Source organism: Oratosquilla oratoria, chromosome 12 (assembly GCF_046742065.1).
Source record: "Oratosquilla oratoria isolate Oo_2021 chromosome 12, ASM4674206v1, whole genome shotgun sequence".
Classification (NCBI taxonomy): domain Eukaryota; kingdom Metazoa; phylum Arthropoda; class Malacostraca; order Stomatopoda; family Squillidae; genus Oratosquilla; species Oratosquilla oratoria.
In genome coordinates, this window is record NC_134788.1 from 31,057,969 (window position 1) to 31,130,057 (window position 72,089).

General features: G+C 37.2%; 4 protein-coding genes across 11 annotated transcripts in view; all 4 read left to right on the forward strand.

Annotated features, from left to right (window-relative positions):
- The first annotated feature begins 9,129 nt into the window (after positions 1 to 9,129).
- LOC143031249 (uncharacterized) lies at positions 9,130 to 20,012 on the forward strand. Of its 4 annotated transcripts, none has more exons than XM_076194840.1 (2): positions 9,130 to 9,209; positions 14,947 to 20,012. In XM_076194840.1, exon 2 carries the CDS (start codon positions 15,149 to 15,151, stop codon positions 16,052 to 16,054), a length of 906 nt encoding a protein of 301 aa, XP_076050955.1. In that variant the 5' UTR covers positions 9,130 to 9,209; positions 14,947 to 15,148; the 3' UTR covers positions 16,055 to 20,012. The 4 variants fall into 4 exon arrangements, with proteins under 4 accessions (XP_076050955.1, XP_076050956.1, XP_076050952.1 ...); XM_076194841.1 differs by lacking the exon at positions 9,130 to 9,209 and adding an exon at positions 9,766 to 9,875; XM_076194837.1 differs by lacking the exon at positions 9,130 to 9,209 and adding an exon at positions 10,158 to 10,306.
- Positions 20,013 to 21,951: 1,939 nt separating this feature from the next.
- On the forward strand, positions 21,952 to 30,102 carry LOC143031233 (uncharacterized). 2 transcript variants are annotated; one of them, XM_076194812.1, is made up of 2 exons: positions 21,952 to 22,361; positions 26,130 to 30,102. In XM_076194812.1, exon 2 carries the CDS (start codon positions 26,333 to 26,335, stop codon positions 27,656 to 27,658), a length of 1,326 nt encoding a protein of 441 aa, XP_076050927.1. In that variant the 5' UTR covers positions 21,952 to 22,361; positions 26,130 to 26,332; the 3' UTR covers positions 27,659 to 30,102. The 2 variants fall into 2 exon arrangements, with proteins under 2 accessions (XP_076050927.1, XP_076050928.1); XM_076194813.1 differs by lacking the exon at positions 21,952 to 22,361 and adding an exon at positions 22,384 to 22,539.
- A 17,995-nt stretch (positions 30,103 to 48,097) lies between these two features.
- On the forward strand, positions 48,098 to 54,206 carry LOC143031253 (uncharacterized). Of its 4 annotated transcripts, none has more exons than XM_076194848.1 (3): positions 48,098 to 48,280; positions 49,288 to 49,379; positions 52,699 to 54,206. In XM_076194848.1, the coding sequence occupies exon 3, from the start codon at positions 52,901 to 52,903 to the stop codon at positions 53,552 to 53,554; it is 654 nt and encodes a 217-aa protein (XP_076050963.1). In that variant the 5' UTR covers positions 48,098 to 48,280; positions 49,288 to 49,379; positions 52,699 to 52,900; the 3' UTR covers positions 53,555 to 54,206. The 4 variants fall into 4 exon arrangements, with proteins under 4 accessions (XP_076050963.1, XP_076050962.1, XP_076050965.1 ...); XM_076194850.1 differs by lacking the exon at positions 49,288 to 49,379 and having other exon boundaries at positions 48,103 to 48,280; positions 52,699 to 53,062; positions 53,147 to 54,206; XM_076194847.1 differs by lacking the exon at positions 49,288 to 49,379 and having other exon boundaries at positions 48,102 to 48,280.
- A 14,966-nt stretch (positions 54,207 to 69,172) lies between these two features.
- The window catches only part of LOC143031243 (uncharacterized), a 6,218-nt gene continuing 3,301 nt past the window's right edge, over positions 69,173 to 72,089 (forward strand). Inside the window, exon 1 of the mRNA XM_076194828.1 lies at positions 69,173 to 69,571. The gene's annotated coding sequence lies outside the window, so the exon portion shown is untranslated. The remainder of the gene's footprint in view (positions 69,572 to 72,089) is intronic.

Below are 72,089 nucleotides of genomic sequence, written 5' to 3' on the forward strand. Positions count from 1 at the left end.
TACATATAAATGTTCATCTACACTTGGAGCCACAATTCTAATATTTGTGCCATCTATGGTACCCACAACACCGGGAAACCTACAGTCTTCCATGAACTCTGCTTGTTTTACTTGCGCTTCTTGGTTCTGATAGTGCATCAATTGTTTGAGTAATGACACGGCTGATTGTTGCTTGTGAGGTCTCAAAGTCGTCGCTGCTGCATTTTACCTGTGGCTAAATATCATAGGGTAATTTCCACCTTCGTCTCAGGACTCAGTGGTCGATTCCGTTCTGTTCGGGATTGAAGTTTGTCCCTCACTAAATCAGCCATTGTTATTATACCAGCACGGTTCATTCTGAAGCGTTTGATGAGTTCGTCGTCATTGTACTCGTTGAATATGTCCCGTCGCTGTCGACATACTCGCCGTCGTCTTTGTATTTGTTGTTGTTGCTCCGCCATCTTAACTAACAGGAATTTGTTAAGAGCTTAATAGTCCTCCACACCACTTTTACCTTAACAGTATTTTTAAGGCCCTAACAAGTTTTATGTATCCACTGTTAGTGCTTAACAGCTAAATGTTAGTCTTAACAGGAATTTGTTACCCTTAACAGCTATTTGTTAGTGCTAACAAGTTTTGTGTATACGGCCCCTGATTTGGAATAACAGAACATCATATATCACTATATGAAAGATTTTTCTTTAATTTAAAGTCAGGCCTAATATCATATTGCTTTGTGTACTTTTTCATTATATAATTAAGATAGTAACACAGATTACAAATATAGTAGGTATTTTTTATATATAATTATGAAAAATATATATGATAAACGTATAATTGAAATAATACTTGTATTATAAATGATTGTATATTTTTCTAGAAGCAATAATAATCAGACTTAGATATTTATTCAGACTACTGTACAACTTTTCGTTTTCCACACCGAACAAGTAGGACAGTCCCAAAACTTTCGTAAATTATACTTCCTTCCTGTCCATTCTCTCCTTCCAGTATACTCTCTCATTCTACCTCTCTCCCTCTTCCCCATCTTATTTATCTAGCCCTCTAAGTAACTTTGTAATCTAATTCTCATAACTCTGACTTCCTTCCATTTCATTCTCTCCTTCCACTAAAGCCCCCTATCCCCCATTAAATCTGTCCTCTAACTTTATTATTAAGAGCCAATTTTTTTGAAAACTACAAACTAACCGAGCAGGTGGATCTGTCCCACATCTATCATAACTCATATTTCCTTCCATTTCACTCTTTCCTTCCACTTGACCCCCAAATCCCCCCTCTCCCCCACCTTATCTATCCTGCCGTCATCATCTTTTTCATAAATTAAACGAGCAAGTGGGTCTGCCATGATTCGTACTTCCATTTCACTCTTTCCTTCCACTTGACCCCCAAATCCCCCCTCTCCCCCACCTTATCTATCCTCCTCTCTAACTAACCTTTTCATGATTAAAGTTGTCATAATATATTATGCAAGCCTGCATAGAAGTAGTGACTATTGATAAAGCAATTCATAGATATTTCAAGCGTTCACAATTTCGCACTATCACGCTGTTGAGTTGAATTAAAACGATGGTGCTATAAGTACCCTAGATTTTCTTCGACATAATTTTGAATTGATTATATATAAAGTACCCTAACATATACGAGGCTCACTGTTTAACGAATGTTGTGTATTGAATGACATGACATACAGCAAATAGAATCTATTAAATATAAAAAAATGAAAATAGTTTTTGTGAGATTTAAATCAGTACGGAAGGGGACAACACCCGTTTTCTATTATGATTGTAGTGAGATAAGCCAGCAAGCCTGTATGTTAATTTCTAATTGTGTTGGCCTTATAGTCTCTTGCACTCTCCTTTATTCTTATGTTTTGTTATATGTTCTAATCAGTGAGACGGGTAGCTGTATATTTTTGTCGCAGGGGTTGACTTTGGACTATGAGTAGGCTCGTTGTCTTTAGTCCTCAAGCAATTTATCCCAGATTTGACTCGCCAGTAGGTAGAATGTGATATTGAGTGGTTCGTTTTTTTTTTATTTTGTGGATTTCTTTCTACAGTTTCTTGATATGGCGGGGATCTGCCCGCTGGCGAATCTGTGGAGTTTGTTTTGAAAGCTTTGTAATTTCTGAAGCTGGGTTTTGGATAGGGTGTTGTTGACAGATGCGTGTGGACATTTTATCATGGAGCTTACTGAGGCTTTGTATAGGTGGTTCACCTTAGTTTTCTCCTCCAATTCTTTAATTCTTCTTAGTTTTGCACGATGGTCGTGTTTAAAATTGGAAAGGAAGGATAGTGAGTGACGGGAAGAAGATGATGACGACCAGATAGCCAGCCCGTTTTCTTTTCCTTTATGTTTTGCTCCATTTTCTTTTTCTTCGTGTTTTGTTCCAGAGTAGTTTGCGTAGCTGCTAGGTCGGTCTGATGTAATGCATGCTGGTTGTAGTGATAGTATAAAGGTCGATTCACACACATGTACCGTATCAGTACCGTGTCAGTTCAGTATCAGTGATTTACGTAGCTGTTAGGTTGGTCTGATGCAATGCATACTGGCTGTAGTGATAGTAGAACAGTGCCGTATCAGTACCATGTCAGTTCAGTGTCAGTGATATCCGTGTCGCTTCCGTGGTGACGCCGTACCCCGTGGTCAGTGATTTCCAAGATGGCAAAGCTTACAAACGTGGACTAATTCTTGATGAAGAGGAAGCGTGGAAGAAAAGAGAAACCGAAGGAGAGTTTGTTACTCTGTATAAGGAACTAATTGATGATGAAACACGATTTTTTTTTCTAGTACTTCAGAATGTCCAAAAACTGCTTCAGGATATTGCTCAGTAAAATAAAGGCTCACCTGAAGAAGCAAGACATCCATTGAAGAAAGGAACCATTAGCAGTCTGCTTGAGGTGAAATAACACACTGTCTTTGGGGTTTGTTAATAACTGTAATTATCTGTTTAACCTATCCTGGAGATTTTCTTCACAGACAAACAACAAGTTTATTTTTATACTAAGTGGCAGTACATTAATATCTATCAAAAAGGTTAGATAAATTCAGCCTAATTCATTTTCTCCAAGCAGCTCACAACACTTCCGACGTCCGTGAAAATCTAAAAAATGTCAGTGGCGACGATACTAAACTTTACGGGACGGAGACTGAACTGACACTGAGAGACAAAACACGGTACTGCGTCGGACATGTGTGAGTGCGTCCGTCGAATTCAAAGTAACGATATTTTCTTTCAGTGATACTGAAGCACTGAGAGGATGCGTCACTGATACGGCACTGACATGTGTGAATAAGCCTTAAGGGTTCTTGGCAGCCTCTTTGGCTGCCGTGCATGGGGTTGTGCTCTTTCTTGTCGTTTGTTTCCTTTTAGATGCTCTAGGATTGGTGGGGTCTTAATTCATTCCAAGTTCGATTTACCATTCGGTGGATTCTGGTGTTAAGAAGTTCTACCCTCGCAAGTAGATACGTGAGGCTGCTTCTCGCCTCCTCCCCAACTGGCGCCCAACATTTCATTGCTAAATAAAACCCAACTCTCTCTCCATCAGAATTTGCCTTCGACCAGACTTACATTTGACGGCCCGACGTGTGACATAGACCATCGGCCCAACAGTGTGGTTTAAGGAACTTGTTTTGAAAGCTCTGTGATTCCTGTAGTTGTTTTTTTGATAGAGTGTTGAGAGGGACGCATGGGACATGCAATGAAATTCAAAAAGGTCAGCTACAAAAGAGACATGAAAAAGAAAAGCTTACCACACAGAGGGATAGATATCTGGAACAAACTGGACGAAAAAATAGTGTGTACAAACTTGATCTTGCGAGATACAAAAACGGGTCACCCGAGCATAGCTCCCCATCCCGTAAGATACAATTAGGTAAATACAACTAGGTAAATATATATATATATATATATATATATATATATATATATATATATATATATATATATAGACACACACACACACATATGAACATGTATTCATATGTCAGTAAATATTTTGTTTGAATGTTTTCAGAATGTGTTTAAAATGTTTAATCAAATCTAAATGTGTTTAAAGAGTGTGGGAGAGAAATTTTAAAGTTCAGACTATAAAACCTAATATTTTGGGGGCATTCTCTCTATATTGCAGATTTTCACTCATAGCAACCAGTCTTAGATGGGAAATAATGGGGGATGATTACAGATAACAGAATATGCTTGGTTTAATGGAATAATGCTCACTAATGTGAGCTTTCCAGGATATTCCCCTGATTGTTTTACATACATACATATACCAAGGCTTTTTCCCCCTTACAAGGGAGGTAGCCAAAAAGGGAAAGGCATAAAATCATTCCTACCCATTCCATCCCTGAATACACTCCACACCCCTCCACCCTCCCTCTAATCTTAGCACCTCCTGGATGACGGGTCATCCCTGCACCTTGTCCACTGCCCTGGGTCACAAGCAGTGTTGCAAGACACAGAACATCCACAGCAAGACCGCTTCATTAAATCGGCGACCCCCCTCTCCGTCCCCCCATTGCATAAAAGGAGAAGACGGGGAGAAATCCCTTCGGGCTGCGTCAAATTTTTCTCACACATACTACCTCACCTCCCATCCCCTCACCCATTCCACCTTATGCATCATAACATCTTCCATATCCAACCATTCTCCATTCACCCCTGTCTTCTGTCCTCTCCCGTCCTTCCTCAACAGACATTCCCCTCTTCCTCAAAGCCCCCTTCACCCCATCCATCCACCTCATCCTAGGACGTCCCCTCATGTTCACTCCCTCCACATCTGCCTTCCATACCTCTTTTACTAGTCTTTCTTCACTCATTCTTTCCATGTGTCCAAACCATCCTAATATTCTTTCATCAACCCTATCTCCCAACTCCCTTTCCACCCCCGTTCTTCTCCTCACCTCCTCATTTCTTATTCTATCTATCCTAGTAACCCCCATTATACTTCTCAGACACCTCATCTCAAACACATTCAAACTCCTTCTCTCTTCCTCTCTTATGTTCCATGTTTCTGCCTCATACAGTGCTGTTGGCACAATCACTCCTTCATACAGTCTCCTCTTAGCATCCATTCCCAAATGTCTATTCCTCATTACACTCTTCAATCCACCAAGGCATTTTCTCGCTTCTCTCAATATACATTCTACCTCCACCTTCACTCCACCTTTTCCTGCCACATTTGCACCCAAGTATCTAAAACTATCCACTTCCTCCAGTCACTCCCCCTTAATGCTCACTTCCAGTCTACTGCCACTTTCACCCCTTGTACATCTCATCACCTTACTTTTACCCACATTTATCTTCAGCTTTCTTCTATCACACACTCTCCCAAACTCTGTCACCATCTTCCTCAATCCCTCCTCCGATCCTGCCACAAGCGCAGTGTCGTCCGCAAACAACAGCTGGCTCACCTCCCACTTTTCTCCATTTTCTATAACCATTTCCTATCCCTGACCCACTACCCTTGCATTTACCTCTCGCACTACCCCATCCATGTATAAGTTGAACAGCCAGGGTGACATAACGCATCCTTGACGAAGTCCCACCTTTACCTCGAACCACTCACTCTCTCCATTTCCAATCCTGACACAAGCTCTACTACTCTCATAAGAACTCTTGACAGCTCCTAGAAGCTTTCCTCCTATCCCGTATATCCGCAAAACCTCCCACAGTGCCTTTCTGTCTCACCTGTCGTAAGCCTTTTCCAGATCCATAAAGGCCCAAAAAACATCCTTCCCCCTTCCTGTAGCTTTCTCACATATCTGTCTGACCACAAAGATCTGATCTACACAACCTCTACCCGCCCTAAATCCACACTGTTCCTCACCAATTACTCCCTCTGTTCCTCTCCTAATCCTCTCAATCAAGATCCTCCCATAAGCTTTCCCAACTACACTTAACAAGCTAATCCCTCTGAAACTACTACATTCACACTTGTCCCCCTTTCCCTTGTAAAAAGGAACTATACAAGCACTCCTCCAGTCCTCCGGCACTCTACCCTCTCTCCAGCAAACATTAAATAACCTCACCAGCCAGTCCACCATCACTGTACCTCCTTTTTTTTTCTTCTTTTTTTCTTTTTTTTTCTTTTTTTTTTTTTTAGACATTCTGCATGGCATCCATCCAGACCAGGTGCCTTACCTGCTTTCATCATCTTAACAACTGCCTTCACTTCATCCTTCCTTATTTCTCCTCCATTTTCCTCACTCATCACGGTCATTTTCTTAGCATTTCCCACTGCAGCTATCTTTTCCTCCCTATCCTCCTTCACATTTAGCAGCTCCCTAAAATATTCTGCCCATCTTCCCCTTACTGCCTTCTCTTCCATTATCATCTCTCCATCTGCACCTTTTACCTTTTCTTCTCTACTTGATTCGCCTCCTCTTCCTCTCTTAATTTCTTTCCAAAACATCTTTTTATTACTTTCAAAATTTTCTGTCATACTCTTACCCCATTTTACATCTGCTCTCCTCTTTGCCTCCTTTACCTTTTTCTTTGCTTCTCTTTCCTTTTCCCTACACTGACTATTATATTCTAGGGCCACATGAAGAATTGTCACCTTAGAACGCCAACATGAAGAATCGTCACCCCCCATGAGAAATGAAGCCGATAAAATATCAGTTGCTCAGTGTATAAGTGAGGCATACAAAAAAAAAAGTCCGTGAAGATCGTCATTACACCAAGACATGAGGTGAAATAATCCTGTTGACAGTAACACAAGACATTTCCCAGAGAGGACATAGAGAAGGTGAGGAACTGAATCCAGGAAATGTTGGGAGGTTCCTCAGGTTCACTGCTAAACCTGATTCTATTATAGCTGGTAGAGTCAGATATGGTCCAAATAATGTAAAATACACTAGTTCTGCAATACAAAATGAGATGATTGACACACTTGCATATATGGTGAGGGAAGAAATTGCAGAAAAAGTTAGGTCATGTCATTAATTTTCTGCTGAAGTTGATGAAGCCAAGGATGTTAGTAAGGCAGAACAGTTGGCATTGGTTGTTAGATTTTATGATGAAATAGCAAATTGTATTCAGGAATGCTTCATTTCTTTCTCTCAGATGGACTTGTTGGATGCTGCGTCTATCACAGATATAATCTTGAAAAGTTTGGACCAATTGGGGTTAGATTACAAAATAATCTTCTCTTGTAGGCTCGGGATTTGATGGGGCATCACTGGTGAGTGGAGGGATCAGTGGTGCTCAGAAACGAATTCGTGATAAAGCTCCTTTTGCATATTATATACACTGCTATGGACACAGGCTCAACTTAGTGTTGATAAATGTTGCAAAGTATGTGCCCCAAGCTGCTGAATTCTTTTGTTTCCTTGAAGAACTTTATATCTTTGCTAGTAACTCTGTAGTTCATGTGAAATTCCTTTTGATACAGCGTGAAATGGTTCCTGAAGGCCAAGTAAGAGAACTAACTGCAGCATCTCAGTGACACAAGGTGGTGGTGTTGGGCCACCTCGTGTGAAAATGCTCCACTTCGTCTTCAAGTGGATCAAAGGCTATAACAAGGGTGATACAAACAAGGTCTTCATTCTAAAACAACAGGGCAGGACTCGCAGTAATGGCTATAAACTGGACAAAATTAGATTTAAAAAGGAAATAGGCAAGAATTGGTTTACTAATAGGGTGGTCGACGAATGGAATAAACTTGGTAACCATGTAGTAAGCGCTGAAACTATCAGTTGTTTTAAGAAACGATTAGACAACTTTATGGATGGGGATGACAGGTGGTGATGGATACGGAGCTGCCTAGTGTAGGGCTTATGGTCTCTTGCAGTCTCCTTCGTTCTTATGTTCTTATGAATCCATAATGAAGCTTTTGAAGGAAACTTCTGCGGGCGACATTGGAGGCGCTCGAGTAGTATTCGTTCGCGGATTACTTGCTCAGATTGATGCAGAGTTTGTTTACTTACTGCATTTCTTTTCAGATATTCTTGGAAAAATCAACAAAGTATCTAAATTGCTACAGGACAAACAAACAGACTTGGGAAAAGCAACAAAGCTAATATCATCTATCCGTGAAGATTCAGTTGATGCACGTAACTCTGACTTGAATGACCATTACTCTGAGAAGGTCAACGAACTCTGCAGGAAATGCTGCATTGCACCAACAACAACAACTACAAGAGAAAACGGATAAAGAAACCTCGAAAGTTTGATGAATTTATCATGCTCGAAACATCTGGTCAAAGACCTTCTGATCCAAGTCATGTGCAACACATCAGGATTTTCTACGAAATCCTAGACCGTTTGATTCCTGAATTAGACCGTCGTTTCTCCAAAGAATCAAATGCAATTTTTTTGTGGTATTTCAGCACTGTGCCCTGGGTGGGGGAGGGGGGCATTCCTGCTTGAAAAAGCTTTAAAGGCATATGCAAAGGCATATTCTGTCAACGAAAGCGATCTACAACACGAGATCCCTCTGGTCGTCAAGAAATTGCTCATGAAAGAGCCAATGCAGCCTATATCAGTAACACAGTTCCTGTAAATTTTCAAGTCCCTTTAAGGCTGCATTTGACTGTCTATACAGATTATTGTTGATTTCTGTCACCCTTCCGGTTACGAATGCTTCATGTGAGAGAAGTTTAAAAAAAAATAATTAGTTAAAACATTTCTTAGAAATTCAACGACCAGTGATGTGAGTGTTGATTTAGACTGTTTTGTTGACGAATTTGACAGTAGGCATGATAATCGAAGAATTAGGCTGTACTAAATATACTACCACTAAGTACTAACCTGTATGAAAATTAAGTCAACCCCAAAGAATGTTTATATATCAACTTTCTTTTTGTTTAGAATACATTATGGTAATCGCATGAGATTAGAACTATTGTTGATGTAGTCACATAGGCTAATAGCAATTTGCAGCCACGCATAACAATTTGTGGAGGATTTATGCTTTAGGTTAGTGGTATGCAATGATAGGTACAGTCATGTTAATTAAAAGTCTCACGATAACCAAGGGTAACCTGACCCTTCCTTTCTCTCTACTCAGAACAGATGGAAAGGTAGAAATGTGTAGATAAGTAGTTGATGGGGTAGTTTGAGAATTGGTAAACGTGTACAATTAGATAAACTCCGTCCCTCCACCTGTCATGGTTAGGGAAGGAGAAGGAAAATGTAAACAAGGTCCTTGTCAGAGACTTTCTAACGTGACTCGTCTAAATTCTTGATGGAACGAACCTTTTGATGAGTAGGTATCATATCATTTTTAAGTTGCTATAGAGAAAATTGTATTCATAAATTCGTTTCAAGAGACTTGCACCTCATCTTGTCCAAAAACTTTTAAGAGTGATTGTGCAGAAAAATGAGATTGAAATCAGTTATGGGTCCGTGTTTGGTTCTGTTCCGATTTGAAACTAGGATTATTTAGTCTTTTTGATGCGACTTTCTTTTCTTGCACACATTCCGTCTCTACCCAGGTGACTTCGTCATTAATTCATTTATCCACACTTCTGGTTGGAAAACTATATGTCTTACAATATTCCCTATCTTTCTTAAATCTATTAATGTCAGTCGACTATGCATGCACCTTCTTAACCTGCCTTCATATCTCTGTATATGTAATGAGTTTTGTATGTATATATATATATATATATATATATATATAAATACATATATATATATATATATATATATACTGTATATATATGTATATATACATATATAATATGTGTGTGTGTGTGTGTGTATATATATATATATGTATATATATATATATATATATATAACACATACATCCCCCCCCCCCTGGAATCGCCATTGGTCATAACGCAAAGTTGTGACAAAGATTTGTCTTTAAAAAATGTTTCATTTGATTACACTGATGATGGAGCCTTATATGTGATTTGCTTGTGAGGTATGGTATGTGTTAAGATGTGATTATTTGATTATTTCCAATGAAACACTAATTTGTGAAAGCTCATTTATTGAAGTTTCTCAATAAAATTTAGAAATAACGCACCGAGTCCACATTTTACTTATCTCAAGGGATATATATTACATCTAAAAAAGTACGATATTTCTTTAATAACAGTACCATAATTTTGTCATGAAAACAATAGTCTATTGTTTTCATGACAAAATTGTGGTACTTTTATCTATTGAATAGATTTGAGGTCCCAGAACGATATTATTGTGTTCAGATTCTGGCAATCCTGCCTACGCTCTAATGTGTGTTTACATACGGTGTCATAGACTATCGAGCCTGGAGTTGCACTCTTTCAGTTATTTCTAGAACTTCTGCTGTGTTTTATACAAGCCAAGCAAGTGTGCTTTCTTCTTGAATTCGTAAGTGCAATCATATAGTGGTAAGGTATCTCAGTGCATGAGTGGTGTGTTCGCATTGACACTTGCTACACTACAATTCTGCCGTCAAAAGGCAGAACACATTTAAGGCTGACTAATAATTAGGTTTTTCGCAGTTTTGGTATCTGAGGAATCATCAGAAAAAAGGACGAACCTTATTCTAAAGGCGAGTCTTACCATTATATCGGGGTCTCAGCAGGCAGACTGCATTAACTCGTTATGTTTTCTACATTATTAGAAGGCGAATTGACTATTTTGTGGGAATCCAATTCCACAAAGCAACATTTCTAATGTTTGCATAACTACAAGATGCAGATGTAAGTAGCAAAAAATCAATGAGCATTTAAGCCTTTTCAATAATTTTTTTCAAAGCAAATAATTTTGAGTCTGTCTTTTGAATGTTGATGAAAGAATTCCTGTTAGTCTGTGTATTTGGCATTCTGGGCAGGGGTAAATGTGTAGGTAGTTGTCAAGATGTTTACGAGTCTCACAATTGCAGTTGCCTATACCATAGGCAAGTTCTTATTATTGTGAGCATTTCGAACTCCATATATACGTACACCAAACTATAGTAGTTATTTAAAAAAAAAAAAAAAGAGATTGGTGAACCACGGGTTTAGGTTAGGTTAGTTCAGGTCATGTCTCACGGCTGCAATTCTTACCTCTATAATTGGCTAGCTCTTATCATTGAGGATTTGGAATACCATATATGTACATACATACATATACCAAGGCTTTTTCCTCCTTATAAGGGAGGTAGCCAAGAAGGGAAAGGTATAAAATCATTCCCACCCATTCCATCCCTGAATACACTCCACACCCCTCCCACCCTCCCTCTTATCTGAGCACCTCCTGGATGACAGGTCATCCCTGCACCTTGCCCACTGCCCTGGGTCAGAAGCGGTGTCGCAAGACACAGAACATCCACAGCAAGACCGCTTCATTAAATCGGCGACCCCCCCTCTCCATCCCCCCCCCCTTGCATAAAAGGAGAGGACGGGGAGAAATCCCTTCGGGCTGCATCAAATTTTGCTCACACATACTACCTCACCCCCCACCCCTCCACCCATTCCACCTCATGCAATCACAACATCATCCATATACAACCATTCTCCATTCACCCCTGTCTTCTGTCCTCTCCCGTCCTTCCTCAACAGACATTCCCCTCTTCCTCAAAGCCCCCTTCACCCCATCCATCCACCTCATCCTAGGACGTCCCCTCATGTTCACTCCCTCCACATCTGCCTTCCATACCTCTTTTACTAGTCTTTCTTCACTCATTCTTTCCATGTGTCCAAGCCATCCTAATATTCTTTCATCAACCCTATCTTCCAACTCCTTTTCCACCCCTGTTCTCCTCCTCACCTCCTCATTTCTCACTCTATCTAGCCTAGTTACCCCCATCATACTTTTCAGACACCTCATCTCAAACACATTCAGACTCCTTCTCACTTCTTCTCTTATGTTCCATGTTTCTGCCCCATACAGTGGTAGTGATGCATGAAAAAAAAAAATGAAAATGAGAAGTATCTTCATATTTATCAATGTGTGTATCCTGTGTACTTTCATTGTTCTTACATTTCTATTAGGAGATGGAGCTCCATCTTGTCTTCCTCGGTATGAAAATCAAGAATTCATGAAGTTCACTCTGAATTCACTGTGCACTGATTATATTTTTGCGAGTAAAAAGTTTTTTATGTTCACTGCACAAATCCATGTTGTATTAATTACAACTCAGTGAATTATAGCTTGAGAAGTTATACCTTCCCATATATAATCTTACATTGATACTGTATGCAGATATGACTTATATGCCCAGATCACTTCTAGCTATGAGATCTCGGGACTCGGGATCTCGTCATTCCCATAGACATTCATTCCTGGGAAAGGTATTTGATACTCCGGGGACTATCCTGGTGCACAGGAAGTGAAGCACACGTAACAACATGTCTCGGGATTTTCTCAGGATTCCCAACTTTTCCATGAGGACGACAATTTAGTGAGAGTCCATGATTTTCCCGGGACACTGGGATCATGTCTCTCCCTGGAATCTCTTGCGTTTTGTTTATAATAGTAACTAGTAGTTACTGTATTAGTAATTAGAAATTACTCGTAATCAGTATTTATTATTAGTAATGAAGTGCCGACATTTTCTTGATTACTGTACTTCTTCCACCTCATTTACTGATGTTACCAGTTTTTTTTTTCCCACACACTTCACATTCATTTTTTGTCATCAGATAAAAAGTAATTGAGAGCATATGTTACTCTGAAAAAGTTGGGCATGAAATCCTAATCAGCAGCCAAGAGTGGAAAGAGGGAGGGGGTAGCTGACGTCTTGACTGTGTAATACATTAACCATTTGTAAATAGAATTGGCATTTTCTTTATATACTTACATTTTCTTATGTGTTACCCACAAAATGTGCTAGTATATATACTGTATATATATATATTATGTATTAAGTATTCATATTAAGTATAAGGTTAACATAATCAACATGTCATGTGTTTAGAATGTTATAATTCATATCTTCCCGATGTATTGACAGGAAACTGATACGTACCATGATTTCCCTGTATTCACTGAGGCATGGGAATCCTGGGAAATTTGCGAGATCTCCAGCTTGTAGATGACTCTAATAGCTTATGCTGGAAAAATCTTAGGAGTAGTACTATATAGCAATTCAGTGTAAATGGCTTTTACCTTCTCAGACAATAGCCGCCATCATGGTATCTTCTGCAAGCTGCTTCTTTGTTAGCCACACAAAGAGCAGATTTTCCATCTTTCCATGGACAGAGGTCCGGAGCTTATGAATTATTCTAATGCTCTTGGCAGGCAGTATAGCATTTATTGACTCCTTCTTCTTTAGCAAGGTACATATCATAGAGGTACTATGCTCGTACTGCCTTGCCAAGTCAATTACTTGCACACCACACTAGCTTTTTTCTATAATTTCATGCTTTAATTCAGTGGACATAACCCTCTTCTTCTCAACACTTCTTTCCACTCGCATTCTTAGGACCCATGGTTATAAATAGAAATTTGATCAAACAAATGAACAATAAGCACAAAACATGAGCACAACTTGTCACAGATGCTTTCTCAGAGAGGTAAATATGTTGACTGCATATGTGAGCTGAGGATGCTGGGCAGGTGTTGTGTTGTGGTGTTTGATGTGCTAACTAGCGGTGGCTTGTACCTCAAATTTTGGATCGCAATTCAAAGCAAAAAATCGAACTATTGGCAACTCGTGTCTTGGAAATCTCATAAAGTGGGGCACTAGTATGTCAAGGTACCACTGTATGCATAAAAAATCACCAAGGAAAATAATAAAAGGATGACTGAGCCCTTTTGTCTATTTAGACATCTTCAGGGTACATACAATGATGATACAAAGATGGGTATGTATACAAAGTGAGGAGCCATAGATGGGAAGAGGAAGAGGGTGTGAGGGAGTCTCTCATGGTTAATCTGTACAGTTCGTGGCAGCGGACGTTTGGCCCACCACTGTTTTTAACAATAAAATGATCAAGTTTGTACATTACTTCAATTTAAACTGTTGATAAATGTATCTTTAATCAAACTGGATTCTATTATATTTCTAGTCAAATATAACTTATTTCTAACAATGTCTTTTGCACCCTCCCAATTAATGCAGTGATTAAAGCCCCTTAAATGGACAAATAATGTGTTAGACATTTGACCACTCCTGACACGATACTAATGTTGTTTTAACCTTACTGTTAATTCTTTTCCAGTCTAACCTATATAGCATTTGTCACAATTTTTACATGGAATTGAGTAGATACAACCTCCTTCCTTATCATATATTGGCAAAAGTACTACTTAATCTTATATATACCCACATGAAAAATTCTAGAAAGTACCTGTACATTTTTTTTTATATCAAAAACACAGTACACCACTTAGGTACATCCTTCTTCCTTATCAAATATTGGGCAAAAGTACTGCTTAATCTTACTATATACCCACATGATTAACTCTAGAAAGTACCTGTACAATTTCTTAGATCAAAAACATGGTACACCACTTAGATACATCCTTCTTCTTTATCAAATATTAGACAAAAGTACTACTTAATCTTACTACGAGTATATACCCACATGAATAACTCTACAAAGTACCTGTACAATTTCTTAGATCAAAAACATGGTACACCACTTACTAGTGTGTCCTAAACAATGTGACTTGTATCACTTATTTGAGTGAGATGAATGTAATAAACCTTCCTAGAGTAGGTCTTGTAAAGATTTAGGCCAACTGGGCCATTCCCCACTTCCAAATCTTGTGATATGATGAAGAAGGCTAGAGTAAAACTTGAGTCCTTCTGGTCATGGTGGGTTGAGTATGCAGCATCATGTAGTATCTCTTGGATGATTTCCAGCACATTTCTAATAAAAAAACAGAATAAAATATAGCACCGTATCTGTTTCTACCTATTCTATGTTAGGTGATGAGATGGACAAACAGTCTATTTAGGTATCAAGGGACTCGAGTATGAAATAGTTTGTATACAAAACATCCACACTGCTATTACAGTGTATTACACAATTTCAAAGAGTTAGATGTCAGTCTTATAGTTACATTCTTTTTTTCAGGATGAGGGTAACTATCACCATTTCTTTGGAAGAGCTATCCGTAGATTCCATATGCATCATATGATGAAGAGAATATGATGTGGCTTCTGCAATACAGCTATATCACAAGTCATCGTAGATATCGCATGGTGACCCATACTGGAGATGAGCCTTTCCAGTGCGATCTGTGTGATTCTACTTTCTCACAAGAGAGTGATCTCAAATGGCACAAAAGTCATCTCAAAGATCACATGATGATCCACACAGGAGAGAAGCTTTCAAGTGTGGCCTTTGTGATTCTGCTTTCTCACAAAAGGCTTATCTCGGAAAGCATTTGAGGACACACACAGGAGAGAAGCCCCACCAGTGTGACCTTTGTGATTCTGCTTTCGCAGATAAGAGTAACCTCAGAAGGCATATAAGGAGCCACACTGGAGAGAGGTCATTCCAGTGTGGCCTGTGCGATAAAGCTTTCTTACAAAGGTATCAACTCGGAGTTCACATGATGATCCACACAGGAGAGAAGCCTTTCAAGTGTGGCCTGTGTGATTCTGCTTTCTCACTAAAGACTGTTCTCAAAGAGCATATTATGACCCACACAGGAGAGAAGCCTTTCCAATGTGACCTGTGTGATTCTGCTTTCACACAAAAGAGTGCTCTCAAAAGGCATATGATGACCCACACAGGAGAGAAGCCTTTCCAATGTGACCTGTGTGATTCTGCTTTCACACAAAAGGGTGATCTCAAAGAGCATATGATGACCCACACAGGAGAGAAACCTTTCCAGTGTGACCTGTGTGATTCTGCTTTCACAAAAAAGAGTTCTCTCAAAAAGCATATGAGGACCCACACAGGAGAGAGGCCTTTCCAGTGTGATCTTTGTGATTATGCTTCCTCAGATAAAGGTAATATGAAAAAACATATGATGACCCACACAGGAGAGAAGCCTTTCCAGTGTGGCCTGTGTGATTCTGCTTTCACAAAAAGGAGTGCTCTCCAAAGGCATATGATGACCCACACAGGAGAGAAGCCTTTCCAGTGTGATATATGTGATTATGCTTCCTCAGATAAAGGTACTATGAAAAAACATATGAGGACCCACAGAAGAGAGGAAGTTTTTCCAGTGTGACCTGTGGGATTCTGCTCTCATGCAAAAACAATCTCGATCATCACATGGTGACTCTCACCGGAGAGAAGCCATTCCAGTGAGTGTCATGTGTACGATGAAAAATGATCAATGCTTGATATCCTTTATTTCACATTATGATTTCCCATTTGTTAGTGATCATGTTAATGCCCTTAGTTTTAGATATAATTTTGTGATTGATACTACAGAAATAATTAGTCAGTTTTATGGTTTGAAATTTTCTCTGTAAGAGAAAAAAATATATAAGATTTGACTCAAATAGTGGTATATGCTCTTCAAAATGAACAGTTCTGTGACATGACAAAGTTGATAGATACTGAAGGAACCTTCCTTACAGCTAGTACAGACTGTGAGCAAGGTTTTAGTCCAATGAATCAAATAAGAAACAAATTTAGACACTGTTTAGGAGAATGCCATTTAGATATGCTTATGAGAGTGAAAAGCTGGCAATTCTTTGGAAATTCAATCAATTTAGATAGTGTGAATAGATGTGGATGAATACCAAAGACACAAAGTAAGGTATTAGTCCAATGAATCAAATAAAAATCAAATTTAGACATCGTTTAGGAGAATACCATTTAGATGTGCTTATGAGTGTAAAAAGCTGGCAATTCTTTGGAAATTCAATCAATTTAGATAGTGTATAAGTGTGGATGAATACCTAAGACAGTAGAGAAAAGAAATGAGGAGTAGGAAGCTAGAACTAAACAAGTGGAGAATTAGTAATTGACTTGTTATGTATATTTAAGAGTTATTTACAAAATTAGGAATTTTGAATAAAGGTAATCAGCCATTTAGTGTTTATCCTTTTTTCATTGATCAGGTCAATGTAGAAGATGTATTAAATATCTTTGATCAACCCTATCATTGTTGTTGTCACACAAAAGACTCTTGAAATACAACAAAGGTGACAAATAAGAAACAAGAGAATTAAAATATATGCCCAGTGACTTGTTTTATTCATGGAAAGCCAAATCTAAAAGGTATTTCAAATACATAATAATGCTGAATGGCCTACTGGCTCTGGTGCTTGGCCTTCAAGCCAAAAATTTCATGAATCAATCAAATACATAATAAAATATTAAAGTAGTATTCAGGGAGTGCATACCTCTGCAAGCTTTAGGGGCATAAAATTGAACATTTTCACTTTGCCCACATTATGATAGCTGAGGCCACTTTGTATAAGGAATATGAAATTTGTATACAATCTATAAATGCCAGGGATGCAAATTAAAGATATAGGGAAAAATGGAATGCATAAACGTGTCCAGATCGGCCTCAAAATCTAGTAACTTGTTTCTTGGCCTGGGACCTGCCTTTGCACAAAATTAAATCAAAATGTGAGTAAAGTTGCTAATCGACAAACCAACAAGTGCTGGCAAAAACAAAACTTCTTGGTGGAGGTAATAATACACAACTTGAAATGGTGTGCACTTGCTTGACTGTTTATTATGGTGACTTGCAATGACAGCAAAGTTTGTGCACCAGGAAGTTTCAGCACACCTACACAGGTGGGATTTATTTATGCAAAAATTTAAATTAAAAATAAACATTTTCCTGGCCACAAAAATGTCCTTGCTGCTACTTTCATGGTATCAGTATTAAGGAGGGAGGTGTCACACCCTTTTGGCAGGACAGTCCTGTTTTGGAGCACTCTGGTCTCCGTCTTGCACCACCTCAAGCAGGAGGTTAATTTGTCCTTCTTTTTGGGACCTGTCTAAAATGTATGATATAAATTACCTTATGTATAAACAGTGAGAACAGAAGGTTACAACAATCATTGAAATATTTTTATTATAATTTTTTGTAACTGCCGTTGGGGACACAATATCTTAAATGTCACAGGCCTTGACTGCATCACACAGTTCTTCCAAAGGTATGGCACTTGTTAGGCTTGGTCCTGTCACATTGTTTTTAAAGCTATTTTCAGACAAGTCATACTTGTCACTTGAGTATTTTAAAGTTCTTCCATAGGAAAAAAAAAAAGTCTGCTTTACATTTAGATACATTCTGTGTAAGCTAATTTGGTGTTTACTGCAAGGCAATAAAAAAAAAATTCTCTCAAATTTGTTCTTTAGTTCAGACATTAGCCTGAATACTGAAGTTATGCTGTCTTGGGTTTTAGTGCTTCAATAGTGTCTCAGAACAATTTCAGTGTGGCTGAGGGAGAAGAAATAAATCCCTGGTGATTCACAGGCACTTCCTTCATCTTCAAAGTACTTCTACAGTACCTTGGGGCAGTCCTCTTCACCTAAGCTCTGGAAATAATTTAAGTCTTCTGTCAATATTCGGCAAAAGAGAAAACCGTCTAGTTACACTCTCCACAACTTCACAGAATTCCTTTAACTGTTGTTCTTTTAGCTGAGGTGCTGAAGTGGTCATACACTTTGAGCACAATATCTCCAGCATCAATTTCTAAATAACCTGTACCAAATATTGTTGCATTGTGCAAAACATGACCCAGACAGTTTGCAGCAATAACATTCTTTTGAGCCATTTTCATTTTTTAACAATACTTTTGTATTTTCCATAGTTTACTTTTTGCATTGTCAGTAGTGAGTGCAAGGAGTTTATTCAGGCTCAGACCTAACGTCTCTAGTTTAGATAATATATATATATTTTTTTTTATGGACTCTGATGATTCATTACTGTCACTGTTTAAAGTCCAGTATCACATAGTGCACTCCCTCCTCAAAATAAAAGTACCTCAGAAGTATTGGGAAACATTTTGTTGCACCTTTGTTTGAATCATCAATTGCTATTGAAAAGGGAAAACCATGGTCTTTGATATGCTCCACGTGTTTGTACAGATGCAGAGCTGGAATATTTTTACACAGCTTTTATTTTTGTTTCCCCACATGTTACACTCCTTCACTATCAATGAGTAACTGTATATAAATTTGTCAACTTTTACTCTAAAATCAACACTTTTGTATGACTGGTGATGTTTGATATCATATTACAGTTTGCACAGTTCTGCAGACATTATTTTGTCATCTTGAGATGATCAAGCTGGGCAGAAAAATTACAACAGTAACAACCCAGCACTAATACTGGTGTTAACTTTATGTTTATCTGTGGCAGTGGTAGCATACCATTCAACTGCCTTTTTCCTGTGCTGTTTATATCCACATCACAAAGAGCATGAAATTCGCCATTTCTGCTTTTAGCAATAAATCCAAATTCCTTGGCCCATTCATGGTTAAATGGTGTCCTTCTTTTTAGCATTTGTATAGGGGCTTAAATACCACCGTTTAATCAAAGCAAGAAATAAAGTCAACCACTTCAAAACAGGACTGGCCACCCTATATTCATCCCTTTATATTACTTTTGCTGATGACATCAATACTGCACATAGATATGGAGCAGTGGGTAGTTCTTATGTACATAGTTTGGACATCAGGAATGTACTTTCCAGATGTCACTCCTTCCTCCATTCTCAAACCTCCACACAATCTACATAGCATTACCATTTGTAATATAACCGCAACTAATACAATATCATTAAACACAATTTTAAATTCTTAACACAATTCAATGTACATTTCAACACAAGGTGCACAACTAAATAGACAATTTTTATAATCTTTACAATATTCATGCAAAGGTGTGAGAGTGGCAGACATGAAATACCTCGAAAGTATCAGCAAGGATTTTTTTTTTTTTTCTTTTTTTTTGTGTGTGTGGCCAGGAACATGTTTTATTTCTAATTTAAATGTTTGCATAGATAAATCCCACATATGTAGGTGTACTTAAATTTCCTTGTGTACAAAATCTGCTGTTATTGCAAGTCGCTATACTAACCAGTTAATTAAGCAAGTGCACACCATTTCAAGTTGTGTATTATTACCTCCACCAAGCAAGTTTTGTTTTTGCCGGCACTTGTTGGTTTGTTTGATTGGTTTACGAAATTTTTGGCTTGATGGCCAAGTGCTGAAGCCGGTAGGCCATGCAGTGCATATCTATCATATACAAATAAATGAATCAAGTAAAAGAGTAAAAGCAATAAGCACTCACAAAAACACATCAAAACAAGATATACACACAGGCACTCATATACACAATTTTAAATGTCATAAAACAAATTGATGTCTTTTAAAACTTGAAAGCATTCTCCACTAGAACATCCTCCCCTAAAACTTCTTCAAGAGATAATTTTATTAAAAAGTTTGCCCTGTACTTATTAGAGTATGCAGGGCACTGAATTAAAATGTGTTTAACTGTAAAAAACAACTTGGCAAGTGGGGCATTGGGGGGCCAGCCTTTCTGCTCCAGTTGCCACAAAAAAAATATGGATAATGTAGGAATGGCCAATTCCTAACCTTGTTAAAACAATACTTGATCTCCTGGCCAAAGAATGAGACTTCCAAGGGCTCACCGAGGGGTGAATCTCTTTTAACTTGCAACTACCATCCAGCCTTGTCCATTGTTCCTGCCACTTCTCCATTGCATAACAATGAATTACTTGCTTGAAGTCTGTATGTGGGATTTTAGTGTCTTATGTGACTGAGCCTAGTAGCAGCTTTGGCTGCAAGATTGGCCTGCTCATTTTCAGTGACACCCACATGAGATGGCACCCAGCACAACTTTACTTTTATTTTCTTCCACCTGTTAATAAGAATCAACCAGTCCTGTATTTCTTGGACTAAATAGTGTGGAGGCAATAATTTACTCAGGATAGAATGCTCATAGAGTCTGCAAAAGTAACAACACTCTTATTAGTTGAAACAGAATTAAAAACAAATTTCAGGGCATTGTAGACTGCCAGCAGTTCAGCAGTGAAAACCGAGCTAAAATTAGGCAACTTCCTCTTTAAAACCGTGCTATCAGACACAACAGCACAACCAACACCATCTTGGGATTTTGATCCATCACTATAAATAAAAACTGAATCAGCATATAATGATGTTCTAAAAAATCACTCCTTAGCTCTACAGTAGTTCTATTTTTCTTGTTTTTAAAAGGACAAATTACAGTGGGATATCGGTTCCAAGGAGGGAATTTGGGAGGCTTAACCTCGGCAATTGTAACAGAAACAAGTCCTACCTCCTCTGCCCCAACTTCAATACTCACTTCTAAAGGTTTTGGCAGAGTACCTTTTCTTGGAGCTCTATCTACCTGCTGCTTTACATATTTGAAGTTTGGATTCTGTTTTGATGTTAAGACATGAGATATATATCTAAGGCTTAATTCCTCCCTGCGAATACAAAGGTGAGGAATTCCTGTGTTCACATATAAGCTATCCACTGGAGATGTTCTATAAGCTCCCGAACAAATCCGCAAGGCCACATTGTGGACTACATCAAGCTTCTTTAATAAAGTTTTACCGCCATCCATAACCGATTTTGCTAAGGCACAATGCTAGGTAAAGTTTTATTAGTTATATGATCTGCTTCCCAGTTGAAGTGAGACACTACCTTTAGTATATTAAGTCGCTGTTTAACATTGCATATGACCTCATTTATGTGATGAGTGAATGTCAACCTTTTGTCCAAAAACAGACCCAAGTATTTTGCATGATCTTCACATGGTAATATAACACCCTCTAGGAATAATTGCCTCCTGTGGGGAATTAGGAAGCGATCCATGACCTATACAGAAAAATAGAACACATGATTAGAAATGGGGGTGGCACGATCGTAGTAAATAACATGAGATAGTAAGGTTATGTGGCCCTCCATATCAAATGAGTCGTGACTAGTGGCCCTTTGGGAAAAAAGGTTGCACAACCCTGGAGTAGAGGAACGTAATAACCGAAAAGTGTTGAAACGGGACGAAAGAATTCAGAAGTAATACGCAGTGTGTCACGACGGCAAAGTTGTGACAAATGTTTGTCTTAAAAAAAAAAAAATGTTTCATTTGATTACACTGATGATGGGGCCTAATGTATGTGATTTGCTTTTGAGATGTGGTATGTGTAAAAATGTGATTATTTGATTAATCCAATGAAACACTAATTTGTGAAAGCTCATTTATTGGAGTTTCTCAATCAAATTTAGAAATGACGCGTTGAATCCACATTTTATTTATCTCAAGGGATAGATATTAGATCTCAAAAAGTACGATATTTCTTTGATAACAGCACCATGATTTTGTCATGAAAACAATATATTTGTGGTCCCTGAACGATATTATTGTGTTCAGAATCTGGCAACTCTGCCTATGCTCTAATGTGTGTTTACATATGTTGTCATAGACAGTCGAGCCTGGAGTTGCACTCTTTCAGCTCTTTCTAAAACTCCTGCTGTGTTTTATACAAGCCAAGCAAGTGTGCTTTCTTCTTGAGTTCGTAAGTGCAATCATATAGTGGTAAGGTAGCTCAGTGCATGAGTGGTGTGTTCGCATTGACACTTGCTACACTACAATTCTGCCGTCAAAAGGCAGAACACATTTAAGTCTAATAATTAGGTTTTTCGCAATTTTGGTATCTGAGGAATCATCACAAAAAGACGAACCTTATTCTAAATGTGAGTCTTACCATTATATCGGGGTCTCAGCAGGCAGACTGCATTAACTCGTTATGTTTTCTACATTATTAGAAGGCGAATTGACTATTTTGTGGGAATCCAATTCCACAAACTCATAGCAACATTTCTAATGTCAAACCCTAGCTTAGGTTTGCAGAAATACAAGATGCAGATGTAAGTAACAAAAAATCAATGAGAATTGAAACCTTTACAATAATTTTTTTTCAAAGCAAATAATTTTGTGCTTTGAATTTTGATATGTGGGTATTTGTCAAGATGTTTTTGAGTCACACAATTGCAGTTGCCTATATCATAGGCAAGTTCTTGTTATTGTGAGCATTTCGAACTCCATATACAAGTACACCAAACTATAGTAGTTAAGGAAAAAAAAAAGAGAGAAAGATTGGCAAACTACGGGTTTAGGTTAGGTTAGTTCAGGTCATGTCTCACGGCTGCAATTCTTACCTCTATAATTGGCTAGCTCTTATCATTGAGGATTTTGAAAACCATATATGTATCACAAATTAATGTTAATGTTGGTAGTGATGCATGAAAAAAAAAATTAAACTGAGAAGTATCTTCATATTTATCAATGTGTGCATCCTGTGTACGTCCACTGTCCTTACATTTCTATTAGGAGATGGAGCTCCATCTTGTCTTCCTCGGTATGAAAATCAAGAATTGATGAAGTTCACTCTAAATTCACTGTGCACTGATTATGATTTTTTTGCAAGTAAAAAGTTTTTTGATGTTCACTGCACAAATCCATGTTGTATGAATTACAAGTCAGTGAATTATAGCTTGAGAAGTTATACCTTCCCTAATATAATCTTACATTGATACTGTATGCAGATATGACTTATATGCCCAGATCACTTGTACCTACGAGATCTTGGGACTCGGGATCTCGTCATTCCCATAGACATTCATTCCCGGGAAAGGTATTTGATACTCCATGGACTATCCTGGTGCACAGGAAGTGACGCACATGTAACAACATGTCTCGGGATTTTCTCAGGATTCCCAACTTTTCTATGAGGACGACAATTTAGTGAGAGCCCATGATTTTCCCGGGACACTGGGATCATGTCTCTCCCTGGAAACTCTTGAGTTTTGTTTATAGTAGTAACTAGTAGTTATTAGTAATTAGAAATTACTCATAATCAGCCTTTATTATTGGTAATGAAGTGTCGACATTTTCTTGATTACTTCTTCCACTTCATTTACTGATGTTACCAGTTTTTTGTTTTTTTTTCCACACACTTCACATTCATTTTTTATACCTTCCCGATGTATTGACAGGAAACTGAGACATACCATGATTTCCCTGTATTCACTGAGGCATGGGAATCCTGGGAAATTTGCGAGATCTGTAGCTTGTAGATGACTCAAATAGCTTATGCTGGAAAAATCCCAGGAGTAGTACTATATAGCTCAGGAAAATTACGAAACCCCGGGATACCGGGTTGTTGTTTGATGATGAACCCTACTTGTAGCTTGGGTAGGTCATGCCTCTGATTAGGTCCTTCCTCCCACAGTTGACCTTGACCAAGTGTGTCAACTAGTGACTTTGTTCAAAATTATTTTTAGCCTCTTGATTGACCCAGAGTTGATCAAATCTCCTTTCAAATTGTAGTACAGTAGAAGCCTGATTTAACAAGTCTCTATTTAGCGGAAGCCAGATTGAATGAAAGTTTGAAATGGTGATGATGGAGTGAATGCCAGTTTTTTCTAAAATTGTTGAACCACCCCTGACTGGCTTTAAACTACTTTACTGGTGCTCCATCAGCTGAAGTGCCTTGGATCTGCTGCAGCAAATCAGTGTAAATGGCTCTTGCCTTCTCACAGACAATAGCCACCATCATGGTATCTTCTGCAAGCTGCTTCTTTGTTAGCCACACAAAGAGCAGATTTTCCATCTTTCCGTGGACAGAGATCCAGAGCTTATGAATTATTTTAACGCTCGTGGCAGGCAGTATAGCCTTTATCGACTCCTTCTTCTTTAGTAAGGTACATATCATAGAGGTACTATGCTCGTACTGCCTTGCCAAGTCCATTACTTGCACACCACTCTCACTTTTTTCTATAATTTGAAGCTTTAATTCAATGGACATGACCCTCTTCTTCTCAACACTGTTCTTTCCACTCTCTTTCTTAGGACCCATGGTTATAAATAGAAATTTGATAAAATAGATGAACAATAAGCACAACTTGTCACAGATTCTTTCTCAGAGAGGTAAATATGTTGACTGCACGTGTGAACTGTGGATGCTGGGCAGGTGTTGTGTTGTGGTGTTTGATGTGCTAACTAGCGGTGGCTTGTACCTCAAATTTTGGATTGCAATTCAAAGCAAAAAATTGAACTATTGGCAACTCGTGTCTTGGAAATCTTGTAAGGTGGGGCACTAGTATGTCAAGGTACCACTGTATGCATACAAAATCACCAAGGAAAATAATAAAAGGATGACTGAGCCCTTTTGTCTATTTAGACATCTTCAGGGTACATACACAGATGATACAAAGTGAGAAGCCATAGATGGGAACAGGAAAAGGTTGTGAGGGAGTCTCTCATGGTTAATCTATACGTTTGGCCCACCACTGTTTTTAACAATAAAATGATCAAGTTTGTACATTACTTCAATTTAAACTGTTGATAAATGTATCTTTAATCAAACTGGATTCTATTATATTTCTAGTCAAATATAACTTATTTCTAACAATTTCTTTGACATCCTCCCAATTCATGCAGTGATTAAAGCCCCTTAAATGGACAATTAATGTTTGACATTTGACCACTCCTGACATGATACTAATGTTGTTTTAACCTTACTGTTAATTCTTTTCCAGTCTAACCTATATAGCATTTGTCACAAATTTTGCATGGAATTGAGTAGATATGACCTCCTTCCTTATCATATATTGGCAAAAGTACTACTTAATCTTATATATACCCACATGAAAAATTCTAGAAAGTACCTGTCAAATTTCTTATATCATAAACACAGTACACCACTTAGATACATCCTTCTTCCTTATCAAATATTGGGCAAAAGTACTACTTAATCTTACTATATACCCACATGAATAACTCTAGAAAGTACCTGTACAATTGCTTGGATCAAAAACACGGTACACCACTTACTAGTGTGTCCTAAACAGTGTGACTTGCATCACTTATTTGAGTGAGATGAATTGGATAAACCTTCGTAGAGTAGGTCTTGTAAAGATTTAGGCCAGCTGGGCCATTCCTTCCCCACTTCCAAATCTTGCGATGTGATGAAGAAGGCTAGAGCAAAACTTGAGTCCTTCTGGTCATGGTGGGTTCAGTATGCAGCAGCATGTAGTATCTCTTGGATCATTTCCAGCACATTTCTAATAAAAAAGTAGAATACAATATATTATAGCACCATATCTGTTAGTGTTTCTACCTATTATATGTTAGGTGATGAGATGGACAAACAGTCTGTTTAAGTATCAAGGAAATCGAGTATGAAAAGGTTTGTATATGAAACATCCACATTCCTATTGCAGTGTATTACACAATTTCAAAGTGTTAGATGTCAGTCTTATGGTTATATTCTTTTTTTCAGGATGAGGGTAACTATCACCATTTCTTTGGAAGAGCTATCCGCAGATTCCATATGCATCATACGATGAAGAGAATCTGGTGTGACATCTGCGAGACAGCTATATCACAAGTCATCGTAGATATCGCATGGTGACCCACACTGGAGACGAAGCCTTTCCAGTGTGATCTGTGTGATTCTACTTTCTCACAATAGAGTGATCTCAAATGGCACAAAATTCATCTCAAAGATCACACGATGATCCACACAGGAGAGAAGCTTTCAAATGTGGCGTTTGTGATTCTGCTTTCTCACAAAAGGCTTATCTCAGAAGGCATTTGAGGACCCACACAGGAGACAAGCCCTACCAGTGTGACCTTTGTGATTCTGCTTTCGCAGATAAGAGTTACCTCAGAAGTCATATAAGGAACCACACAGGAGAGAGGTCATTCCAGTGTGGCCTGTGCGATAAAGCTTTCTTACAAAAGTCTCACCTCAGAGTTCACATGATGATCCACACAGGAGAGAAGCCTTTCAAGTGTGGCCTGTGTGATTCTGCTTTCTCACTGAAGACTGTTCTCAAAAAGCATATTATGACCCACACAGGAGAGAAGCCTTTCAAGTGTGGCCTGTGTGATTCTGCTTTCTCACGAAAGACTGTTCTCAAAAGGCATATGATGACCCACACAGGAGAGAAGCCTTTCCAATGTGACCTGTGTGATTCTACTTTCACACAAATGAGTAATCTCAAAAGGCATATGATGACCCACACAGGAGAGAAGCCCCTCCAGTGTGATATTTGTGATTATGCTTCCTCAGATAAAGGTAATATCAGACAGCATATGATGACCCACACAGGAGAGAAACCTTTCCAGTGTGACCTGTGTGATTCTGCTTTTGCACAAAAGAGTGCTCTCCCAAGGCATATGATGACCCACACAGGAGAGAAGCCTTTCCAGTGTGATATATGTGACTATGCTTCCTCAGATAAAGGTAATATGAAAAAACATATGAGGACCCACACAGGAGAGAAGCCTTTCCAGTGTGGCCTGTGTGATTCTGCTTTCACAAGAAAGAGTGCTCTCCAAAGGCATATGATGACCCACACAGGAGAGAAGCCTTTCCAGTGTGATATATGTGATTATGCTTCCTCAGATAAAGGTTCTATGAAAAAACATATGAGGACCCACACAGGAGAGAAGCCTTTCCAGTGTGGCCTGTGTGATTCTGCTTTCACAAGAAAGAGTGCTCTCCAAAGGCATATGATGACCCACACAGGAGAGAAGCCCCTCCAGTGTGATATTTGTGATTATGCTTCCTCAGATAAAGGTAATATCAGACAGCATATGAGGACCCACACAGGAGAGAAGCCTTTCCAGTGTGGCCTGTGTGATTCTGCTTTCACAAGAAAGAGTGCTCTCCAAAGGCATATGATGACCCACACAGGAGAGAAGCCTTTCCAGTGTGATATATGTGATTATGCTTCCTCAGGTAAAGGTACTATGAAAAAACATATGAGGACCCACAGAAGAGAGGAAGTTTTTCCAGTGTGACCTGTGGGATTCTGCTCTCATGCAAAAACAATCTCAAATCATCACATGGTGACTCTCACCAGAGAGGAGAAGCCATTCCAGTGTCATGTGTACGATGAAGAATGATCCCTCTGAGTTTTGTGCATGTATGCACATACACATTTTACAACTAGTCAACAGAGGGGGGAAATGTGTTTTTTTTAAGATGATATTGAAATTTTGATTACAAAATAAATAAAATACTGTATAATTTCATGATAATGCATTCAAAATAAAAGAAAGATGTGCTTTTAAGAATGTATCAATGACCTTTGAAATGGAACTGTGTAATTTCATAATTTCACATGTAGTTTTGAGATCATTTGTATTGTATTTGACACCAGTACTTTTCAGTCAAGTGGTATAAATCAAGAAGCATGTTATACCTTCCCCCCTTAGATAGTTCTGATAACTTGATAACTGAATACTTCATATGGGATATAGCGATGACTGAAATGGGGATGAAAATTAATGTCACATAAACAGAAGTATTGAACATCAGTAAAGAAAATAAACAACTACATGTAAGTATTAGGAATGAAAGGCTGAGACAGGTCACAAATTTGAAGATGGATGAGGAGAACAGACAAGAAATTGAAACTATGAACAGAATCAACAAATTTAACCAAAATATTGGTGCACTATACCCACTTAAGGACAGAAATATAATGTTTAAATGCAAAATTGTAATGTATAATACAAAACTTTGACCAATTCTAATATATGGCTCAAACGCATGGTCACTTACAACTAAATCAAAGTCAAAAATAGGAGAAGTGGAGATGAAAATGTTTAGTAGTATAAAAGAGGTGATGAAAAGGGACAGAATTAGAAATGCACAAATAAGGGAGGAATTTGGTATAACAAATTGGTGAAATCATAGAAACAGACTCAAGTGGTAAGGACATGTGAGAATAGACCAAGAGAGACTGACAACACAAGCACTGACATCGAAGCCTGACTGAAGAAGACCAATTGGTAGACCCAGAAAGAGATGGATTGACAGTGTTTTGGAAGTGCTAGAAAGAAGAGGTGAAGATCTGCAAATGGAAGAAGAGGAAATATCAAAATAGAGAAGAATGGAGAAAAATTGTTGTGATGAGGTCCACTAGCTGACAGGAATTACTTTACCAGGCATCTGGTGATAAATGAAAGTAATAACTTCTATTTATATATATACCAATGGCTCATTTGGCCTTACAAGGAGAAGAAAGCTTTGGTATATGTATATAGAATTTGATGCATTAGAAAGAAAAAACACTAGAATTGTATGAAGTATTCAGTTAGCGGTCATCAGGACTACTAAAGGAAAAAATACTGAGACCTGCTGTTGAAGAATAACAACCTGAGGAAAGAAGATACTGATGAAAAAAGGCTACTAAAAGTGCTTTGGAATAGGAAAAATACTAAGATCAAAGTGCAACGCTAAAAGAAAGCCAAAGCAGAAATTGCAAGTTGAAAATTATGATGCAGGAAAAGGGAGCCACAGGAAAGACCCATCCCAACATTCAACTTGACTTTACTTAAGGGGAAACAAAGGAAAATAGAACTAGGCAACACCCAGGCTTGGTAAATAGTGCACATGGACATGGTCTAAATTTTGTAATATGTAACCATTTGTGAAATTAAAAAAAAAAAAAAAAAAAAAAATACAGAAAACTGATCCAGCATGTCAAATTCAGAGGAAATACTAGGTGCCAGTGAATGGCTGGATGAAATATCGAAAACTGCTACACCCATTTACAGGACAGATTTCCAGAGGGTGTGTTACAAGAATGATCAATGCTTGATATCCTCTATTTCACATTATGATTTCTCATTTGGTAGTGATCATGTTAATGCCCTTAGTTTTAAATATAATATTGTGATTGATAGTACAGAAATGACAAATTAGTCAGTTTTATGGTTTGAAATTTTCTCTGTAAGAGAAAAAATATATAAAATTTGACTCAAATAGTGGTATTTGCTCTTCAAAATGAACAGTTCTGTGACATGACAAAGTTGATAGATACTGAAGGAACCTTCCTTACAGCAGCTAGTACAGACTGTGAGCAATGAATCAAATAAAAAACAAATTTAGACACTGTGTAGGAGAATGCTACTTAGATGTGCTTATGAGAGTGAAAAGCTGGCAATTGTTTGAAAATTCAATCAATTTAGATAGTGTATAAGAGTGGATGAATACCCAAGACAGAAGAGAAAAGAAATGAGGTGTAAGAAGCTAGGACTAAACAAGTGGAGAATTAGTAATGGACTTGTTATGTATATTCAAGAGTTATTTACAAAATTAAGAATTTTGAATAAAGGTAATCAGCCATTTAGTGTTTATCCTTTTTTTCATTGATCAGATCAATGTAGAATATGTATTAAATATCTTTTGTCAACTCTATCATTGTTGTTGTCACACAAAAGACTCCTGAAATACAACATTGGTGACAAATAAGAAACAATAGAATTAATATATATGCCTAATGACTTGTTTTATTTATGGAAAGCCACTTTGGAACATTCTGATTGTGTTGAGAAGGCCTATGATATGTTAAATGACTCAGAAACTTACAAAAAGCTCAACAAAACCCCCTTAAGACCTCAACCGCAGAGTTCAACAAATAAGTTCGCAAGACTTCAGTGGATAATTGCATTAATAATCTGAAGGTCACAAAGCCCAAGCTCCCCTACTTTTATGGTCTTCCAAAGGTTCATAAAGCAGATATTCCTTTGAAGCCCATTATTTCTAATCGAGGCTCTTATACGAGTAAACTTTCTGAATGGCTGTCAGACCTTTTGTCACCTTTTGTTGGCCAATTGTCTAACTCTCACATCAAAAACTCCTCAGATTTCATTTCCAAAATTAAGAATGTCAATATACAGGATGCCAAGTTACCCAGTCTTGACATAACCTCTCTCTTTACTAACTTTAATGTTGATGATGTTCTTTCATTTTTAGAAACCAGACTGCAACCGTTTCAGGACAATTTCCCCCTTCCAGTCAACAAAATCATTGATCCAGTTCGCCTTTGTATTTCCTCCAATGTCTTTTCTTTCCAGGAACAATTCTTTAGACAGAAATTCGGTTGCACCATAGGTTCTAATTTATCATGGAGTACTTTGAATGCACTCTGTTACCCGCCATCAAACCACCTGAGATGACTTGGTTCCGTTATGTTGATGACATTTTCTCAGTGTGGGATGATAGGTGGGGTGCGTTGGAGGTATTTCTGGACAAGTTGAACCAATTATCCCCTAACATCAAATTCAAAACAGATTGGGAAGAAAGTCATCAGATCACTTTCCAAGACATTTTAATGAGAAGGATTGATGGAGAATTATTTTTTACAGTTTATAGAAAAACCCACCCATTCAGGTAGCTATCTCCACTTTTTCAGGAACTATCCTGACAAAGCCAAGAGGAGTGTTGCCTCCGGCCCTTTCTTGAGAGCTTTTAGGATTTGTAGTCCTAGATTCTTGGACCGGGAGGTTGACCTCATCAAAAGGCAACTTTTGAATTTGGCATACCCGTCGTGGTTCCTGGATCAAGCCCTCAGCAAGGCCAGAGCCAGCCGCCTTAAGAATTCAGTTCCCACTACACAACCCTCTTTCAAAGATGTTTTAAAAATTCCCTACTGTAACTCCATCAGTCCTTCTTTTAGATTAATGCCCAACAAGCGTCTCACAGTTGCCTACCATTATCCAAACACTGTACACAAAGAAATTGTTAATGTTCATCAAAGGTTAAAGGGAAATGAGTCCCCAGGAGTGTATAGCCTTCCTTGTAAAGATTGTGATTTAATGGACTTTGGTCAGACCGGAAGGGATCTTAACACCAGGTTAATGGAGCACAAAAGATCCATTAGGTATGCCCAGGAAAATTCCGCTGTGTTCCAACACGTCAGTACTAAAAATCAGTCTTAACATGGACAAGGACAAATTTTGTTTAAGCCCAACTGTAGGTTTAGAGGAAAAATTGTTGAATCAGCCTTAATCAAAGAATGTCCGAACTTAGACATCTCCAAAGGTCAATGGTCCCCGGACATAATCTCACGGCTAGCTGTGAGCCACTTGGTTAATAATTATCACCCTCCTGACCCCGCTCCCACCCCGCTTCCCTCCCGACCTCATACCACCCACACATCCCCTCACCTGTGACTCCGCCCTGTGCGACGGTTTGTCCTGTTTTAGCTCTGCGTGTTCCCCTTCTACTGACATCTCGATTGTACTTATGTTTCTGCAAATTCTTGTGATCTGCACTTTCCTGAAGAGGGCTATAGCTATTAGCCGAAATATAGAAGTCATACTTTTTTCCAAGTTTCCTTTTATTGCGACTGTGGGTTCTTCGTGATTATTATTTACAAATGTGCTACAACATTTTGTCTAAGTGATTTTACGCCCACGATGGAGACATCTCTTCCTCTTCACCTTCTCTTGAACCGCCATCCAGGACTGAATTAAGCTTTCGGAAAGCTTGAATCGTCACTCATCGCCAGCAAAAAGAGGAAAAATCAAAAAGTGTTTATGTCAGACTGCTTAGCTGAACAGGTGTGCCTAAACAATTGGCATTGGCCAAAAGCGACGTAGTGATCAAACTTTGCTATCATCAAGAAGAGTGTATGGCAATTCTGGATCATATGATGACATGTATCACGATCATCGAGCTGAGGACAGCAGTGAGACATCGATGGCCCTGGTGCATCGGGGAGAGAGTATGAATGGAATTCGAGTGAGGATGAAGGAGTTGCACCGACCCCCACACCACCTGACACGAACCCCTGCGACAATGTGGGTTTTTCTTCCTGGAGTGATGGTCATGATTTTGAGCCTCACATTCATAATTTTGACTCTAGCTCATCAGTTGTGACTTCAGGTTTTAATTTCCCGTTGGACCTGATGGAACAGAAGCAGAATATTTAGAAGCCTTCTTTGACAATGAAGTAATGGACAAAATAGTGCAGAAGACTAATCTACAACATAATTATCTCGTAACACAGGTGAGTGACAATTCAGAAGAAAGTAATACACACAGCCACCTCAGGTTATGGAAAGACGCAACAGTCAGGGAACTCTTTGTGTTCTTTGCTCTAATTATTCTGATGCCACACGCAAAGAAACATGTCATCAGCGACTATTGGAAAAAAGAACCGTTGCTGGGTACACCAACATTCGGGAAATTCATGTCAAGAAATAGGTTCCAAACACTACTAAGGACCTTGCCACTTTGCCACGAATACACAACCTCGACCAGACGACCGCATGTGGAAGATATGTGATGTGTTTATGATGATAAAGGAACGGTACAGCCGATTTCTCAAACCCTTCTGCAAGCTGGTAATAGACGAATCGCTTTTGCTATTCAAGGGACGTCTTATTGTATATGCAGACGAAAAGGAACAAATTTGGAACCAAATTGTTTGTCTTGTGTGATTGTGAGACTGGTATTGTAGTGGACATGATCCCATACACAGGTACCAACCAGCATTGATTACAATCGAAATGACCCTCACGGAAGCACCAGGAGCATTATAAAAAAGAAACTCTGCTTGCACCATACATGGAGAAAGGCCACGTCTTGTATACAGACTCCTCCTATTATTCAATTCCCCCAGATTTGTCCCGTTTTCTGCACGACAAAGGGGTAGGAGGATCCTGTGGTACAGCTCGAAAGACACGAAAACACATGCCTCCACTTTTCAAGGCACACAAAACTAGAAGTGGGGACCACAACATTCAGAAGTGGGGAAAGGTCATGGCAATGCAGTGGCATGGCAAGCGTCAAGTCATTATGCTGTCAACTCTGCATACCGGAAAAATGATGACTACAGGGAAGGTGAATTACAGGACAGGTGAAGTAATAAAGAAACCAGACCTTGTGATTGACTACACGGCAAATATGCGTCTTGTTGACAAGGCCGACATGATGGTCAGCTTTGTGGAATGTGTGAGGAAAACTGTGCTCAATGCCTACAACTTCAGGCTGATAAGGAGTGGCAACAGACCAACGTCTCTGAAGAAATTCACGTATGCAGTGTCGTACCAATTGCTGGACAAGTTCGGAGAACAAAGTTCACCACACCCAGGTCAGGCCGCCACTCGCTACTTCAAAACATGCCCGATCGTCTGGCCTGTACAGCGTGGGCACAGAGGCACTACCTGCAAATCTCTCTCACCCCCAGCACCTACTGCTGGCTCAATAAAACGTACAAAAAGACAAAGGGATTGCCACAAAGGATTACAAAGGATTACAAAGGCGGAGCATGCCGACAGGAGACCTTTTGATCCATATCTAGGTCGGATGCAAAAAAAAAAAAAAAAATCATATTAATAATAAATTAAAACTATAATAATGTAAAAATAACAAATAAAATACATAAATAAATGCATAGGTATAGTTGAATAACAAACAAAAAGGTAAATAGTAAATGATTATAAATTGACATATAACTAATAATAAATGAAAATCAGACAGACAAATTATAACAAAACAAAAACAAATAATATAACATAAATTATAATCATTACAGCATCTTAGTTATTTATCTAAATGATTCTTAAAGCTTCGAACTGAACTACATTGCACTACCTGTGCAGGAAGTTTATTCCATTCATTAACTACACGGTTGGCAAAGTTGTTTCTACCTACTTCCAAATTGAATCTATTTCCGGACAGTTTGAGACCATTGTTTCTTGTCATTGAATGTGAAAATTTGGTCACTTTTGATGTTGTCAATTCCCTTTAAAATCTTAAAGACCTGTATCAAGTCACCTCTGAGTCTACGCTTTTTTAGGGAAAACAGATTCATGTGCTTAAGTCGATTCTCGTATGATTTATTTTTGATATTTGGAATCAGTTTTGTGGCTCGCCGTTGTACTTTTTCCAGTCTGTCAATGTCTTTAACGAGATTCGGTGACCATACGGAAACAGCATACTCCAAATGTGGACGAACTAACGATTTATATAGCTTGTTAATGAGTGATGGACTTTTGAAATCAAAAGATCGCGCAATCAATCCCAGAATCTTATTTGCTTTCTCAGAGGCTGAAATACACTGCTTGGATGATTTGAGGTCGTTACTGATAATTACGCCGAGATCTTTTTCACTATCCACTTTTGTTAACGAATTTCCAAATAACTTGTAATCGTACTTCCTATTATTTTTACCTATGTGCATTACCTTGCATTTACTTGTGTTAAATTTCATTAGCCACTTTTCAGACCATTGCTGTAATTGATCTAAATCTTCTTGAATATCTAATTGGTTTGAGTAATCATTTGCCACTCCGCACAGTTTTGTATCATCAGCAAATTTGGAAACAGGAGATTTTAGTCCATGGTCTATATCATTTATATATACTATGAATAGAAGTGGCCCAAGAACGGAACCCTGAGGAACTCCACTTGCAACACAATTGTATGAACACCATCCTGCGACCAAGGAAAAGAAAATCAACATCTTACCATTGTAAGGAGTGCAATGTAGCACTGCCCAGGGAAATGCAATACGCAGTATCACATTCTTCGAACCTATTGAGTGCTAGAGTACTGAAAAAGAAATATGCCTTGTGACTCCTCCCAAACGACGCATCATTCCATTTGTAAAATGTGTACTTGTATTGAATGTGGTGCTGACTAAAGTTTATTCCCCCTCTTTCTCCACACTAGCTTTCCTTCCTAAATGTATTGTTGCATTTCTCTTTTCTTCAGACATTTACGCCTGTCCTTCCTTTACTTTCCTCTCCTCACCCCTTTACTATCCTCTCCCTTCACTTCTCTTTCCTTTCTCATCTCATTCCGCATTATTTATGAGGAATTATATATTCCTGCTGCCCACTTGCTATATGATCTTATGGTCTAAATGAAAAGGTCTAAAGGAGTTATCGCTATAACGAAAATTATTTGTTTGGTCTATTATCATATTTTCATTCTAGTTTTCACTCATTTATCATCAGTTTTGATGTATTGGAAATTGTTAATTTCTCGTCTGTCTGTATTATTTCCTTAATGATATAATGTTGCATTGTTATGAATTGTAATTCATACCCATACTAGAAAGGGATGGCAGTAGTTATTACTGTATTGGAAGTTATCATTTTCAACGTTTACTAATTCTTATTGTATTGGAAATGATATATTCTAAAGGTGTATTTCTCTATATTTACAATTTGAAAATGTAAAATGAATTCATGAATCTATACGTCACCATCTAGCATCTCTTTAGCTCCAATCATTTGTCGTTTAAATGTGTGCTAGAGACAGATGCGCATTCTCCTCTCTCTCCAGATGGTAGGTACTGTATCCAAGGATAAGGGTAGATAGTGCTGTAGTCGCTGAAAGCCGACCCTCCTTTCAACCCCATTTCGTTTTGTTTCCTCTCTTTACTTTTCCGCCTAATATTCCATTATTATTTCTTCGTCGTGTTGTGCAGTATCATAACGTATTGCAGGGAAATACTTTATTTGATGGAAAGGTATTTATATGAATTTTTATTCATGAGTATCGGGTCCTGACGTTTCATTTTCACAATTTATCATTATTTCGGGAGGATAGGGGTGATGTATATATGTATATATATACATACATTATTACATACATACATACATATATATATATATATATATACATACATACATACATATATATATATATATATATATATACATATACATATACATATATATATGTATATGTATATATATATATGTATATATATACATATACATATATGTGTGTGTGTGTGTATTATTCAAAAGAGGCATGTTCGTTTTTCAACGGCATATTCCCTTCGAAATTAGTCAAGATGACGACATAATTTAGCCAATCATATTCCAGCACTGCCGTCGAGTTGCCAATAGCCCATTTTCACTCAAATTATTCCAATATTTGGCATCATTTCTCCAAAACAACAGTATGCATAGCCATGACAATTTTTTACTATATCAGTTAGATAGTAAGCATCGTTTTGGCAAGACAAAAACTAAATGAAGTAATGATTATGCGTTTACCCTAAGCTAAAAAGAATCATGTAACAATGCGCAAGAATACGGCAGTGTAAGGGTAAAAAGTTTACTTTGTTTGATCATTTTATTGATCTATTTATCTATTTACTTGTTAAGATATTGCGTTTTATGTCATTTAATTGTTATTCATTCCTTTATTTTTTCTTTATCAATTCTATTTGTATTTTTATGTTTTTATATATATATATATATATATATATTCTCAAGGGACAAAAACACCTTTACGGGTTTTTGGGGAAAAATATCGACTGTATTTCTGTCATGTGTGAAGGAAGTCCATGTGAGGAAATTTTGACGGTATTTCTGTCCCGTTGAAGATTTTTTTTTTTCTTTCGCGAATAGAACAAAAAGTATACGATTTTTCTGCCAAATGTGAAGGAAGACATCGACATAGAAAACCAAAATTGACGGCATTTTTGCCTAGTGTGAAGATGGAAATCGACGTCATTTTTGCCTAGTATGAAGGAGGAAATCGACGGTATTTTTGCCTAGTGTGAAGATGGAAATCGACGATATTTTTGCCTAGTGTGAACATGGAAATCAACGTTATTTTTGCCTAGTGTGAAGATGGAAATCGACGGTATTTTGCCTAGCATAAGGATGGAAATTAAAGTCATTTTTGCCTAGTATGAAGGAGGAAATCGACGGTAATTTTGCCTAGTGTGAACATGGAAGTCGGCGGCAGTTTTGCCTAGAATGTGCATGAAAATCAACGGTAATTTTGCTTAGTGTGTATATCGAAATCGACTGTATTTTTGACTAGTGTGAAGATGGAAATCGACGGCAGTTTGGCCTAGTGTGTACATGAAATCAACGGTAGTTTTGCTTAGTGTGTATATGTAAATGGATGTCATTTTTGCCTAGTATGAAGGAGGATATCGTAGGTATTTTTGCCTAGTGTGAAGATGGACATCAACATTATTTCTGCCTAGTGTGTAAATGGAAAACGACGGTATTTTTGCCTACTGTGAAGATGGAAATCGACGGCAGTTTTGCCTAGTGTGAACATGGAAATCAACGTTATTTTTGCCTAGTGTGTAGATGGAAATCGACGATATTTTTGCCTAGTGTGAAGATGGAAATCGACGGTATTTTTTGCCCTGTGTGAAGATGAAAATTGACGGTGTTTTTATTTAGTTTGAAGATGGAAATCGGCCTAGTGACGACGTGAAAGGGACATCAAGATGTATTATGGAGCGAAATTTTCAGTTCAGCACGTGGCCTTCCGTAACACTGAACGAAAAATAACGTGGAGAGAAAAAATGTTTTAAGAATATGGAAAAGACGATGAATTTTGAGAATTATGTTCTTATTAAAACTGAGCGAAATATTCTGAGAAAATCCTTGTATACATGTAGAAACGTTTTCAAATATAGAAAAGACGATGAATTTTGACAATTGTGTTCATATGAACACTGAACGAAAAATTCTGAGAAAATTCTTGAGCACGTGGTGAGAAAAATGTATTAAAATATAGAAAATAAGATGAATCTTGACAATTGTGTTGATATTAACACTGAGCGACACATTATGAGAAAATCCTTAAACACGTGTAGAGATTTGTTTTAATATAGAAAAGACGATGAATTAAAAAAAATCATATTAACACTGAGCGAAACCTTCTGAGAAAACCTAGAGAATTTTTTTTTAAATATAGAGAAGACGATCAATTTTGAAAAGTGTTCATACTAAAACTGAACGAAACATTCTGAGAAAACCCTTAAACACGTGGAGAGAAAACTGCTTTCAAGATATAGAAGAAAAGATGATTTTTGACGATTGTGTTCATATTGATGCTGAGCGAAACATTCTGAGAAAACCCTTAAACACTTGTAGAGAAAATGTTAAATACTCGTATAGATAATACGATAATTTTTGACAATTATATTCATTTGAACACTGAGCGAAACATTCTCACAATTGTGTTCATATTACCACTGAACGAAACATTCTGAGAAAATTCTTAAACACGTGGTGAGAAAAATGTTTTAGAAATATAAAAAATACGATGAATTTTGACAACTATGTTCAAATCAACACTGAGCGAAATATTCTGAGAAAATCCTGAAACACTTGTAGAGATTATTCTTGATATAGAAAAGACGATGAATTTTGAAAATTTTCATATTAACAATGAGCGAAATATTCTGAGAAAACCAGGAGACAAAACTTTTAAAGATATAGAAAAGGCGATGAATTTTGAAAAGCGTTCATATCAACACTGAACGAAACATTCTGAGAAAACCCTTAAACACGTGGAGGAAAAATGCATTAAAGACATAGAAAAGATGATGTCTGACAATTGTGTTAATATCAACACTGAGCGAAACATTCTGAAAAAATCCTTAAACACTTGTAGACAAAATATGAAAAATACTCGTTTAGAAAATACGATAATTTTTGACAATTATGTTCACTTTAATTCTAAACGAAACATTCTGATAATTGTGTTCATATTAACACTGAACGAAATATTCTCAGAAAATTCTTACACACGTGGAGAGAAAAATGTTTTAGAATTATAGAAAATACAATGAATTTTGACAATTCTGTTCATATTAGAAATGAGCGAAACATTCTGAGAAAATCCTTAAACACGCGTAGAGAATTTTTTGAATATGGACAAGACGATAAATTTTGAAAATTTTCATATTAACACTGAGCGAAACATTCTGAGAAAACCTAAAGAAAAGCCTTTTAGAAATGTAGAAAATGCGATGAATTTTGAAAAGTGATCATATTCACACTGAACGAAACATTCTGAGAAAACCTTTAAACACGTGCAGAAAAAAAATGCTGTAAGGATATAGAAAAGATGATTTTTGACAATTGTGTTAATATCAACGCTGAGCGAAACATTCCGAGAAAACCCTTAAACACTTGTAGAGAAAACATAAAAAATACTCGTATAGAAAATACGATAAGCTTTGACAATTATGTTCATTTTAACACTGAGCGAAACATTCTGACAATTGAGTTCATATTAATGAACGAAATGTTGAGAAAATCCTTAAACACGTGGAGAGGAAAATGTTTTAATATATGAAAAAAATACAATAACTTTTGGCAATTCTGTTCATATTGACACTGAGCGAAACATTCTGAGAAAATCCTTAAACACGTAGAGAATTTTTTTGAATGTAGAAAAGTGGATGAATTTTGATTTTGTTTTCCATATTAACACTGAGCGAAACTTTCTGAGAAAACCTAGAGAAAAACTTTTTGAAAATATAGAAAAGACGATGAATTCTGAAGTGTTCATATTAACACTGAACGAAACATTCTGAGAAAACCTTAAACACGTGCAGAGAAAAATTCTTTAAAGATATAGAAATGATATTTTTTGACAATTGTGTTTATATTAACACTGAGCGAAACATTCTGAAAAAAACATTTTTCAATCTCTAGATATCCCGTGACGTATATTATTGTTTCGAAAAAATTATAGAATGTATTTTGATACAAATTATATGCTTACAAGTTTATGATTTTTAAAATTTTACAAATCAATATAAAGACAATTAGATATCCTACATTGGTAGTAGATACTATTACCTCCGATATCTAATAAACATACCAAGTACCTTTATTCATTGTATAAGGAGACACTTTAGTAAACATTTCAGAATCCTTGTGAGGCGACATGAAGCATAAATATTTGTAAACACTTTAGCCCCTCCCTATGCTAAACGTTCATTATATTAACAAATAAAATGTATAATAGTGGTGCAAAAAGAATGTTGCATTTCAGTAATGATTCTTCGTTTCTGTTAGTATTATTGTCGACTGGAAAATTAGATAAATGGTGACCGACCGTTTTCGTCTGTTTGAGACATCTTCAAGGAATCTGTCAAATGTAAATTGGGAAATCTGGGCCAATGTGTTTTAGTTTCCTTTTTCTTATACTCATATGGGCCTCTGTTTGTTTCTATATGTACGGTTGGGATTGAATCTTCCAAGTCCGGTACTATTTTATGCTTCAAGCCTGCATCTTACAGCAATGGCTACTCCGTCGTTGATTTCTTTACTCCTATTCCGCTGCTATACTGCACATTAATTGACTGTAGATTGCATAGCGAAGTAGCACTTTTTTTGTGGTTCCTACATGTTTTAACATCGTTTCTGTTGAATGACCAGTATAATACATTGTGTTTACGTAATCTATATATATATATATATATATATATATATATATATATATATATACATTTCTAATGTATCCTTGATCTCTATGTGTTTCTATCGCTTTCTATTGTTTGATATTATTATTGTGTAACCGTTTGTACGTAATGATGGGCAAAAGTTAAATAGATATTTAATTGGACCTCATGCTCCTAGGAAATGCAGTCTTTGAAATCCACATTATAATTTGCAGCGGCGGCGCCAGGAATTTTTAGTTGGGGAGGCTAAGGGAGGGGCTGAACAAATTTTTGTGGTGGCTTATAGTACTATAATTTCCGCGTTAGCGGCAATCCGAAAGGCGTAGTCCAAGGTCCACCATGCAAAATTAAATCAATGCTTAAAAGAAGAAAATTGGGATCAGGTTTACGAGTCAGAAAATGCCAATCTATCATATAACGAATTTGTAAGCATTATCATGAGTAATGTAAACAAATGCTGCCCAGAGAGAGAAGTAGAAATAAAACCACGTAACGTAAACTCAAAACCATGGTTTACAAACGGTCTTAAGAACGCGTGTCGAAAGAAAAACCAACTTTACAAGAAATCAATTCAAAGCAAGTCCTTGACAGACGAAAACAAATACAAAGTGTACAAAAACAAACTTACAACAATTTTACGCAACTGTGAAAAAAAATACTATGACACACTGCTTGAAGGTTATAAAGGTAATATAAAAAAGACATGGGAAGTAATAAACAACTTAACTAGGCACAAAATTAATAACACCAATGAATTCATAGACATTATTAAAAAAGGAAAAACTAAAAAAGAAGTGGCAAACGAATTTAATGAATTTTTCTCCCATGTAGGACTTAACCTCGCGAAACAAATAAAGACAACACATCAAACTTACGAGACATTTTTGAAACACCGAATAAATAACACTATGTTTTTAAAACCCGTCACGGAAAACGAACTTATGAACACAGTAAAATCAATGCAGAACAAGAAATCACTCGATTGCACAGGAATCAATATGAACCTCATAAAACAAATTATGCCTATCATCAAAGATCATTTTCTGACAATATGCAATAAATCATTTGAACAAGGGATATTTCCAGATGCAATGAAAATAGCAAAAGTAATACCGATATTCAAATCAGCCGACAAATCAAGTTATAATAACTATAGACCAATTTCACTATTACCACAGTTTTCCAAAATTCTTGAAAAGTTATTCACAATTCGCCTTGACTCATTTCTAAAAAAAAATGACGTCATTTACCATAGTCAATATGGATTTCAACGAAATCATTCAACGTCTACAGCAGTAATGGAATTAATTGAAGAGATAACTAACAATATAGAACAAAAGAAAAAGACAGCCGGCATATTTATTGATCTTAAAAAGGCATTTGACACAGTAAATCATGAAATCCTAATTCGAAAGGCCGAATACTATGGGCTAAGAGGTAAAGTTAATGACTGGTTAAAAAGTTATCTAAAAAACAGGAAACAATATGTGGCCATTGAGGAAGAAAGATCACACATTCTACCAGTTACATGCGGAGTACCTCAAGGTTCAGTTCTAGGACCCAAACTATTCTTACTATACATTAATGACATTACAAATGTATCCAACCTTATGAAATTTATACTGTTCGCCGACGATACCACCATTCTATGCTCCGATACAAATTCCGACAAACTGATCAAGACAATTAATGAAGGATTATGTCAACTATCCAACTGGTTTTCAGCCAATAAGCTATCCTTAAACGTATCAAAAACTAACTACCTGCTTTTCTACAAAAATAATGAAAGTACTAAGCCGATCAAAATAAACAACGAAATTATTGAAAAAGCGTCCGTCAGTAAATTCCTAGGCGTGTATTTAGACGATCAACTTAATTGGAAACATCATATAAATCACGTGATAAATAAGATATCCAAAACTTTAGGAATTATGCATAAAATGAGAAATATTCTCAATGAAAATACCCTACGTACCATTTATTGTAGTCTACTACTACCATACTTAAACTATTGTTCAGAAATTTGGGGTAATACTTATCAAACTAATCTTCAACGCATAATTACCTCTCAAAAAAGGGCACTGCGTATAATCTGCAATGTAGGTCGTTTGGAACATACAAATAATTTATTTAAAAAACTAAATCTACTCAAATTCAATGACTTAATAAAGTACAAAACTGCTATTGTTATGCACCAAATCTACAATAAACACATGAATCAAAACATATTGAAATTTTACTCAACTTACGAAACTCGCTATGCGACTAGGCAAACAAACGACTTCTTTAAAACTCAATACAGAACAACCAAAAAAAGCCAATGCTTATCTATTATAGGTGTTAACACATGGAATAAACTGGAAAAGGATTTACCTAAGACAAAATGTTTATCATCATTCAAACGATACTTAAAAAAAGTCTTTAATCTATAAGTATTAGTATATTGAACACTTCAGGTCCATTTCATGGTTGTATTCATGGAGAAACTGCCCAAGTCTGCCGCTCTTTTTTTTTATATTCCAGCAGGTCACGGTGACCCAGATCTGCGCATTAAGCAATTATCGTCCCGTCAACAATCGACCTGACCTCTCACCTCTCACCTGACCCCCACAAGTTGCGATGCTCGCTCGTGCCCCCGATTTCTACGTGAGGTCGGAGTTAGCGGACGTCGTGACGCATGCCATTGTGTGTGTGTATATATGTGTATGCATGTATGTGTGTATATCGTGGACGGCTCGTCCGCGGGACTGGGAGGTGGGACAGCTCGTCCACAGGAATATGGACATCTCGTCCAATGACTTTTTTTTTTTTAAGAATAATAAACATAATTTGCAGAACAATTAAACTTTATTTACATATTTATATATACAGAATACAGGTGTGATTATTTCTTTTTTATCATAGTTGGAGCTATTCTAGGGTGTTAAAATAAGCATGTCCATAACATTTATAAACACATCTATTACTTACCAGAATATATCATCTAAAGCAAATTTTAATGAAATAACATGAAATATCATTAAAAAAAGGTAATAAAATAATTGTCTAAAAGTTTTTTGAAATCTTGTCCGTGGACGAGTCGACCACCCATGGTGGTGTCTGTGGACGGGTTGTCCTGCTTTGCAGTTTTGTGGACGGGGTGTCCGTGGACGAGTTGTCCTACGATCGTGTATATATGTGTGTAGATGTGTATGTACCATACTACCATGTAACAAAAATAAATAAATTAAAATAATTTTTTCCTTAAGGGAGAGCAACTCCCCATAAGCTTTGCTTCTCGCTCTCCCTTTTCAACTACCAATTTTATAAAAAAAAAAAAAATGTATATATGTATGTCTAATTGTATTTAATATTGTTGAATAAACCTATAATAATAATAATAATAATAATAATAATGGGGTCAAAGGGGCCGGCCTAGGGTCCTTGGTGGGGTCCAGGGGCACCGCCCTGACGGGAGCTCCGCTAGGATTTTTTGTTGGGGGCTGAGGAGGGACTCAACATGTTGACGACGAGGGGGGGATGTCTCAGAAAATAAACTCAGATGATAATCATTCACGAACATCTGAACATGGGAGGCATACCATGCTGTTTTGATCCCGGTAAAAAAATGTTGATTTTCTAACCTCACTTATCTATTATTCGAGTGAGGTATATCGAGTTTCCAAACCCACTGCTGGAGGTCTATTATTATCACTTCACCGAGCTGCTATTCCACTTAGGTTGCAAAAAATGACACGGTACTTTGGGCAGGATTGTAATCAAAACCCCCTCTACATGCTCTGCATGCTGTGACTAGGGTTTCTTGAGCTGGAATTAAATGTCTACGAATGGGGTATTATTGTCTGTCAATCATCAAATTGTGTAATTGGGTAAGGAAGGGAATCAAGTGTATATCATTACCGTGACCAATTTATCATGCAGTACATGCCATAGGAAATTCAGGGCCAATGTGGAAATTCAAAACCTTTTTAAACAGTATTGTGGGCCCTGGCATCTAATCACCCTTTTAACCCATGTAGCATATAAGTATGTGTAAATTGCTTCATGAAACATTACATGAAGTAGGCTATATTTCTTCAATTGTCGAATAAACAAGAATTGAAATAAAAACAAAAACAAAAAGGTTTTAAGGTTTGTAAAACATTTATATGAATGAAAATGAAATTCATATGTAGCTGAACAAACACTTTTGAAACATAAGCACTTCCCTAGAAACTATTTACATATTTCGATAACAAAAATGTAATCTTCTTGCTAAACTTAATTGCAAGTTGTTCCTTAAGAATAGTTTTAAAAACAGATAGAAATATATGTTTTCTTTATTCAGTGTCCTTCATATGAAAAAGCCAGTAAATCCTTGATGTTTTGACATTTCATGGATTTCAACCATAAACAGATAAAGTTAAAAAAGAAGAAAAACCCACGATGATATATCTCAGGAAATACATTGTTCCACCTATTTTAAAATGATACGCCTATTCCTATGGTTGCAGCAAATGCATCGATAATCATATCCCTGTGTAACATCTTTGCTCTTTGGGAATTGATGTTTAATACTCCAAGATTACTGGTACGTTTGTCACCGCTACTGTTAAACAAGTAGGTTTTCAGTTGCTTAAGGTACGAAAAGCTTCCTTCACATGATGCTGAGTTAACTGGAAGAGTAACATGAATACGCACTATCTTATACAAATCTATGAATGCATCTTTGTACGGTTGGAGCATGATGGCAAGTTGCATAGGTGTGTCCACTTCCATTCCCTGCTCCTGCTTTCTGGCAATCAACATTCTTAGTTGGTGCAGCTCTACGGATAGATCTTTGTCCTCCACCCCGTAATTTGCAGCCATTCCTGATAGCTTTTCCTTGTTCAAAAAGGTTGGATGATTGGGGTTGAGGGCAGATACTCCAATAAGTACCTGACATGCATCGCCGGAAAACCTCAACTCACTGAGAAACTTGTCTATCACGGAGTAGTAAATCCGTCTCTTGGTAACATCGGAGTCATTCGAATCATCATCTTGTCCTATGCCGGATGTTATGACAAACTCATCCAAGTATCGTGGGGCTGCCCTTTGCCTCTGACGTGCAAGTTGTCTGCAAATCCCTACAGTCTGGCACAATTCTTCAGCATGATTTCGTAGTTGCTCCCAGCTCTCTTCGTTTCTCATCTCTGTGAGACTAGACATCACTGCTTCAACCAAATCAACTGCTGAGGCAAGCTGGAGATCGGGGGACTGGAGTTGATCTGACAAGGTTTTCGTCAAATGCAGCAAACTCTCCATGAACACCAGATTCCTCACAAAATGGTGATCCAGAAGGGCAGTGAGTGACCTTGCTCCACTGGCCCTGTCCACATTTCCCCCTTCCATTAAATGTTTTAGGATTGCAACGATGCCAGGCAAGGTCCTCTTAACAGTTTGGCAGGCTGAGTGTTGGCATGCCCATCTGGTGTCCGATAACCGTTTGAGTTCTATATGTGGTCTTTCTGTTTTCAGCTCCTTTTGCAATTTTAGAAATTCCTGATACACCACCGACGAGGAGAAAAAATTGTACAGTGATTGGATTGTGACGAAAAACTCAGAGATTGACCTTATATTGTTTACACAGTCAACTAAAACGAGGTTTAGCCTATGAGCATAGCAGTGGATGTATACAGCCTGTGAAACATCTCTTCTGAATCTTTCTTGGACCCCATTGGTGCAACCCGACATAACTGCCGCTCCATCATAGCACTGACCGACACAGGTATTGTGGTCAATTTTGCATTTGGCTAAAGTTTCTTTTATCTTCTGGAGTAACGATTCTGCATCAAGGCCTTCAGCTGGTGTGGAATCCAAGAATTCTTCATGAAGTTCCTGATTATGGAGATACCTCACAGCTGTAGAGATCTGCTCCTTCTTAGCTATATCCTTCGATTCGTCCACCATGATGCAAAGTGCACTGCTTGTTTCACCTCATCACTTATCTCCTTTCTGATCATACATGCCATTATTTCAAATAATTCATTCTGTATATCGTGGTGAGTATATTTTGCATTCCCCGGACCGTTAACTTTTTTTGCAACTGTATGACCATACCTGGCTAGCACATTAAGTAATTCCAAAAAGTTTCCTCGATTGTCGGATTCATCCCCTTCTCTGTGCCCTCTCTGGGCAACATTTTGACATGCAATAACTGCTTTAACGAATATCCACCACTGTCTTGGCATGCCCGGCATCAATGGCTTGATAAATTGTTGCCCCTGTAACCTTCTGCAATTTGAATTCTCCCCAAGCTTGCATCGCAAATTTATGACAAGCTGAAGTATCATGAGCCTTCGGAGACACGGTTGCCTTCCTCCAATTCTTGAATCCGTTGTGGATGAATGATTGTTCAGCTCGACCAAGATGGGAAGTTGTAAAATGACGACACGCAAAACAGTAAGCTGCATCTTTGACCACGGACTATTCAAGCCAAGAATATTGTTGGTGCCATCATTTATTGAATGATCTTGTCTGACCACCTTACATGTGTGAAGGATATTTCTTCAAATCAGGACAGGTAGGCCCACTATCTGGCAGCAAGCTGATGTTGTTTGGCCCTGGAGGACGTCTTGTGTTTTTGTGGGTACTGTCATCATCCACCTTCTCTTCCAACTCCGAATTTTCAGTAGAACTAGAAGTACATGGTTCTTGATCGTCGTCATTAACATGTTGCCTCCTGTGGGGAATTAGGAAGCGATCCATGACCTATAGAGAAAAATAGAAAACATGATTAGAAATGGGGGTGGCACGATCGTAGTAAATAACATGAAATAGTTATAAAGGTTATGTGGCCCTCCATATCAACTGAGTCGTGACTAGTGCAGGCCCTTTGGGAAAAAAGGTTGCACACCCCTGGAGTAGAGGAACGTAATGACCGAAAAGTGTTGAAACGGGACGAAAGAATTCACAAGTAATAGGCAGTGTGTCAGTCACGACGGCAAAGTTGTGACAAATGTTTTTTCCTAAAAAAGAAAAAATCATTTGATTACACTGATGATGGGGACTAATATATGTGATTTGCATTTGAGAAATGGTACGTGTGAAAATGTGATTATTTGATTAATCCAATGAAACACTAATTTGTGAAAGCTCATTTATTGGAGTTTCTCAATCAAATTTAGAAATGACGCGTTGAATCCACATTTTATCTATCTCAAGGGATAGATATTAGATCTCAAAAAGTACGATATTTCTTTGATAACAGCACCATTATTTTGTCATGAAAACAATATATTTGAGGTCCCTGAACGATATTATTGTGTTCAGAATCTGGCAACTCTTCCTACGCTCTAATGTGAGATTACATATGGTGTCATAGACAGTCGAGCCTGGAGTTGCACTCTTTCAGCTGTTTCTAAAACTCCTACTGTGTTTTATACAAGCCAAGCAAGTGTGCTTTCTTCTTGAATTGGTAAGTGCAATCATATAGTGGTAAGGTAGCTCAGTGCATGAGTGGTGTGTTCGCATTGACACTTGCTACACTACAATTCTGCCGTCAAAAGGCAGAACACATTTAAGTCTAATAATTAGGTTTTCGCAATTTTCAAAATACCAAAAAATACCAAAATACCAAAAAATACCAAAACACTTGCTACACTACAATTCTGCCGTCAAAAGGCAGAACACATTTAAGTCTAATAATTAGGTTTTCGCAATTTTCAAAATACCAAAAAATACCAAAATTATTTTGGTATCTGAGGAATCAGGAGAAAAAGAAGAACCTCATTCTAAAGGCGAGTCTTACCATTATATTGGGGTCTCAGCAGGCAGACTGCATTAACTCGTTATGTTTTCTACATTATTACAAGGCGAATTGACTATTTTGTGGGAATCCAATTGCACAAAGCAACATTTCTAATGTCAAACCCTAGCTTAGGTTTGCATAACTACAAGATGCAGATGTAAGTAGCAAAAAATCAATGAGCATTTAAGCCTTTACAATACATTTTTTCAAAGCAAATAATTTTGAGTCAATATCTTTTGAGTTTTGATGAAAGAATTCCTGTTAGGCTGTGTATTTGGCATTCTAGGCAGGGGTAAATGTGCAGGTATTTGTCAAGATGTTTACAAGTCTCACAATTGCAGTTGCCTATATCATAGGCAAGTTCTTATTATTGTGAGCATTTCGAACTCCAAATATACGTACACCAAACTATAGTAGTTATAAAAAGAAAAAAAAAGAGATTGGCGAACCAGGGGTTTAGGTTAGGTTATTTCAGGTCATGTCTCACGGCTGCAATTCTTACCTCTATAATTGGCTAGCTCTTATCATTGAGGATTTGGAATACCGTATATGTATCACAAATTAATGTTAATGTTGGTAGTGATGCATGAAAAAAAAAATTAAACTGAGAAGTATCTTCATATTTATCAATGTGTGTATCCTGTGTACTTTCATTGTTCTTATATTTCTATTAGGAGATGGAGCTCCATCTTGTCTTCCTCGGTGTGAAAATCAAGAATTCATGAAGTTCACTCTGAATTCACTGTGCACTGATTATGATATTCTTGTGAGTAAAAAGTCTTTTGATATTCACTGCACAAATTCATGTTGTATTAATTACAACTCAGTGAATTATAGCTTGCGAAGTTATACCTTCCCTAATATAATCTTACATTGATACTGTATGCAGATATGACTTATATGCCCAGATCACTTGTAGCTATGAGATCTCGGGACTCGGGATTTCGTCATTCCCATAGACATTCATTCCCGGGAAAGGTGTTTGATACTCCATGGACTATCCTGGTGCACAGGAAGTGAAGCACATGTAACGACATGTCTCGGGATTTTCTCAGGATTCACAACTTTTCCATGAGGACGACAATTTAGTGAGTCCATGATTTTCCTGGGACACTGGGATCATGTCTCTCCCTGGAAACTCTTGCGTTTTGTTTACAATAGTAATTAGTAGTTATTAGTAATTAGAAATTACTCGTAATCAGTATTTATTATTAGTAATGAAGTGTCGACATTTTCTTGATTACTTTTTCCACGTCATTTACTGATGTTACCATTTTTTTTTTCCACACACTTCACATTCATTTTTTGTCATCAGATAAAAAGTAATTGAGAACATATGTTACTCTGAAAAACTTGGGCATGAAATCCTAATGAGCAGCCAAGAGTGGAAAGAGGGAGGGGGTAGCTGACGTCTTGACTGTGTAATACATTAACCATTTGTAAATAGAATTGGCATTTTCTTTATATACTTACATTTTCTTATGTGTTACCCACAAAACGTGCTAGTATATATACTGTATATATATATATATATATTATGTATTAAATATTCATATTAAGTATAAGGTTAACATAATCTACATGTCATGTGTTTAGAATGTTATAATTCATACCTTCCCAATGTATTGACAGGAAACTGAGACATACCATGATTTCCCTGTATTCACATAGGCGTGAGAATCCCAGGAAATTTGCGAGATCTGTAACTTGTAGATGACTCAAATAGCTTATGCTGGAAAAATCCCAGGAGTAGTACTATATAGCTCAGGAAAATTACGAAACCCCGGGATACCGGTTTGTCGTTTGATGAACCCTACTTGTAGCTTGGGTAGGTCAGGCCTCTGATTAGGTCCTCTGTGTCCTCCCACAGTTGACCTTGACCGGGTGCGTCAACTAGTGACTTTGTTTAAAATTATTTTTAGCCTCTTGATTGACCCAGAGTTGATCAAATCTCCTTTCAAATTGTAGTACAGTAGAAGCCTGATTTAACAAGTCTTTATTTAGCGGAAGCCAGATTTAATGAAAGTTTAAAACGGTGATGATGGAGTGAATGCCAGTTTTTTTTCTAAAATTGTTAAACCACCCCTGACTGGCTTTAAACTACTTTTCTGGTGCTTCATCAGCTAAAGTGCCTTGGATCTGCTGCAGCAATTCAGTGTAAATGGCTTTTACCTTCTCACAGACAATAGCCGCCATCATGGTATCTTCTGCAAGCTGCTTCTTTGTTAGCCGCACAAAGAGCAGATTTTCCATCTTTCCATGGACAGAGGTCGAGAGCTTATGAATTATTTTAACGCTCTTGGCAGGCAGTATAGACTTTATTGACTCCTTCTTTAGTAAGGTACATATCATAGAGGTACTATGGTTGTTCGTACTGCCTTGCCAAGTCCATTACTTGCACACCACGCTCACTTTTTTCTATAATTTCAAGTTTAATTCAATGGATATGACCCTCTTCTTCTCAACGCTGTTCTTTCCACTCACTTTCTTAGGACTCATGGTTATAAATAGAAATTTGATAAAATAGATGAACAGTAAGCACAAAACATGAGCACAACTTGTCACAGATGCTTTCTCAGAGAGGTAAATATGTTGACTGCATATGTGAGCTGAGGATGCTGGGCAGGTGTTGTGTTGTGGTGTTTGATGTGCTAACTAGTGGTGGCTTGTACCTCAAATTTTGGATCGCAATTCAAAGCAAAAAATCGAACTATTGGCAACTCGTGTCTTGGAAATCTCATAAGGTGGGGCACTAGTATGTCAAGGTACCACTGTATGCATAAAAAATCACCAAGGAAAATAATAAAAGGATGACTGAGCCCTTTTGTCTATTTAGACATCTTCAGGGTACATACAATGATGATACAAAGATGAGTATGTATACAAAGTGAGAAGCCATAGATGGGAACAGGAAAAGGTTGTGAGGGAGTCTCTCATGGTTAATCTATACAGTTCGTGGCAGCGGATGTTTGGCCCACCACTGTTTTTAACAATAAAATGATCAAGTTTGTACATTACTTCAATTTAAACTGTTGATAAATGTATCTTTAATCAAACTGGATTCTATTATATTTCTAGTCAAATATAACTTATTTCTAACAATTTCTTTTGCACCCTCCCAATTCATGCAGTGATTAAAGCCCCTTAAATGGACAATTAATGTTTGACATTTGACCACTCCTAACATGATACTAATGTTGTTTTAACCTTACTGTTAATTCTTTTCCAGTCTAACCTAAATAGCATTTGTCACAAGTTTTGCATGGAATTGAGTAGATACGACCTCCTTCCTTATCATATATTGGCAAAAGTACTACTTAATCTTATATATACCCACATGAAAAATTCTAGAAAGTACCTGTAATTTTTTTTATATCAAAAACACAGTACACCACTTAGGTACATCCTTCTTCCTTATCAAATATTGGGCAAAAGTACTACTTAATCTTACTATATACCCACATGAATAACTCTACAAAGCACCTGTACAATTTCTTAGATCAAAAACACAGTACACCACTTAGATACATCCTTCTTCCTTATCAAATATTGGGCAAAAGTATTACTTAATCTTACTATATACCCACATGAATAACTCTACAAAGCACCTGTACAATTTCTTGGATCAAAAACATGGTACACCACTTACTAGTGTGTCCCAAACAGTGTGACTTGTATCACTTATTAGAGTGAGATGAATGTATTAAACCTTCCTGATTAGGTCTTATAAAGATTTAGGCCAGCTGGGCCATTCCTTCCCCACTTCCAAATCTTGTGATGTGATGAAGAAGGCTAGAGCAAAACTTGAGTCCTTCTGGTCATGGTGGGTTGAGTATGGAGCAGCATGGATGTAGTATCTCTTGGATGATTTCCAGCACATTTCTAATAAAAAAGCAGAATAAAATGTAGCACCGTATCTGTTTCTACCTATTTTATGTTAGGTGATGAGATGGACAAAGAGTCTATTTAGGTATCAAGGGACTCAAGTATGAAATAGTTTGTATACAAAACATCCACACTACTTTTACAGTGTATTACACAATTTCAAAGAGATGTCAGTCTTATGGTTACATTCTTTTTTTCAGGATGAGGGTAACTATCACCATTTCTTTGGAAGAGCTATCTGCAGATTCCATATGCATTATACGATGAAGAGAATGTGGTGTGACCTCTGCAATACAGCTATATAACAAGTCATCGTAGATATCGCATGATGACCCACACTGGAGACGAGCCTTCCCAGTGTGATCTGTGTGATTCTACTTTCTCACAATAGAGTGATCTCAAATGGCACAAAAGTCATCTCAAAGATCACATGATGATCCACACAGGAGAGAAGCTTTCAAGTGTGGCCTTTGTGATTCTGCTTTCACAGATAAGAGTAACCTCAGAAGGCATATAAAGAGCCACACAGGAGAGAGGTCATTCCAGTGTGGCCTGTGCGATAAAACTTTCTTACAAAAGTATCAACTCAGAGTTCACATGATGATCCACACAGGAGAGAAGCCTTTCAAGTGTGGCCTGTGTGATTCTGCTTTCTTACAAAAGACTGATCTCAAACAACATATTATAACTCACACAGAAGAGAAGCCTATCCAATGTAACCTGTGTGATTCTACTTTCTCACAAAAGAGTGCTCTCAAAAGGCATATGATGACCCACACAGGAGAGAAGCCTTTCCAGTGTGGCCTCTGTGATTCTGCTTTCACACAAAAGAATAATCTCAAAGTGCATGTGATGACCCACACAGGAGAGAAACCTTTCCATTGTGGCCTGTGTGATTCTGCTTTCACAATAAAGAGTGCTCTCAAAAGGCATATGATGACCCACACAGGAGAGAAGCCTTTCCAGTGTGATATTTGTGATTATGCTTCCTCAGATAAAGGTAATATGAAAAAACATATGAGGACCCACACAGGAGAGAAAGTTTTTCCAGTGTGACCTGTGGGATTCTGCTTTCATGCAAAAAAAGGTCTCTCAATCATCACATGGTTACTCACACCAGAGAGAACCCATTCCAGTGTCATGTGTATGATGCAAAATGATCCCTCTGAGTTTTATGCATGTGTGTGCATACACACACATTTTACAACTAGTGAAAAGAGGGGGAAAATGTGTGCACACAAGATTTTCAAGTCGATATTGAAATTTTCATTACAAAATAAATAAGATACTGTATAATTTCATGATAATGCATTCAAAATAAAAGAAAGATGTGATTTTAACAATGTATCAATGACCTTTGAAATGGAACTGTGTAATTTCATAATTTCACATGCAGTTTCGATATCATTTGTACTGTATTTGACACCAGTACTTTTCGGTCAATTGGCATAAATCAAGAAGCATGTTATAACTTCCCCCCCTTAAATTGTCTTGATAACCTGATAATTGAATATTTCATATGGGATATAGTGATGAATGAAAAGGGGATGGAAATTAATGTCACTTAAACAGAAGTATTGAACATCGGTAGAGAAAATAAACAAATGTAAGTACTGGAAATGAAAGGCTGAGGCAGGTTACAAATTTGATGTATTTGGGAGTCAAGATGGGTGAGGAGAACAGACAACAAACTGAAACTATGAACAGAGTCAACAAATTTAACCAAAACATTGGTGCACTATACCCACCTAAGGACAGAAATATACCGGTTAAATGCAAAATTGTAATGTATAGTACAAAACTTTGACCAATTCTGATTTAGGTATCAGAAGCATGGTCACAACTAGATTAAAGTACAAAATAGGAGCAGTGGAGATGAAAATGTATAGTAGTATAAAAGGGGTGACTAAAAGGGACAGAATTAGAAATGCACAAATAAGGGAGGAATTTGGTATAACAAATTGGTGAAATCATAGAAACAGACTCAAGTGGTACGGACATGTAATGAGAATAGACCAAGAGAGACTGCCAAGACAAGCACTGACATCGAAGCCTGACTCACGAAGACCAATTGGTAGACCCAGAAAGAGATGGATTGACAATGTGTGGGAAGTGCTAGAAAGAAGAGGTGAAGAAGATCTGCAAGTGGAAGAAGAGGAAATATCAAGATAGAGAAGAATGGAGAAAAATTGTTGTGATGAGGTCCACTAGCTGACAGGAATGACTTTACCAGGCATCTGGTGAGAAATGAAAGTAATAACTTCTATTCATATATATATATATATATACCAAGGGCTCATTTGCCCTTACAAGGGGAAGAAACCTTTGGTACATGTATATAGAATTTGATACATTAGAAAGAAAAAACACTAGAATTGTATGAAGTATTCAGTTAGCGGTCATCAGGACTACTTAAGGAAGAAATCCATGGAATTTCCTACTGAAACCTACTATTGAAGAATAACAACATTAGGAAAGAAGATACTGATGAAAAGGGCTACTAAAAGAGCTTTGGAATAGGAAAATTGCTAAGATCAAAGTGCAACGCTAAAAGAAAGCCAAAGCAAAAATTGCAAGTTGAAAATTATGATGCAGGAAAAGGGAGCCACTGGAAAGACCCATCCCAACATTCAACTTGACTTTACATAAAGAGAAACAAAGGAAAATAGAACTAGGCAACATCCAAGCTTGGTAAATAGTGCACATGGACATGGTCTGTATTTTGTAATATGTATCCATTTGTGAAAAAAAAAAATACAGAAAACTGATCCAGCATGTCAAATTCAAAGGAACTGCTAGGTGCCAGTGAATGGCTGGATGAAATAACGAGAACTGCCACAACACCCATTTACAGGACAGATTTCCAAAGGATGTGTTACAAGAATGATCAATGCTTGATATCCTTTATTTCACATTATGATTTCTTATTTGGTAGTGATCATGTTAATGCCCTTAGTTTTAAATATAATTTTGTGATTGATACTACAGAAATAATTAATCAGTCAGTTTTATGGTTTGAAATTTTGTCTGTAAGAGAAAAAATATATAAAATTTGACTCAAATAGTGGTATTTGCTCTTCAAAATGAACAGTTCTGTGACATGACAAAGTTGATAGATACTGAAGGAACCTTCCTTACAGCAGCTAGTACAGACTGTGATCAGCAAGGTTTTAGTCCAATGAATCAAATGAAAACCAAATTTAGACACTGTTTAGGAGAATGCCATTTAGATATGCTTATGAGAGTGAAAAGCTGGCAATTCTTTGGAAATTCAATCAATTTAGATAGTGTGTATAAATGTGGATGAATACCAAAGACACAAAGTAAGGTATTAGTTCAATGAATCAAATAAAAAATTTAAACACCGTTTAGGAGAATACCATTTAGATGTGCTTATGAGAATGAAAAGCTGCCAATTGTTTGGAAATTCAATTTTCAATTTAAGTAGTGTGGATGAATATCAAAGACAGAAGAGAAAAGAAATGAGGAATAAGAAGCTAGGACTAAACAAGTGGAGAATTAGTAATGGACTTGTTATATATATTTAAGAGTTATTTACAAAATTAGAAATTTTGAATAAAGGTAATCAGCCATTAGTGTTTATCTTTTTTTCATTGATCGGATCAATGTAGAATATGGATTAAATATTTTTTGTCAACTCTATCATTGCTGTTGTCACACAAAAGACTCCTGAAATACAACATTGGTGACAAATAAGAGACAATAGAATTAAGATATATGCCTAATGACTTGTTTTATTTATGGAAAGCCACTTTGGAACATTCTGATTGTGTTGAGAAGGCCTATGATATGTTAAATGACCCAGAAACTTACAAAAAGCTCAACAAAACCCCCTTAAGACCTCAACCGCAGAGTTCAACAAATAAGTTCGCAAGACTTCAGTGGATAATTGCATTAATAATCTGAAGGTCACAAACCCCAAGCTCCCCTACTTTTATGGTCGTCCATAATCGAGGCTCTTATACGAGTAAACTTTCTGAATGGCTGTCAGACCTTTTGTCACCTTTTGTTGGCCAATTGTCTAACTCTCACATCAAAAACTCCTCAGATTTCATTTCCAAAATTAAGAATGTCAATATACAGGATGCCAAGTTACTCAATATTGACATAACCTCTCTCTTTACTAACTTTAATGTTGATGATGTTCTTTCATTTTTAGAAACCAGACTGCAACCGTTTCAGGACAATTTCCCCCTTCCAGTCAACAAAATCATTGATCCAGTTCGCCTTTGTATTTCCTCCAATGTCTTTTCTTTCCAGGAACAATTCTTTAGACAGAAATTCGGTTGCACCATAGGTTCTAATTTATCATGGAGTACTTTGAATGCACTCTGTTACCCGCCACCAAACCACCTGAGATGACTTGGTTCCGTTATGTTGATGACATTTTCTCAGTGTGGGATGATAGGTGGGGTGCGTTGGAGGTATTTCTGGACAAGTTGAACCAATTATCCCCTAACATCAAATTCAAAACAGAATGGGAAGAAAGTCATCAGATCCCTTTCCTAGACATTTTAATTAGAAGGATTGATGGAGAATTATTTTTTACAGTTTATAGAAAAACCCACCCATTCAGGTAGCTATCTCCACTTTTTCAGGAACTATCCTGACAAAGCCAAGAGGAGTGTTGCCTCCGGCCCTTTCTTGAGAGCTTTTAGGATTTGTAGTCCTAGATTCTTGGACCGGGAGGTTGACCTCATCAAAAGGCAACTTTTGAATTTGGCATACCCGTCGTGGTTCCTGGATCAAGCCCTCAGCAAGGCCAGAGCCAGCCGCCTTAAGAATTCAGTTCCCACTACACAACCCTCTTTCAAAGATGTTTTAAAAATCCCCTATTGTAACTCCATCAGTCCTTCTTTTAAATTAATGCTCAACAAGCGCCTCACAGTTGCCTACCATTACCCTAAAACTGTACACAAACAAATTTTTAATGTTCATCAAAGGTTAAAAGGCAATGAGTCCCCAGGAGTGTATAGCCTTCCTTGTAAAGATTGTGATTTAGTGTACCATGGTCAGACCGGAAGGGATCTTAACACTAGGTTAATGGAGCACAAAAGATCCATTAGGTATGCCCAGGAAAATTCCGCTGTGTTCCAACACGTCAGTACTAAAAATCAGTCTTAACATGGACAAGGACAAATTTTGTTTAAGCCCAACTGTAGGTTTAGAGGAAAAATTGTTGAATCAGCCTTAATCAAAGAATGTCCGAACTTAAACATCTCCAAAGGTCAATGGTCCCCGGACATAATCTCACGGCTAGCTGTGAGCCGCTTGGTTAAGAATTATCACCCTCGTAACCCCGCTCCCACCCCGCTTCCCTCCTGACCTCATACCACCCACACATACCCTCACCTCTGACTCCGCCCTGTGTGACGGATTGTCCTGTTTTAGCTCTGCGTGTTCCCTTTCTACTGACATCTCGATTGTTTCTGCAAATTCTTGTAATCTGTACTTTCCTGAAGAGGGCTATAGCTATTAGCCGAAATATAGAAGTCATACTTTTTTCCAAGTTTCCTTTTATTGCGACTGTGGGTTCTTCGTGATTATTATTTACAAATGTGCTACAACATTTTGTCTAAGTGATTTTACGCCCACGATGGAGACATCTCTTCCTCTTCACCTTCTCTTGAACCGCCATCCAGGACTGAATTAAGCTTTCGGAAAGCTTGAATCGTCACTCATCGCCAGCAAAAAGAGGAAAAATCAAAAAGTGTTTTTGTCAGACTGCTTAGCTGAACAGGTGTGCCTAAACACTTAATCAGTATTGGCCAAAAGCAACGAAGTGATCAAACTTTGCTATCATCATCAAGAAGAGCGGATGGCAATTCTGGATCATATGATGACATGTATCACGATCATCGAGCAGAGGACAGCAGTGAGACATCGATGGCCCTGGTGCATCGGGGAGAGAGTATGAATGGAATTCGAGTGAGGATGAAGGAGTTGCACCGACCCCCACACCACCTGACACGAACCCCTGCGACAATGTGGGTTTTTCTTCCTGGAGTGATGGTCATGATTTTGAGCCTCACATTCATAATTTTGACTCTAGCTCATCAGTTGTGACTTCAGGTTTTAATTTCCCGTTGGACCTGATGGAACAGAAGCAGAATATTTAGAAGCCTTCTTTGACAATGAAGTAATGGACAAAATAGTGCAGAAGACTAATCTACAACATAATTATCTCATAACACAGGTGAGTGACAATTCAGAAGAAAGTAATACACACAGCCACCTCAGGTTATGGAAAGACGCAACAGTCAGGGAACTCTTTGTGTTCTTTGCTCTAATTATTCTGATGCCACACGCAAAGAAACATGTCATCAGCGACTATTGGAAAAAAGAACCGTTGCTGGGTACACCAACATTCGGGAAATTCATGTCAGGAAATAGGTTCCAAACACTACTAAGGACCTTGCCACTTTGCCACGAATACACAACCTCGACCAGACGACCGCATGTGGAAGATATGTGATGTGTTTATGATGATAAAGGAACGGTACAGCCGATTTCTCAAACCCTTCTGCAAGCTGATGATAGACGAATCGCTTTTGCTATTCAAGGGACGTCTTATTTTCAATCAGTATATGCAGACGGAAAGGAACCAATTTGGAATCAAATTGTTTGTCTTGTGTGATTGTGAGACTGGTATTGTAGTGGACATGATCCCATACACAGGTACCAACCAGCATTGATTACAATCGAAATGACCCTCACGGAAGCACCAGGAGCATTATAAAAAAGACTGCTTGCACCATACGTGGAGAAAGGCCACGTCTTGTATACAAACTCCTCCTATTATTCAATTCCCCCAGATTTGTCCCGTTCTCTGCACGACAAAGGGGTAGAAGGATCCTGTGGTACAGCTCGAAAGACACGAAAAGACATGCCTCCACTTGTCAAGGCACACAAAACTAGAAGTGGGGACCACAACATTCAGAAGTGGGGAAAGGTCATGGCAATGCAGTGGCATGGCAAGCGTCAAGTCATTATGCTGTCAACTCTGCATACCGGAAAAATGATGACTACAGGGAAGGTGAATTACAGGACAGGTGAAGTAATAAAGAAACCAGACCTTGTGATTGACTACACGGCAAATATGCGTCTTGTTGACAAGGCCGACATGATGGTCAGCTTTGTGGAATGTGTGAGGAAAACTGTGCTCAATGCCTATAACTTCAGGCTGATAAGGAGTGCATTGTTATGAATTGTAATTCATACCCCTATTAGAAAGGGATGGCAGTAGTTATTACTATATTGGAAGTTATCATTTTCAACTTTTACTAATTCTTATTGTATTGGAAATGATATATTCTAAAGGTGTATTTCTCTATATTTATAAATTGAAAATGTAAAATCAATTCATGAATCTATACGTCACCATCTAGCATCTCTTTAGCTCCAGTCATTTGTTGTTGAAATGTGTGCTAGAGACAGATGCGCATTCTCCTCTCTCTCCAGATGGTAGGTACTGTATCCAAGGATAAGGGGAGATAGTGCTGTAGTCGCTGAAAGCCGACCCTCCTTCCAACCCCTCATTTCGTTTCGTTTCCTCTCTTTACTTCTCCGTTTAATGTTCCATTATTATTTCTTCGTCGTGTTCTGCAGTATCATAACGTATTATAGGGAAATACTTTATTTGATGGAAAGGTATCTGTATGAATCTTTATTCATGAGTATCGGGTCCTGACGTTTCATTTTCACAATTTATCATTATTTCGGGAGATTAGGGGTGATTATATATATATATATATATATATATATATATATATATACATATATATATATATATATATATATATATGCATATATGTATATATATATATATATGTGTATATATATGTATATATATATATGTATATATATCATATTCAAAAGAGGCATGTTCGTTTTTCAACGGTATATTCCCCTCGAAATTAGTCAAGATGACGACATAATTTAGCCAATCATATTCCAGCACTGCCGTCGAGTTGCCAATAGCCCATTTTTTACTCAAATTATTCCAATATTTCGCATCGTTTCTCCAAAACAACAGTATGCATAAGCATGGCAATTTTTTACTATATCAGTTAGATAGTAAGCATCGTTTTAGCAAGACTAAAACTAAATGAAGTAATGATTATGCGTTTACCCTAAGCTAAAAAAAATCATGTAACAATGCGCAAGAATACGGCAATGTAAGGGTAAAATGTTTATTTTGTTTAATCATTTTATTGATCTATTTATTTATCTATTTACTTATTTACATATTGCGTTTTATGTGATTTAATTGTTATTTATTCCTTTCTTTTTTCTTTATTAATTCTATTTGTATTTTCATTTATTTTTCATTTATTTACGTTTTTTGGGGGGGAAATATATATATATATCGACTGTATTTTTGTCGTGTGTGAAGAAAGTCCATGTGAGGAAATTTGACGGTATTTCTGTCCCGTTGAAGGATTTTCTTTTTCGCGAATAGAACAAAAAGTATACGATTTTTCTGCCAAATGTGAAGGAAGACATCGACATAGAAAACCAAAATTGACGGCATTTTTGCCTACTGTGAAGATGGAAATTGACGTCATTTTTGGCTAGTATGAAGGAGGAAATCGACGGTATTTTTGCCTAGTTTGAAGATGATAATCGACGGTAGTTTTACCTAGTGTGAACATGGAAATCAACGTTATTTTTGCCTAGTGTGAAGATGGAAATCTACTGTATTTTTGCCTAGCATAAGGATTGAAATCGACGTCATTTTTTGCTAGTATGGAGGAAATCGACGGTATTTTTGCCTAGTGTGAAGATGGAAGTCGACGGTAGTTTTGCCTAGTGTGTACATGAAAATCAACGGTAATTTTGCTTAGTGTGTATATCGAAATCGACGGTAATTTTGCCTAGTGTGAAGATGGAAATCGACGGCAGTTTTGCCTTGTGTGTACATGAAAATCAACGGTAATTTTGCTTAGTGTGTATAAGTAAATGGACGTCATTTTTGCCTAGTATGAAGGAGGATATCGTAGGTATTTTAGCCTAGTGTGAAGATGGAAATCAACTTTATTTTTGCCCAGTGTGTAAATGGAAATCGACGGTATTTTTGCCTAGTGTGAAGATGGAAATCGACGGCAGTTTTGCCTAGTGTGAACATGGAAATCAACGTTATTTTTGCCTAGTGTGTAGATGGTAATCGACGATATTTTTGCGTAGTGTGCAGATGGAAATCGACGGTATTTTTTGCCCTGTGTGAAGAAGAAAATCGACGGTGTTTGAAGATGGAAATCGGCCTAGTGACGACGTGAGAGGGAAATCAAAATGTCCTTACGTAACACTGAACGAAAAATTCTGAGAAAACCCTTAAACACGTGGAAAGAAAAACGTTTTAAGAATATAGAAAAGACGATGAATTTTGACAATTATGTTATTATTAGAACTGAGCGAATAATTATGAGAAAATCCTTGTTTACATGTAGACAGAAACGTTTTCAAATATAGAAAAGACGATGAATTTTGACAATTGTGTTCATATCAACACTGAACGAAATATTCTGAGAAAATTCTTAAACACGTAGTGAGAAAATGTTTTGAAATATAGAAAATACGATTAATTTTGACAATTGTGTTCATATCAACACTGAGCGAAACATTATGAGAAAATCCTAAAACACGTGTAGTAAATTTTTTGATATAGAAAAGACGATAAATTTTGAAAAACAAATTCATATTAACACTAAGCGAAACATTCTGAGAAAACCTAGAGAAAAACCTTTTTAAAATATAGAGAAGACGATCAATTTTGAAAAGTGTTCATATTAAAACTGTACGAAACATTCTGAGAAACCCCTTATACACGTGGAGAGAAAACTGCTTTAAAGTTATAGAAAAGATGATTTTTGACGATCGTGTTCATATTAACACTGAGCGAAACAATCTGAGAAAACCCTTAAACATTTGTAGAGAAAATATAAAAAAATACTCGTATAGATAATACGATAAATTTGGACAATTATGCTCATTTTAACACTGAGCGAAACATTCTGACAATTGTGTTTATATTTACACTGAACGAAACATTCTCAGAAAATTCTTAAACACGTGGTGAGAAAAATGTTTTAGAAATATAGAAAATACGATGAATTTTGACAATTATGTTCATATCAACACTGAGCGAAACATTCTGAGAAAATCCTTAAACACTTGTGGATATTATTTTTGACATAGAAAAGTCGATGAATTTTGAAAAATTTCATATTAACACTGAGCGAAATATTCTGAGAAAACCTAGAGACAAAACTTTTAAAGATATAGAAAAGGCGATGAATTTTGAAAAGCGTTCATATTAACAATGAACGAATCATTCTGAAAAAAACTTACACAATTGGACAGAAAAATACATTAAAGACATAAGAAAGATGATTTTTGACAATTGTGTTCATATCAAAACTGAGCGAAACATTGAGAAAATCCTTAAACATAGAGAAAATATGAAAAATACTCGAATAGAAAATACGATAATTTTTTGACAATTATCTTCATTTTAATACTAAACGAAACATTCTGATAATTATGTTCATATTAACACTGAACGAAACATTCTGAGAAAATCCTTAAACACGTGGAGAGATTCTTTTTTTTTAATATAAAGAATACGATGAATTTTGACAATTGTGTTCATATTAAGACTGAGCGAAACATTATGAGAAAATCCTTAAACACGTGTAGAGATTTTTTATAAATATGGAGAAGACGATGAATTTGGAAAATTTTCATATCAACACTGAGCGAAACATTCTGAGAAAACCTAGCGAAAAGACTTTTAGAAATATAGAAAATACGATGAGTTTTGAAAAATGATCATATTAACACTGAACGAAACATTCTGAGAAAACCCTTAAACACGTGCAGAGAAATTTCTTTTAAAGATATAGGAAAGACTATTTGTGACAATTGTGTCAATATCAACGCTGAGCGCAACATTCTGAGAAAACCCTTAAACACTTGTAGAGAAAACATGAAAATACTCGTATAGTAAATACGATCAAATTTGACAATTATGTTCATTTTAACACTAAGCGAAACATTCTGACAATTGAGTTCATATTAATTGGTGGAAATATTGAGAAAATCCTTAAGCACGTGGAGAGGAAAATGTTTTAAGATATAAAAAATACAATAAATTTGGGCAATTCTGTACATATCAACACTGAGCGAAACATTCTGAGAAAATCCTTAAACACATGTAGAGAATTTTTTTAAATATAGAAAAGTCGATGAATTTTGATTTTTTTCATACAAACACTGAGCGAAACTTTCTGAGAAAACGTGTAGAGATTTTTTATAAATATGGAGAAGACGATGAATTTGGAAAATTTTCATTCTGAGAAAACCTAGCAAAAAAAACTTTTAGAAATATAGAAAATACGAAGAATTTTGGAAAGTGGTCATATTAACACTGAACGAAAAATTCTGAGAAAACCCTTAAACACATGCAAAGAAAAATCCTTTAAAGATATAAAGATGATTTTTGACAATTGTGTCAATATCAACGCTGAGCGAAACATTCTGAGAAAACCCTTAAACACTTGTAGAGAAAACATGAAAAATACTAGCATAGTAAATACGATAAAATTTGACATGTTCATTTTAACAATGAGCGAAACATTCTGGCAATTGAGTTCATATTAACTGAACGAAGTATTGAGAAAATCCTTAAACATGTGGAGAGGAAAATGTTTTAAGATATGAAAAATACAATAAATTTTGGCAATTCTGTTCATATTAACACTGAGCGAAACATTCTGAGAAAATCCTTAAACACATGTAGAGAATTTTTTGAATATAGAAAAGTCGATGAATTTTTTTTTCATATAAACACTGAGCGAAACTTTATGAGAAAACGTGTAGAGATTTTTTTTTTATAAATATGGAGAAGACGATGAATTTGGAAAATTTTCATAACACTAAGCGAAACATTCTGAGAAAAACTAGCGAAAAACCTTTTAGAAATATAGAAAATAATAGACAATAAGATATCCTACATTGGTAGTAGATACTATTATCTCCGACATCTAATAAACATACCAAGTACCTTTGTTCATTGTATAAGGAGACACTTTAGTAAACATTTCAGAATCCTTGTGAGGCGACATGACGTATAAATATTTGTAAACACTTTAGCCCCTATGCTAAACGTTCATCATATTAACAAATAAAATGTATAATAGTGGTGCAAAAAGAATGTTGCATTTCAGTAATGATTCTTCGTTTCTGTTAGTATTATTGTCGACTGGAAAATTAGATAAATGGTGACCGACCGTTTTCGTCTGTTTGAGACATCTTCAAGGAATCTGTCAAATGTAAATTGGGAAATCTGGGCCAATGTGTTTTAGTTTCCTTTTTCTTATACTCATATGGGCCTCTGTTTGTTTCTATATGTACGGTTGGAATTGAATCTTCCAAGTCCGGTACTATTTTATGCTTCAAGCCTGCATCTTACAGCAGTGGCTACTCCGTCGTTGATTTCTTTACTCCTATTCCGCTGCTATACTGCACATTAATTGACTGTAGATTGCATAGCGAAGTAGCACTTTTTTGTGGTTCCTACATGTTTTAACATCGTTTCTGTTGAATGACCAGTATAATACATTGTGTTTACGTAATTATATATATATATATATATATATATATATATATATATATATATATAAATATATATATATATATATATATATATATATTTATATACATTTCTAATGTATCCTTGATCTCTGTGTGTTTCTATCGCTTTCTATTGTTTGATATTATTATTATGTAACCGTTTGTACGTAATGATGGGTAAAAGTTAAATAGATCTTTAATTGGACCTCATGCTCCTAGGAAATGCAGTCTTTGAAATCCACATTATAATTTGCAGCGGCGGCGCCAGGAATTTTTAGTGGGGGAGGCTAAGGGAGAGCGGAGCAAATTTTTGGGGTGGCTTATAGTACTATAATTTCCGCGTTAGCGGCAATCCGAAAGGCGTAGTCCAAGGTCCGCCATGGGGTCAAAGGGGCCGGCCTAGGGTCCTTGGTGGGGTCCAGGGGCACCGCCCTGACGGGAGCTCCGCTAGGATTTTTTGTTGGGGGCTGAGGAGGGACTCAACATGTTGACGACGAGGGGGGGATGTCTCAGAAAATAAACTCAGATGATAATCATTCACGAACATCTGAACATGGGAGGCATACCATGCTGTTTTGATCCCGGTAAAAAATGTTGATTTTCTAACCTCACTTATCTATTATTCGAGTGAGGTATATCGAGTTTCCAAACCCACTGCTGGAGGTCTATTATTATCACTTCACCGAGCTGCTATTCCACTTAGGTTGCAAAAAATGACACGGTACTTTGGGCAGGATTGTAATCAAAACCCCCTCTACATGCTCTGCATGCTGTGACTAGGGTTTCTTGAGCTGGAATTAAATGTCTACGAATGGGGTATTATTGTCTGTCAATCATCAAATTGTGTAGTTGGGTAAGGAAGGAAATCATGTGTATATTATTACCGTGACCAATTTATCATGCAGTACATGCCATAGGAAATTCAGGGCCAATGTGGAAATTCAAAAGCTTCTTATATAGTATTGTGGGCCGTGGCATCTAATCACCCTTTTAACCCATGTAGCATATACGTCTGTGTAAATTGCTTCATGAAACATTACCTGAAGTAGGCTATATTTCTTCAATTGTCGAATAAACAAAAATTGAAATAAAAACAAAAACAAAAAGGTTTTACGGTTTGTAAAACATTTATATGAATGAAAATGAAATTCATATGTAGCTGAACAAACACTTTTGAAACATAAGCACTTCCCTAGAAACTATTTACATATTTCGATAACAAAAATGTAATCCTCTTGCTAAACTTAATTGCAAGTTGTTCCTTAAGAATAGTTTTAAAAACAGATAGAAATATATGTTTTCTTTATTCAGTGTCCTTCATATGAGTAAGCCAGTAAATCCTTGATGTTTTGACATTTCATGGATTTCAACCATAAACAGATAAAGTTAAAAAAGAAGAAAAACCCACGATGATATATCTCAGGAAATACATTGTTCCACCTACTTCAAAATGATACGCCTATTCCTATGATTGCAGCAAATGCATCAATAATCATATCCCTGTGTAACATCTTTGCTCTTTGGGAATTGATGTTTAATACTCCAAGATTACTGGTACGTTTGTCACCGCTACTGTTAAACAAGTAGGTTTTCAGTTGCTTAAGGTACGAAAAGATTCTTTCACATGATGATGAGTTAACTGGAAGAGTAACATTAATACGCACTATCTTATACAAATCTATGAATGCATCTTTGTACAGTTGGAGCATGATGGCAAGTTGCATAGGTGTGTCCACTTCCATTCCCAGCTCCTGTTTTCTGGCAATCAACCTTCTTAGTTGGTGCAGCTCTACGGATAGATCTTTGTCCTCCATCCCGTAATTTGCAGCCATTCCTGATAGCTTTTCCTTGTTCAAAAAGGTAGGATGATTGGGGTTGAGGGCAGATACTCCAATAAGTACCTGACATGCATCGCCGGAAAACCTTCTTCTCAACTCACTGAGAAACTTATCTATCACGGAGTAGTAAATCCGTCTCTTGGTAACATCGGAGTCATTCGAATCATTATCTTGTCCTATGCCGGATGTTATGACAAACTCATCCAAGTATCGTGGGGCTGCCCTTTGCCTCTGACGTGCAAGTTGTCTGCGAATCCCTACAGTCTGGCACAATTCTTCAGCATGATTTCGTAGCTGCTCCCAGCTCTCTTCGTTTCTCATCTCTGTGAGACTAGACATCACTGCTTCAACCAAATCAACTGCTGAGGCAAGCTGGAGATCGGGGGACTGGAGTTGATCTGACAAGGTTTTCGTCAAATGCAGCAAACTCTCCATGAACACCAGATTCCTCACAAAATGGTGATCCAGAAGGGCAGTGAGTGACCTTGCTCCACTGGCCCTGTCCACATTTCCCCCTTCCATTAAATGTTTTAGGGTTGCAACGATGCCAGGCAAGGTCCTCTTAACAGTTTGGCAGGCTGAGTGTTGGCATGCCCATCTGGTGTCCGATAACCGTTTGAGTTCTATATGTGGTCTCTCTGGGTTCAGCTCCTTTTGCAATTTTAGAAATTCCTGATACACCACCGACGAGGAGAAAAAATTGTACAGTGATTGGATTGTGACGAAAAACTCGGAGATTGACCTTATATTGTTTACACAGTCAACTAAAACGAGGTTTAGCCTATGAGCATAGCAGTGGATGTATACAGCCTGTGAACCATCTCTTCTGAATCTTTCTTGGACCCCATTGGTGCAACCCGACATAACTCCCGCTCCATCATAGCACTGACTGACACAGGTATTGTGGTCAAATTTACGATTCTGCATCAAGGCCTTCAGCTGGTGTGAAATCCAAGAATTCTTCATGAAGTTCCTGATCATGGAGATACCTCACAGCTATAGAGATCTGCTCCTTCTTCGCTATATCCTTCGATTCGTCCACCATGATGGCAAAGTGCACTCCTTGTTTCACCTCATCACTTATCTCCTTTCTGATCATACCTGCCATTATTTCAAATAATTCATTCTGTATATCGTGGTGAGTATATTTTGCATTCCCCGGACCGTTAACTTTTTTTGCAACTGTATAATCATACTTGGCTAGCACATTAAGTAATTCCAAAAAGTTTCCTCGATTGTCGGATTCATCCCCTTCTCTGTGCCCTCTCTGGGCAACATTTTGACATGCTGTATAGAGAAGTACATCAATAACTGCTTTAACGAATATCCACCACTGTCTTGGCATGCCCGGCATCAATGGCTCGATAAATTGTTGCCCCTGTAACCTTCTGCAATTTGAATTCTCCCCAAGCTTGCATCGCATATTTATGACAAGCTGAAGTATCATGAGCCTTCAGAGACACGGTTGCCTTCCTCCAATTCTTGAATCCGTTGTGGGTGAATGATTGTTCAGCTCGACCAAGATGGGAAGTTGTAAAATGACGACACGCAAAACAGTAAGCTGCATCTTTGACCACGGAATATTCAAGCCAAGAATATTGTTGGTGTCATCTTTTATTGAATGATCTTGTCTGACCACCTTGCATGTGTCAAAGATATTTCTTCAAATCAGGACAGGTAGGCCCACTATCTGGCAGCAGGCTGATGTTGTTTGGCCCTGGAGGACGTCTTGTGTTTTTCTGGGTACTGTCATCATCCACCTTCTCTTCCAACTCCGAATTTTCAGTACAACTAGAAGTACATGGTTCTTGATCGTTGTCATTAACATGTTGCCTCCTGTGGGGAATTAGGAAGCGATCCATGACCTATTGAGAAAAATAGAAAACATGATTAGAAATGGGGGTGGCACGATCGTAGTAAATAACATGAAATAGTTATAAAGGTTATGTGGCCCTCCATATCAACTGAGTCGTGACTAGTGCAGGCCCTTTGGGAAAAAAGGTTGCACACCCTTGGAGTAGAGGAACGTAATGACCGAAAAGTGTTGAAACGGGACGAAAGAATTCAGAAGTAATACGCAGTGTGTCACGACAGCGAAGTTGTGACAAATGTTTGTCTTAAAAAAAAAAAAAAAAAAAAAAAAAGTTTCATTTTATTACACTGATGATGGGGCCTAATGTATGTGATTTGCTTTTGAGATATGGTATGTGTAAAAATGTAATTATTTGATTAATCCAATGAAACACTAATTTGTGAAAGCTCATTTATTGGAGTTTCTCAATAAAATTTAGAAATGACGCGTTGAATCCACATTTTATTTATCTCAAGGGATAGATATTAGATCTCAAAAAGTACGATATTTCTTTGATAACAGCACCATGATTTTGTCATGAAAACAATATATTTGTGGTCCCTGAACGATATTATTGTGTTCAGAATCTGGCAACTCTTCCTACGCTCTAATGTGAGATTACATATGGTGTCATAGACAGTCGAGCCTGGAGTTGCACTCTTTCAGCTGTTTCTAAAACTCCTACTGTGTTTTATACAAGCCAAGCAAGTGTGCTTTCTTCTTGAATTGGTAAGTGCAATCATATAGTGGTAAGGTAGCTCAGTGCATGAGTGGTGTGTTCGCATTGACACTTGCTACACTACAATTCTGCCGTCAAAAGGCAGAACACATTTAAGTCTAATAATTAGGTTTTCGCAATTTTCAAAATACCAAAAAATACCAAAATACCAAAAAATACCAAAACACTTGCTACACTACAATTCTGCCGTCAAAAGGCAGAACACATTTAAGTCTAATAATTAGGTTTTCGCAATTTTCAAAATACCAAAAAATACCAAAAAATACCAAAATACCAAAATTATTTTGGTATCTGAGGAATCAGGAGAAAAAGAAGAACCTCATTCTAAAGGCGAGTCTTACCATTATATTGGGGTCTCAGCAGGCAGACTGCATTAACTCGTTATGTTTTCTACATTATTACAAGGCGAATTGACTATTTTGTGGGAATCCAATTGCACAAAGCAACATTTCTAATGTCAAACCCTAGCTTAGGTTTGCATAACTACAAGGTGCAGATGTAAGTAGCAAAAAATCAATGAGCATTTAAGCCTTTACAATAAATTTTTTCAAAGCAAATAATTTTGAGTCAATATCTTTTGAGTTTTGATGAAAGAATTCCTGTTAGGCTGTGTATTTGGCATTCTAGGCAGGGGTAAATGTGCAGGTATTTGTCAAGATGTTTACAAGTCTCACAATTGCAGTTGCCTATATCATAGGCAAGTTCTTATTATTGTGAGCATTTCGAACTCCATATATATGTACACCAACCTATAGTAGTTATAAAAAAAAAAAAAAAAAAGAGAGAGATTGGCGAACAACGGGTTCAGGTTAGGTTAGTTCAGGTCATGTCTCACGGCTGCAATTCTTACCTCTATAATTGGCTAGCTCTTATCATTGAGGACTTTGAATACCGTATATATATCACAAATTAATGTTAATGTTGGTAGTGATGCATAAAAAAAATTAAATTGAGAAGTATCTTCATATTTGTCAATGTGTGTATCCTGTGTACTTTCATTGTTCTTATATTTCTATTAGGAGATGGAGCTCCATCTTGTCTTCCTCGGTGTGAAAATCAAGAATTCATGAAGTTCACTCTGAATTCACTGTGCACCGATTATGATATTCTTGCGAGTAAAAAGTTTTTTGATATTCACTGCACAAATCCATGTTGTATTAATTACAAGTCAGTGAATTATAGCTTGTGAAGTTCTACCTTCCCTAATATAATCTTACATTGACATTGAATGCAGATATGACTTATATGCCCAGATCACTTGTAGCTATGAGATCTTGGGACTCAGGATCTCGTCATTCCCATAGACATTCATTCCCGGGAAAGGTATTTGATACTCCATGGGCTATCCTGGTGCATAGGAAGTCAAGCACATGTAACAACATGTCTCGGGATTTTCTCAGGATTCCCAACTTTTACCATAAGGACGACAATTTGGCGAGAGCCCATGATTTTCCCGGGACACTGGGATCATGTCTCTCCCTGGAAACTCTTGCGTTTTGTTTATAATAGTAACTAGTAGTTATTAGTAATTAGAAATTACTTGTAATCAGTATTTATTATTAGTAATGAAGTGTCAACATTTTCTAGATTACTTCTTTCACGTCATTTACTGATGTTACCATTTTTTTTCACACACATTTCAGATTCATTTTTCGTCATCAGATAAAAAGTAATTGAGAACATATGTTTGGCATTTTCTTTATATACTTACATTTTCTTATGTGTCACCCACAAAATATGCTAGTATATATACTGTATATATATATTATGTATTAAATATTCATATTAAGTATAAGGTTAACATAATCAACATGTCATGTGTTTAGAATGTTATAATTCATACCTTCCCGATGTATTGACAGGAAACTGAGACATACCATGATTTCCCTGTATTCACTGAGGCACGGAAATCCTGGGAAATTTGCGAGATCTGTAGCTTGTAGATGACTCAAATAGCTTATGCTGGAAAAATCCCAGGAGTAGTACTATATAGCTCAGGAAAATTACGAAACCCCGGGATACCGGGTTGTCGTTTGATGAACCCTACTTGTAGCTTGGGTAGGTCAGGCCTCTGATTAGGTCCTCTGTGTCCTCCCACAGTTGACCTTGACCGGGTGCGTCAACTAGTGACTTTGTTTAAAATTATTTTTAGCCTCTTGATTGACCCAGAGTTGATCAAATCTCCTTTCAAATTGTAGTACAGTAGAAGCCTGATTTAACAAGTCTCTATTTAGCGGAAGCCAGATTTAATGAAAGTTTAAAACGGTGATGATGGAGTGAATGCCAGTTTTTTTTCTAAAATTGTTAAACCACCCCTGACTGGCTTTAAACTACTTTTCTGGTGCTTCATCAGCTAAAGTGCCTTGGATCTGCTGCAGCAATTCAGTGTAAATGGCTTTTACCTTCTCACAGACAATAGCCGCCATCATGGTATCTTCTGCAAGCTGCTTCTTTGTTAGCCGCACAAAGAGCAGATTTTCCATCTTTCCATGGACAGAGGTCCAGAGC

Coding starts and splice junctions, on each gene's coding strand:
- LOC143031249 (XM_076194840.1), top strand. CDS start 15,149: ATGGCACAAAAGTCATCTCAAAGATCACATGATGATCCACACAGGAGA.
- LOC143031233 (XM_076194812.1), top strand. CDS start 26,333: ATGGCACAAAATTCATCTCAAAGATCACACGATGATCCACACAGGAGA.
- LOC143031253 (XM_076194848.1), top strand. CDS start 52,901: ATGGCACAAAAGTCATCTCAAAGATCACATGATGATCCACACAGGAGA.